The following is a 72089-nucleotide window of genomic DNA, read 5'->3' on the forward strand; positions in this document are numbered from 1 at the left end:
TCCGATATGACACTTGTCAGGTTTTGATTAAAAATATTCCCGCCACTTTTACTTTCCTTTTTTTAACAAATATTTATGAACATTATATTATAATATCCTGTAATATTTAACGTTCAATTTGACAACTATATATAAAGTATATTCTATATGCATTCAATGAAATTTTTTTTGACATATAATATTTTATAATAGGTATTTTATGGAAAAGAAAATCAAGTATTTGATTCAATTAAAAATATTGATTTTTATTTTTAATTAATTATTAATTTTTGTTAAATTAACATTATAATTTATAAATATGCTAAGTAAAAATCGTGCATTGCACGGGACTTAAACTAGTGAGTCAAATATAACCGCATAGGGTGACAAACCACACACAAATTTATTACTCATATCATTATTTTTTATTCATTTAAATTTGTGGAAGAGACTATTCAATGGCTACATAAAAAATGTAGCCATTGTAACTACTCTTAATCTCAACCGTTTAAATATTAATGATTAATCTTGTCCATTAATATATCTGACTTCTAAATTATAAATAATTTTAAATTTAATTTTTTTCTTTTAAAAAAAAAAAACTGAAAACATAACCGCTTGTCTCGCTGCCATTGATACAATTCCAAGCATTCAACCTTCTGCCTAAATCTCATTTAAATAGGTATATGAAGGAGCAATTATCATGAATTGGATTAGATTAAAGTATAACCAATTAAAATCAATGGAAAATTGGTAACTAACCTTGAAAAAAGGAATACAATTTTATAGATTGGATAGTTTTATACGAACTACATGGATATGTACAGTACATAATTATTTAATTACTCTTCCTTTCATCCTTGCACTAGTTAATTGATGGATTTCATGTTAATTAAGTGGATTGTTTTGTTATTCATACTTTGGAGAAAATCATCAATGGAGTAGTTTACTGTGTAGAGAATTAAGGAAAACAAAGAAATTTAATTTCTTAGGTATTTTTATAGTCAACTTAAATCAACAGTCCCAATTATGATAATCAAGGGTATAGATTTCATTTTTGTGGTGGCTACAATTTTATTGTAGCCATTGCAAAATTGTCCTTAAATTTGGAGCGATTTCCGTAAATAATGCTAAAATAAAAAATAATTCCGTATATATGTCAGTTTTAAAACTATTTACCGTGATACTGTACACGTAGGATTAGTGTAGGGTTGTAAAATCCGAGGCTATAAACCGCTAATAACAATAGCGGATTTTAAAAAAGAACCACTAATGTCATTAGCGGTTCATTTATTAAAACCGCTAATGTCATTAGCGGTTTATACTTAAAATACCCAGTAACTTATTAGGCTTAATGTTTAGGTTCTTCAAATAGACCCGCTAATGGTATTAGAGGTTCTTCAAATAGAACCGCTAATACCATTAGAGGTTCTATTTAAAGATCCTCTAACCATTACAGGTTCTTCAAATAGAATCGCTAATGGTATTAGAGGTTCTTCAAATAGAACCGCTAATAGCATTAGAGGTTCTATTTAAAGAACCTCTAAACATTACAGGTTCTTCAAATAGAACCGCTAATGGTATTAGAGGTTCTATTTGAAAAACCTCTAATACCATTAGCGGTTCTAATTTGTGTAGAACCGCAATCTTTATTAGCGGTTTATTAATAGCCAAAAAACGAACCAAAAATCCGAGCTTACGTGAACGGTATTGTGGGAAATATTTTTTAAAGCAACGTACACACGGATTATTTTTTATTTTAGCATTATTTACGGAAATCGCTCTTAAATTTGTAATTGTATGTTAAAAATAAAAAAAAATTAAATCACTTTCTAAATACGAGTTATACGACTACCAGCACAAATCCCAAAACACTTGAAAAAACCATCCGTCGAGGACGCAACCAACACTCGCCGGAAATCGCCGTCTCAACACTTCGAGCTTCGAACACGGCCTACCGATTCAATTAAACGACCACCGCACGGCCGTTAGAAGTGGCTCTCTTTTCATCTTTACTTTCTTCAATTTCTTCGTAACCACTGGTTAGTTCATCTTCCATTTTTATTTTATTCATTCATATAATTCATCGAATTCGAAACTTCATTATTTTTTTTTTGTTAAGGTACTCAAATTTCGAAGTATGCAAGGAGATAATGGCAATGATTTGGGTCGTCTTCAATCTATAATGCGTACAATTGAACTTGCTTGCAGTTCAATTCAGGTTCTTCTTCTATTGCTAATTTTGTCAATTTAGTTTAGTTTGAAATTAGGAGCTCTGTTTAATATGTAATATCGGGTTTCGATTAAATTTTGCCACACCCATTTTGTTTTTATAATGTATTTGGAGTAATAATTGTTATTGGGATTTGATCTGTAACATTGTTTTCGCCTGATTTTTGTTATCCCATTTTGTTTGTGTATTTGCTTGGAGTACCAATTGTTAGTGTAGTTCGCGATTCTGTTTTCGCCTAATATTTGTCACCCCCATTTTGTTTTTTATGCGTGAACATTGGAGTACCAATTGTTTCGGGTGCAATTACCCTCATTTTGTTTGTGTATAAGTTTCGTGTACTTACTGTACTAATTGTTATGGGTGTTGATGTAGCTGGAAGCTATGTGTAGTTTGTAAGAGCGTATTTTTTGGTCTTCCGACTATGCATTGAGTGCCCAAGCTTATGCCATTTTTGGTTAAATTAGAATCTGAAATTGTACATGTCCCCTTTTTGGTTTGATTCTCTAATGCACTGCTGTTTGATTGAACTGAAATGTACATGCCTCACATATTAAAAATTGTTTCTACTATCTCCTCTCGCTGTTTCATTCTATAGAACATGATCATAGTTGCCACTTTCCTCGCATCTCTTTCAGATGCATGTAAATCCTGCTGCTGCCGAGGCTACTATTTTGTCACTCAGTCAATCTCCTCAGCCATATCAAGCTTGCAAATTTATTCTTGGTGAGCATAAGTTTTGTTGATTAATTTATATTTGGGTTTTGGCCCCTGTCCAGTTTAGCTCTTTGGTAGAAAGAAATAATATTTAGTTCTTGATGGAGGAGCATGCTTGATGCTCGTTGGTGATGGAATTGAATGTCAGTGTCTTGACAATTGTATTGTATCTTATTGAAGTATCATATCCATCCATTTTGTTGACTGGGCAAGTTAATAGTTTCACAGGATATCAAAGAGGCTATTCATCAAAATGTGGGCTTCTAATTTGGATTGTTGGAGGAGGCTAGGTTGAGTAAGGTTTATGATTATGAGAGAGTGAATTTTTAAAGGATATTTTAAAGGTATGGATTAAGGAGGGTTTTTGGGATCTCGAGAATGAAGGGTCTAACTTTTGCGGGAGATTGCAGTGGTTGATCAATTATGTTTTGAGGAAGACAAGTTTAATACCATGTATCTTAATAATGAGGTGGAGGAGGTGGTTTTTTGCGGGAAAAGCATAGTAGAACTTTGAAGATGTGAAATGTTGAATGGTTGATGGGCAACACAGGGGTATACTTATTTGTAGTAAATGGGAGGAGAAGTAGGAACTGTGATTGTCCTTGGGTTGAAGAGTGTCCGCATGAGTTCTTAAGGAGTTTTTTTTTATATTTTTTTTAAGAGGTTATCACTGACTCACCTATTATGAAATAATGATGCCGTAGAAAATCTGGTCATTGTACAAGATTTTGATATTGGCCTAGATATGAAGATTTAATGGGAGGTTAGTTGGGATATCATTGGCCTAGGATGGTTGGGATGTGATGCTTTAGTGGCAATTTTAGTTGAGTTAGCTTAGATTATTGAAAATCATCACTACAATTTTATCACTCTTTTCTTGAAAAGGATTTGCTAAATAAGTTTAGGGGCCATTTTGCTCACCACAATTTATACCATGAAGGTGTCAAAGTGCTAAATAACCCGTTAGGAGATGTTCTTTTGAGATTTAACACCATTTTGCAATGCCAATGTGTTTTTGTGGCTCACGAGGCAAAATAAAGTATTAAAGAGAGTATTAAAGAGACGACTGATACATAGAAATATTAAAAAACCTTATAATAAGGTGACTTGGTTGTGATCGAGAGGTAAGGGCTTGTAGCCTTGTGGGTGATAGTGCTTGGATTCTTGCTAATATGTGGTGATGATGATTGATGTTTTTAGATGCATGAGTCCGTTGTCACATATTTTATTACCATTGTGGTTAGTATAGAACTAGCAAACAGGTTATTTGGGTCGGGTTAATTTCGGATTGGGTCAGGTCAGTTCGGGTTTCGGGTAACTTGGGTCGAGTATCGGGTTGAGTTCGGGTTCGGATTAGGTATGTTCGGGTCAGACCCTTTTCGGGTGGAGTATGTTCGGGTATGTTTAGGTTGTTTTATTTGTGGATCAAGCTCAAATCGATAGTTTTATGTTTTGTTTTTGCTATAATAAGAAATGTCAATTCGGTTTATGAGATTGGCTACGGTTGGAGACGAACAATTTGAGTCATTTTTGGCACTAGACATTTTTAGTTCATCTATAAGGTAATTTTAGTTTGAGACATTTCGGGTATCGGATTTGAACGGGTTAGGTCAATTTTAGGTCAGGTCATTTCGGGTATTGGGTCAACTTCGGGTCGGGTCAATATCATTTTCAGGGCGGGTACAAATCGAGGAGATTCGGGTTAAAATTGGGTCGATGTTTTTGGGTTAATTTTGGGTCACGAGTTGGCTCATTTGGGTCGGGTCTGGGTTAGAATTGCCAGGTCTAGGTTATTATGCTAGCTTGAGAGGATGCAAAAGAGTGACTTAGAGAGTACAATGGAGGGATTTAAAACTTTAGGGAGTAAGAGGAAACCTAATTGTTTTTCTGATGAATGTATATGATGATATTATTTGTTTTAGGATTAGAAGGTGTTCTTGAATTTGCGGAATTGAGTCGATTTCAAGATCAAACGTTGATATCTTATTTCTAGTTTTCAACTTGGAGAGTTTTTTTGTTAAAGTGGGATTTTAATATCCTTTCCCTTGATTACTTTGGCGTACCTTTTAGAGGAAATATAAACTGGGAGAATGTTTGAGAACTTGTGATTGTGAAAGTCTTGGGGAGTTGGGGGAAATTGTATGGATGGAAGAAGGCTGATTGGGTGGTTGGATTACCTGCACCTAGTATTAATTAATCAAACGTTTTCACTCTTTTTGTTTAGCTGGAGACACCTAGAAATTGCCGGCCAACTTTACTTATTCGATGTGTGTTTGAAACCAAAAACTAAATATATTTTATATCCTTGGATGGGCTTTGGCAATGGCTGTATTCTTGCCAAAGTTTTTCAGTTTTTCTTTTTATTTTTTTTATCTATTACTAAACTTCCCTTTTTTTTTACTTTGCTCCAGAGAATTCTCAAGTGGCAAATGCAAGGTTTCAGGCTGCTGCTGCAATCCGAGATGCAGCTCTTAGAGAATGGGGGATTCTCACACCTGTGGATAAAGGAAGCTTGATTAAGTGAGTTTATTTGTTGAATTAGAAATTTGATGACTTTTGATTGGGCTAGAGTTCGAAAACATTTTTCCAGTCGTGTTTTTGTGCTTTTTGTAAACATTTTGACATATGTTAGAAACTTTGAATTTTGGCTAAAGTACTTGTATTGTGACTCTCGGGGTTACTTGACACTTCAGTTTGGACCTGGAACATGCAAATTTTTTATAAATTGTCTGAGGTAGACACCAGCAAAGTGAGACAATATGCTACTATATAATCTTTCATCCACAATTTTTTCTCAGACCAAGGATGGTTTAATATGTTTTAAACCTCTAAAATTTGGACTATGCTACTTTGAACTTTCAGTTAGGGTGGGCAACTGGGCCCATGACAATCAACTTTTTTTATAAATACATAAGCATGAGACTTACAGAACATAAACAGCATCAGGTTCAGTTGTCTGAGTTTATGGGTTGAAGCTAACTTAGTTCATTTCTTGTACACATTGACATGTCACTACCAAGTACCAAGTCTGAACATTCTATCAAATTTGTTTATTATGTTAAGAATATGGCATTGCTTTTAATTTAATTTAGTTTAATTTAATTTTTATAATGAATTATTCAATCATTAAACAGCATTATTACGGGGAAACATCTTGATGTATCTTGTTCAGATGAACAATTTGGCCTTTGTTTTACTTACTTTTCTCTTCCTTCTTCCAGTTTCTGTTTGTGCTTTGTCATGCAGCATGCAAGCTCATCTGAAGGTTATGTTCAAACAAAGATTTCTTCTGTGGCTGCTCAGTTATTAAAAAGAGGCTGGTGAGTTTTAAGATCTATGATTTCTGATGGCGGGAAAATTGTTCTTGTTGTGCACATGCTGATAATATATGATATGATTTTCATATCATCCTAGTAGCATTAATGCATTAAGGGGTAAAATGAGATTGGTTGGATCATGAGGAAAGGGTCCTCCTGCTGTGTAACTCACTTAGCACTTCTGCAGTTATAAATTTACTATACTGGTTTTCCAAATTAATTTTTTGCTTTGAACTCCCTCTGTCCCAATTTAATAGTCTTCCAAGCTTTGCCCATTGTTTTATGCAATAAGTTCATGTTGGCTTGGCTATTATATAATAATAAATTGAAATGTAAATGCGATCGAACTATAAATTTTGTAATTGAATGAGAGATGGTGTGGGACACTAACTTTTGGTGGGAAGAGAAGTGATAATTTATTAGTGGGTATATTTCATAAAAGGACGACTAGCTTGATGTTTATATAGCAGTATCTATAACTCTTATAATCATATTGGGATGAACATAAATGGGAAGTGTGACGGTTAAATTAAGAACAAGGGAGTAATAAAGATTTCCACTTCAATGGCACCAAGGGAAGTGTCTCTCATACTAAGGAAGGAGTATTATATATCTATATATATATATATATATATATATATATAACTATGCACTCTAGTTAAGTAATCATCCAGGGTTTTGTTAATGAAGAGTGGTTTATTACATATAGGATTGTCTATATCATAGTTACCTAATTTTCTCCCTCCCTTGCTAATTTTACCTGCTTTTGCACTTGGATTGTGGTTTTTATCCATTCCAAACTATCATGGTGTGCTAGCTGGATCGTCCAGTTTTTCACACCAAAATTACTTAGTCACTTTCTGTCTTTATTTGAAAGGTTAATTGTAAGGTTGGGAACAATAATTCAAGAGCTACTAGATCTACTACTTAGCAAAACCTGTTATGAGGCAAATGTTTTGTTTAGTGGTTGTGCTTTTTATTGGGAGTGGGGGAGGTGCGGCGAATGGTGGGGTGGCTGGAAAGGGTGGGAAGTGAAGGAGATAGGATGTTGTGTGGTGGTAGTGGGACTGGTGGCTGGTTTCTCTTTGTTTTTTAAAACAAGCAACCTAGTAAATTTTAGGGATTTTCATTCCATTCTCTTTCTTTTCCTTTGTTCATTCCATTCCGTTTACTTTGTACAAACCCAATGGTCCCTTATACTATCCTTATTAGTTGTAATTTGAATTTGGGCAACTCTTGTCAACCCTAACTAGAACTTATTTTTCTTGAACTTATCTTATTTGCACTTATTTTTCTTGAGATAAGTAAAAATAAGGTGAATAGATCAGGCCCTACATTGCTGCAGTTGCGGTTGGAACCTTGATTTTTATTTATATTTTTTATCAAATTTTTTTAAAGGTTTTTAGGTCTGGATAAATCATCATAGGTGCCATGTTCAAAACAGAATTTTTTTTTTTTTTTTTTGTTTTTTTTTTTTTGTTTATAGTGTCTTAAAAAGTCTTATGACATGATATTGGTCTAAGATTTTTATTTCTTATGGTCTTTTAGGTCATGTTTGCCACTATTGATGCCATCTACATAACCTTGACCTTTTAATTCTAAACTAACCTTATTTGAGGACAGACCATGGGGAGTTTACTAGTCTTCAACCCTTAGTGTGGGTCTTGTCACATCACCAGATAGCAGATATTCTACTACCTTTTGTCTTTAATCTTATCTGAATACTATCCCAAGCTTACCCAGGCTTTAACACTTGCTTATAATTATATTTGTACATTTTGTAGATACCCTCAATTCTATTTTCTAAAAGATTATATAGAGAACCATTCCTGCTATCAAGATAGATGTTCTCGAATCTTGTTCCTATTCCATTGAGAATGCTGCATCAACCTTGAAAAGTATGTTGCTCTTCCTCTTACCAACAAACTTGCAGGGGTTACCAGGGATGCTGGCAGCAAGAATGTACTTAGTTTAGTGCCACTAGGCAAGGGACATATAGCGAAAACAGGGGAGAGCTCAGAATATTGTTATGGAAGCAGAGCATTTGATGGAACATACAGTTCTATTACCACACTGGGACAGATGGCCCCTTTGGCCCTTTATGCATTAAGCAACAGAAAGAATATCTCAAGTTTCCTGACATTAAAATTTTGCACAGCAGAAATTGGTAAAAAGGGTCGGCAATAGAAAATACCATGAATTTTGAATTTGCCAGCATAAGAAGATAAACTGGACCTTCAAAACATTCAAGCCTGAGGAAAAATGCAGGTTGTGCAAAAGGAATCTGGCGGACTGGCGGCATAAAATGGGGATGTGGACTGTTTAGTTTAAGAAACCTTTTGAGAGATGGAGAGAGCAGAGTGCATGCTATTAAGTTAAACAAAACTTTTGCTGAAGCTTATGCTTCCTTTTTTTTTTTGGCCTAAGTGAGATTTGAACTTTTTCCAAGGGACCAAATTGCTTAACTGAATTGATTTTGTGAGTTTGCTTAGTTGAATCATTATCCATTTGGATTAAACTCAAAGAAAAATGCTCTGTGTGCAGGTTAGAGTTTGTGGCTTCTGAGAAGGAGGCATTTCTATTTCAGGTACAGAAGAATGTTTCCACTGAACTTACACTTTTGTCTTGTACAGCTAAAAGCTTCTATATTTCTAAAATGGATCTGGATTTCTGTATCCTTTTCTTTTCTGCATACCGACTCCTCAATATTTAGCTTTGATTGAATGTTTACTTTATGAAATGTCCAAGCTTTTATCTGTTTTATCCCTGTGATCAGTACACATGTTTTACCTTTCTCTTTTTTGTCATATGCAGAAGATTTATAATGCCGATTAGTTCCTTTTTTTTTTTTTTTTTATTATTTTTTTTATTTTGAAGACTAGTGCCGATTAGTTTGATCACTGTAAATGCATTTTTATTTGGGTTACATGATTAATGGTTTTACTTGAGACTTGTATTATTCCAAACTTGTTTTCCTTGTGTTAAAGTTAGTATGATTCAAGGTATGCCTATCATTGAAGTGAGAGGGACAGAGGGGGTTCAAACATATCCTGTATACCATTATTGTTTGGTGTTCAGTGAAGCTGTTTCCACTTAGGGATTTATTTAAAACTTCTTTTTTAGTTGTTAGATGACATAGATCCCTTACCACATGTGTGAGCTGCTGACCAATGAATGCTCTCTATGAAGTCTCTTGGAAACATAGAAACATATGATAACTCTTAGATTGACATGTTGCTTCTTGAAGAACTATGGCAACGCTGTCTTCATTGTTTGAGTCATTGAGTGGTTTGCTTGTTAGTGATTTGTTTTATTTGCTCTCATTGAGCTCTTTTGAGATGTTGGAAGGTTTTTATTAGCGAATAATATTATGCTCACATGTTGCTCCTGCTTTTTTAGTACAATGTAATTTAAAAAAAAAAGAAAAAGATTGATACAAACTCCTTGTTTCATATCCTACTGATTTCATTGACTCTGAGATGGCAACTGATGCTAACATATGCTAGCTTTATTAAGTATGTTTTGATTTTTGTACTCATTTTTTGTCCCTTTTTATTTTCTTATAATTGTCATGTTATGAATCCGCTTGAGTTCTACTAACTCTGTTTCATAATGTTCTTAACATTTCCTGTTTGTACATATATATATAAAAAAAAAAAAAAAAAAGTAAAAGAGTCGGTAAAAATGTGGATGGTGTTAGAAATGGTGTATAAATTATAAAGTAAGAGAGGAAGTGTAAAATTGATGGTGGATGTAAGGAAAAAAAAAAAAAAGAGAATGTGGGTGGAAGTGTGTAAATAATGTGAGCTAAGGGATGGTAGTAAAAGGAGTTTGCCAAACATGGAATAAAGTGAAAGTGTTAAGAACTATTTGAAATGGACAATAAGGAATGTATTTAGAATATTATGAAACAGAGTTAGTATAATATATCTGTTTAAAGCTTTTGGCTAGCACTACTTGCAATTTTGCAGAGGAGTCCTATATTTATTTTTTAGCCCCTTCTTTGAATAGTCCATTTTTTTAGCTAGGAAAAAACCCAAGAATGGACAGTGTCTTCTCATGTTTGTCCTTATGACCTATAACTTGATATACGGGCAATGTTTTTTTGGGTTACTTATCACCCTCCCTTGCTACCACCAGTGTTTGAAAAAACGCGCCTAGGCGCTGAGGTGCAAGGCGATCAGGGTGAGCGCTTATTTTAGTCTGGGCGAGGCGTTTTGGGTTAGGCGCACAAAAAGCGCCTGAAGCGCATGAGGCGCACCTAAGGCGCACCCAAGGCGCACTTCAGCCAATGAGGCGCGCCTAGGCGCAGCAGAACCCCTATCGCTTTAGTGTGCCTTGAGCTTTTTTATACATTGGCTACCACTAGTGTCCATCCCCCCTTCCATTGTTCTCTATCCTATCCCCAATTGGCACCCTTTATATTAAGTTTTATGTCCTAGTCGATGGTCATAAACAAACTAATGTCACTTAACGTTGTTTTTGCAGATAAAGCAGGCAATTACTGGCTGTCATGGTGTGGATGTTCAATTCACTGGTATAAATTTCCTTGAATCTCTGGTAATTCTTGCTATTCTATCAATTATATTCTGACGCTTTTCTTAATTTCCCCTTGGCCTTCTTCTGAAGAAAGGAACTATTTATGAGCATATTATGAAATTACATTTTCTTTTCAGGTATCTGAATTTTCTCCTTCCACTTCAACTGCCATGGGCCTTCCTAGAGAGTTCCATGAGCAGTGCAGGATGTCACTGGAGCTGGACTACCTGAAGGTTATCATCTTATTATTTGAATATTCTTGTCTTTCCTTACATTATAGCGATTACACACAGATGTGCACTGTGCACACTCTACAAACATCTGCGCATGAGTATACAAACATATGCACACTAATATATGCATGTAAGATAAACTGAGAAGAGCCAATATGTTAATCTGATGGCTGAGATAAGAGTCTCACTCGTGGAATATTTTGTTAGCTGCACAATTTGTTTTATAAGAGGTATGAGTGCTTGTTTCCCCTCATTTGGGGACGGTAAGAGTGTGCAAAACCCTCTCTTCCACCTTTCACTTCTTCCAATGGGATATGGTTACCCTAAAGCTATTAAGTCTTCATCATCAGACTTGAGCAGTTGAGCCTTGGAGGCTGCTGAGCCTTGGGAGTTGAGCAAATTTTTTACCACCTGTCTGGTGTTAGTTTTTCCATAATTCTTCTATCTTTTCAGAATTTTCAACCTTTTTTGCATCAATTTCTCCTTTTTCATAGGAGTTTATTACCCACCAAATCTCCTCTAATTTTAAAGTCTCGCTATGGTCTTCTGTAAATTGACTTAATTCAGGTAGCAAAGGTGTTAGAAAGTTTTCATGAAAAGGATTTAGTCTACATTTACAAAAATGAAGAGCAGAGAGCCTAAGTTCTGATCCAATTGGGTACCATTTCATAAGATAGAGAAGCAGGCATAGGAGAAGCCCATAATTCAATATAGCATATCCTTAGTAACATTAAACTTGGCAATATCTTACAAACTCTGATTAAGTATGAAATCTACATTATAATTTCTGTTAATTACAGGATTTTCAATAAATAAAATTATATGAAAAAATTAGGAGTTTTATGAAGATAAGACACCAATAGAATATTATAATTGTAGTTGCTGCCCTATACTTGCCTCTGTCGTTTGGTAGAGTCACCATTGTTAATGGAGGGTATGGCTGGACAGGCGCTATGGATTATCTAGCTTAACTTTAGATTGATGGATTACTTGCCAACTAAAATAATGGAGAGGAAGGAGAGGAGAGATATAATAAAAAGAGGAAATGGGGCTTTTAGGGGTTTGAGTTGCGAAGGACATCAGGATGTGCAAATGTGAAGCAACTTAATTTGCTGGAAATTTGACAAGTAATCAATAGAAATCATTTACGCCCTCCTTTTCAATTAAATATTTATAGTTCACTTTCCACAAGAACCAAGAAAAAGATTGCCAAGTGAGAGAGAAGTGGGAAAAGTACAATGAAAATGTTGAGCGGTAGGGAAGTGGGATGAAATTAGAAACAAAATGAATATTATAATGTAGGCTATATATCTAAAAAAGGGTAAAATGTAAAGTGTAATTATTTTGAAATTATAACAGTTATTGTGAAATGGAAGGAGTGTGTCATATAGGAGGAAGATTGAATGTGTTGATGGTTTTAATTTTATTTGATAGGAGGAAGAAGTCTGAAATTGTAGACTTAAATTGAAGAAAATATGTGCATTTAAATTATTTGTGTGGAAATGCCAAGGACTGTACAAATACTTTGTATAATCCAAGCTACTGAATATTTCATATCTGATGGCTTGAGATCCTTATCAACTTAAATCCTTCACACATGTTGGGTCACCTATACACACATTCATACTTGCTGTAATATTACTTGATTCTACATTTCTTTTCAACTCCCAGAGTCTGATTTTCAGTATACCAACATGTTTGTGGACTCTTTCATCTTGGACCAAGAATATGCATTATATATAGAATTTTTAACTCATATGCCTTGATACATATATCTAACATATCAGCCAGTCTAAGCAACATATTGTACATATAAACAAAACACTTAAAAACGTATTATTTACGTATAGTATATGTTTTCTTTCTCACACATGCTTCTCTTTAGTGATTTAGCCATAGATGTAATTAATCAATATTTGGAAATCCCTTGCAGTCATCACTTTTAACGATACATCTAATTTGATCCCATGTGTGTGTATGTCTAAATTTGCACATTATTATTCTAGTCTGATCTTTTATTCTAATTTTTTTTTTTACACATAGATTTTCTATAGTTGGGCACAAGAAGCTGCTGCAAGTGTTACAAACAGAATAGTGGAATCTGATTCCGAGGTCCCTGAAGTTAAAGTTTGCACAGCTTCCATGCGTCTAATGCTTCAAATTTTGAATTGGGACTTCCGTTACAGCTCCGATGACAGTGCTAAAACGAATGTAGATGTCTTTTCTGTAAAAGCTAGAAATGATTCTGTCTTTTCTTGGCGGTCTGAATGTGTTATAGTGCAGGTAATGCTGTTTGTCCTCATAATTTTTATTTTTATATGACGGAGTTCATTTGTCACTTTTTTTTTTTTTTTAATTTTTTTTTTTTTTTTTAATTTGTTTAAATATTTTGTACGCAGTATTTCTTCTTCATAGTATTAACTGAACATCTCTTGACATACTCTTTTTCAGCACTGTTAAAAAGGAACTTGATTTTGTGCACTTCTATGCATTTTGTTTCTTGTTAGCACAGCATATTCCAAACAGCATATTAAAAAAAGGAACCCATAGTCTAAGATCATGTTTACTATGGTTGTGTATGTTTGATGTCCCTTATTTGTTTTGCATAAAAGGATAACTCTGCTGATATCTGTTGCTGGCTCTTGTATTGTAGTATGCTGATCCATTTCTTTGCTTTTATGGATACTACTTTCTCATCAACTTCTATCATAGTAAGATCTTAAATAGGGTTGTGTATGCTGCTGACTAGATTATAAATTGGTATTAAATGAGAAGAATTCCATAAGCTGATAACCATGGCTTGGCTATTGTCTCATATTGTTTACATTTATTCTTCCTGTAGCCTGGTCCTTCATGGCAGCAGATCTTGCTTTCAAGCGGGCATGTTAGCTGGGTGTTGAATCTCTATGGAGCTTTGAGGCATAAGTTTTCACTCAAAGGCTACTGGCTTGACTGTCCAATTGCAGTTTCTGCTCGGAAGCTTATTGTGCAACTTTGCTCTTTAACTGGAAATATATTTCCATCAGGTATGTTTTGAAGCTTTTAGGCTATAAATTTTTGTAGGCAGGAACAGAGCACATATATAATAGTTGTATCTGTTCTCTATCTTGTTGATTTGAGGATTGTGGTCAAAAATTGAAGGAGTAATTTTCTGCTATGGTGTATGAACTGGAAATTATATTTGTACACCTGCCATAAAAATTTGATCATTATAAGAATGGAGAGCCTTAATTTACCAGCTTTACCACTTTTCATATGGATGGCCAGATCAAAGTTGTGTTGTTCTCATGATGCAAAAATATGGCCACATGGTTTCGGCAGGGCCATATTGTAAAGGATTTTCAATTAACCAAACCGAAATCAATCACGGTGTTTTTCTAAAACCCAAGATCTTGTCTGTATCAAATGTTCCAACCCCAAATCACCCTTCATTGAACGTTATATCCCTTGTTTCACCAAAACGTTACGTGCTATTTGGAGATACAGTGAAAGATTCCTCATTTCTCCCCAAATTACATCGATCATAAAACCTTTGAATTCAAATTCGCATCGCCACAACCATGACATGATTTGTGATTAACATATCAAATTCGTTACCGGACAGCATGCTGTTCCCACAATTGTGACAAAAATCGTGTATTTTGAACTATGGCCTGTCCTAAATTAAAATTAAAATTAAAATTAAAATTAAATTGTATTACTGTATGAGGTGCAAGAAAAAAGGCAAGCACCTCTTGCATGGGGGTGCACCTTAATATTTTTGGCTATTATGGCATTAAATATCTGAAGAAGAGCCACCCAAATACAAACGTATAGCCATGATGAATTACTAATTGGAAAAATGAAAAAAAGAGAAAGGAGTTTTGTGACTGTTTCAATGACAAGGAGGGTGGGGAGCTGGGATCTTACCTACCTAGAACACAAGAAAAGAAAAAGGGAGGAAAAAGTAAGAAATAAATATAAAAATTGTTGCCTGGCATTTTCACATCACAAGCAAGGGGCTTTTGAGCTAATAGCTGATCAAAGAGGTTGAGAAAGGACGAAAAGGAAAAGTTGAAAATGATGATTGACACAGAAGAAACAGATTGAAAGAGTTAACAGAGAGTAACGGAGAATGTTAAAGACAGATAAATTCCAAGAGCTCTGCTGTCAGCCAATATTTATTCTTTCTAGTTAACTCACAAAGAAGAGTTTTTCAGTGATCAGTGCTTCTGATATTGGGTTCAAATTGAAGCAATTTCTTCACAATTAGCCCAGAGCTTTTGCTAGCTCACTCTTTCTCTCATGCGCACACGTGTCACCGGACAAATAGGACCCAAGGTGCTGCACCTGGTTGAAGGTGGCTGGAAGGGTGCACTTTTCCGTGCCTATTTAACTTCACCCGTAGCCCATAAGGTTTGTGTGCTTTGCCTCTTGCTTAGGTGCCTGTCTCAGGTGCACATTATAAACTGTGGTCTTGAAGCTCTTAAAAATTGCTGGCCAGAAGGAAAAAACCCAATAATAAATATGAAAATTAACCTTCACAGCCAAGCTTCTACTATGAATTCTGCCCTTCCTGTGTCATACTTTTGTCACTACTACTATTACTTCTACTAGTACTACTATCATTATTACAACTACAGATACCAGTTTTACTACTACTGTTATTGTTTATGTTTTTGTTTGTTATTGCTATTCTGTCAATCCTTTCATATGCTTCATATACTTTTTGCATCATTTGCATTACCAACTTCTCTATAGAAAAGTGCCTAAAACTGCCTATTTCTTGGGCTTCCCATATTTATTTAGAAGGCTCAATGAGGTAACAATAGGGATATACGTAGTATATACCCTTCCTTGAGGCTATTTTTGGTGCAATGTGATTAATTGTGTGAGTCACTTGTCATCTTCTTTGATTGGTGGGTGTTGGTATTTTGTTGTTTTATTAATCTGATGGTGGGAATGTTTTTCCTCCTAGCCGTTATTATATATGGACGGTACCTACCTCTATATTCTTTTTATATTCTATTTTATTCTGTAATTATATGGGAACCTTACTTTGCTGTCTTGATGATATTATTAGGGATTACCTTTTACCTGTAATTAACCTATATGTTTTCTTTAGTGGCAAATGCACCACGAATAAAAAAAGTATTATTGAGATAGATAATTCAGTTCACTGTACCTCCCCAAAGAAAGTTTATTTTGTTAGATAGTAACCAATATACTTAGAAGTAATATTATAATACTATTACCACTAGAGGACAAGGAAACCTCTAACAATTAAGAACAGAATTACTAAAAGCATGCCGGCCTGCTGGTCATGATATGGCAATTTGGCATAAGCAACCTCTGCTGTTCACTCCAATTTACCATTATGGTTTTGTTTAGTTATCTAAAGGGCTAATACTCTATACTCTCTGCATACTGTTAATTGACAAAGGCAATTTATACTGCAAAATGTGGCAATTTTTTAGCCCATTAGGGAATTGCATATTGTACGGAATCTATTATTTGTTTCACAAGCATCTATTCATGGCTTGCTGACTTGTCCTTTTCATCTACATTTTATGCTGCACAGATAATGTTCAAATGCGAGAACACCACCTAGTACAATTGCTATCTGGAATCATACAATGGATTCATCCCCCAGATGTTATATCAAGTGCAATTGAATCTGGGAAAAGTGAAAGGTCTAAAGGACATGCTTTTTAAACCCCTCCCTTGGTTATTTTTGTCCTGGACTCTTAGTATTTGTTGACCTGTAACAATTGTTTTTTGTACTATTGTTATCTTTGAAATTTGGTCGCAGGTAATCATATGATGCATGTAAATCTCAGATAGATTTTTCTTATTGTGTTGCTTGTTCAGTGAGTTTCTTGATGGATGCCGAGCATTATTGGCTGTAGCAACTGTTACATCCCCATTTATGTATGATCAACTCTTGAAATCCATATGGTTAGTTCCTGATCTTGACTGTGTTTTGTTTACTTTGCTAGGAAAGGGTTTGTCTTTACAGTTATTAATTTTATTCATAATATTTTTGCATTTTTGTTTTTTTGCAGCCCTTTTGGAACAATAAATCTGTTATCTGGCTTGATGAGTGAAGTTGTTAAAGTACTTATGGCGACTGGGACTGATGAGGAAACGTGGAGTTGGGTAGCACGTGATATCTTGTTAGATACTTGGACTGCAATTCTGACGGTATGAATCTGTATCTTTCTTTGTAATGTGGTTCCTCCCCTCTCGATTCGGTTGATCCGCTATTATATTAAGAGTAGAAAGGCTAGCAATAATGCTGTCAAATCAAACCTATTAATGGAGATAAACTTTGGCTCTTGCAATAGTATCTGAAAATCCAATTGATCTGATATTCAATAAAAAATAAGGTACTCGAACCATTATAAATATCATATCGGTACCCAATCCGAAAATTAAGCTGTCGGGTACGGTTATAGTTATCAATTTACAAGTTTTGGGTACCTGATAGCTTATCCAATAACTCTTTTAGGGGCTGTTTGGTTTATGAAACCTAGGTACGAGTTATGGGTTTAGAATGGTCTAAACACATACCATATGTTTGCTTGATGATTTAAAACTTTTAAACCCATACCTCAAATCCCCAACGTATGGAGTTTAGGAACCTTGGAGGGAGGTGGGTATGGCTCATACTGTCATACCAATGCTTTAGGTATTAAATAAAAGAAAAAAAAAGTCATTCAATGAACCAAACACATGGTATTAAGAATCAAATAAAAGGAGAAAAGGTCATTCTAGAGAAGAACCATTTCAACCAACACATGGTATCAAGAATTAAGTTCCAAACCCATGCATCATAGTTTCATTTATGATTTTAACTCCATACCACTATGTGAACCAAACGCCCCCTGATTCTTTTTTCCTACTTGATTGTTTAAGAGATTTCTAGGTGTTGTGTTGATATTGTTAATTCTTTTGTCAAGCTCAATTTTAGTTATAAAGTTAGAGACTTAACCTACCTCTCTTAAGCAAGGTACAATGATGTCTTGATAAAAAAAGATAAGCACCTTACAATCAAGTTCTTTATCATCTAGAGGTTCTTTTGTTCAGTAAAACATATAAACCACATTGGATATCTCAGTTTATAACTGGAATTTTCACTCCTAGTCTTCTTGGGCATTTGTAGTTCTGATGTCTTTCCATAAGGTTAGGGTTTTTCCCATCAGAATCAAATTTATACCATTGGTTCAAGGCTTTTGGCTTGTACTGTTCTGCTTTTCCTGAAAATATTGATTGCAAATTCAAACGAATCGCCTATCATTGTATTTAGATTTTAGACCTTTCAAAGTTCAGTTTGTTTATACTGCTTTGCGTTTGTGTGTAACTTCAGCATTTCTGCTGCACTTCTCAATTTCAAAGATTGTGTATGTATGATTTTATTGCATTATTCTTTTTTCTTGGTGACCACTACTTTCACTGTTGTTGTGCATTTTGTTACCCTTTTTTTTTTTTTTTTTTTTTTTTTTTTTTTTTTTTTTTTTGTGTTGCCTTTGCAGCCTTCTGGGAGTAGTAATGGGACTCCATCAATCCCATTAGAAGGAATTAGTGCGGCTGCCTCTCTGTTTGCATTGATTGTGGAGTCTGAATTGAAGAGTAAGTATGATGTCAAGCATATCATGTTTTGGTTTGTATCCCCTGTATATCTGTTGTCTGTAATGTTTTAATGTTTAATATCTGTTCTATATTTGATGTAGCTGCCTCTGCAACAGCATTCAATGACGATGATAGCAATGACTATCTGCAGGCTTCAATTTTTGGTACATATAATAGCTGTTAAATCTCCACATTGTTGCATTTGCCTTCCTCAGGTGTTTAATGTTGTCTTGTTGTCATCTTTTTTTCATTTCCAGCTTATTTCTGTCAATTTACTTCTTTTACAGGCATGGATGAAAGGTTGAATTCTTATGGTCTTATTGCAAGGGCATCAATTGAGTATTCAGTTCCTTTTCTTACAAAAGTCTTTTTGGAACGCCTTGCTCAACTTCAACAGGTAGTTGACTTACTTGGTTATAATGGACCTGAGGGGCTGATCTGTGTTCTGGACCCTTCTGGTCCATTGCTTATTCGTTTCATTATGCCTACATGTTCTTTGCTTAATTTGTCCACATTCATTTACCATACCTTCATAATATACGCTCATATCCTTTAAAGCATATATCCTTTAAAGCATATATCCTTTTTTTTATTTGTTATTTTGGTGCATATGATTTTAATTATCCCTGTGTGTTCTTTATATATTTTATATATGTTTATTTTTTAAATACTTTTATAAGGTACGTTCTTAATAGTTGAATTATATGATCTTATTTTATTATACCCTGGATTCGTAATAGTTGCTTGGCTTGTATTGCAATTTGTATTGTTGGTCAGTGTTGAAGTATCTTATTCCATTATTACCTTTGAACAGCTTAAACAACTCTTCTTTTTTATTTGTATTTTAATTTATTATCATTTTATTTGTTTTTTCCTGCATTCAATCACTGTGTGAAAGTTTTTGTGGGAAGCATCTACATAATTTTTCTTTTTATATACTTCTCCGCCATCTTGGTGGTTTGTTGCAATAAGTTGCAATTACATACCCTACCAATCCCTCTTTTTCCTATTTTAATGGACTTTGTCTAGTTTTTGATGTAACATTTATCTACAATAGTAGGGCAATAGAGTTAAGGTATATTTGTAGCCAGTGGGCTTAAGTAATATATAATCAGATTTATAGAAGCAACATAACTAATACATGGTCGTATAATCCAATCCTTATGTATCTGTTTTAAGAACAGGTTAAATTTAAAAAACAATCCTTCCAGATGAACAATTATGTAGTATGCACTTGGCCTGTATTGTCTTATTCTGGAAACAAGCTAAGTACTTTTATGAAATTAGCTCCACGGTGTATTTACTTATTGAACTTCCCATTCCTTTTACTTTAAACTTTATCCTTTTGTTTCAGGTCAGAGGCAGATCTGATCCAACTGCAATCTTGGAAGAAATTTACTCTCTTTTACTCATAACTGGACATGTTCTAGCCGATGAGGGAGAAGGAGAGTTACCTTTGGTAGTTTCCTGTTTTTCTTCTCTTGTTTTTATCTTGCTTTTGGAAAATTCTACATGGCGTCCTTGCGTTTTTTTTGACATTTTCATGGTAGACAATTTTAATCTATTTGTATGTCAATTAGTTACATGGTGATCTTCCCGTTCACGTTTTGCTAAAAATTGGCTTATATTTGTCAGTTATACTTATCCAATGCCTTTTTTCAATGACCATCGCAAGGGGATATAAAGTAGCTAATTGGTAAAAAAAAAAAAAAAAAAAAAATTATTTTATGTTCCACCAGTTGAAGAGTTGCCTTTATTTATTTATTTTTATTATTGATCTTCTGTTGCCTAATAAGATTTTGTGGCCGGTCAATGAGGGAGGAAGGATAGGTTAATCATGTTAATAAAGCCAATTTGAAATTTTGAACAACATTTCTTGAAACTATTTAATAGACGGTTGCCATATGGATGATATTCGACACGGCTCAACAGCTCATCCTAAACAAATAATTAGTCATAAGAGCTCAAGAGAAAGAACCCAAGGGCAGAAGAGTAAAATATGATTAACTAACTCAGTGAAAGAAGCCAAGGCAGTATAGTCTTTGTCCTGGTGGGATTAGATTTTTTTTTTTTTAATTTTTAATTTAATTTTTTTATTTTAATAATAATCTGGGTGCTGTTTAGTTTTGGGTAATTATTGCAGGAAAAGAGAAAGCATACCCCTTATTCCTTTAAATGCTCTTTGATTTGTAAATTCGTAAATCCTTTTACCCCCTTTTCGTTTTACTCCCCAAACCCTTCCAAGTTTTTTTTTTTTTTTTTTTTTTTTTTTTTTTTTTTTTGAGATTGTAGTGGTCAGGATGAGTATGAATTTTGAATGTGTCATTGAAATAGAGATAAGGGTCATCATTCTGTCAAGGCAAGCTGTTGCTTTTATTTTTAGACTTCCTTTGTTGAAATTGTTTCTCATTTTTCTTCATTCTTGAATCTCTCTTGTGAGAACTTTGTTTCATTAGTGAGGGATTGATGGATATCAGTCTGTGTAGATTCTTGGAAGCTTGATGCTAGTTAGGGATATAAGAGTGCAGAATGGAGGCAACGTTGATGTACTTTTACAGACTTTTGTCTAGTTTTAGGAAACTGGTTTGGTCTTCCAGAGAGGATTTAGTGTTTTGTGATGAGGGGACAATACAGAAAGTTTTTGACGCTCGCTCCTCGTTTGTTTTGGATTCTTATCTGAGTATGGAGCTACGGATCTTGTTAGTCAAGTCAATCTCTACTGCGGAATTCTCTACTAGTTTTAATGACATGTGTACAGGAAATAGAAATGGGAGTTCTGAGAATCTGAGGTAGTGGTTTATTGGTTGCCTTTTCATGCTCTGTTCCTTTTGTTAACTGATTATCAATGATAAGCTTAGGTGCTGGGTTATAGCTTCTAGTAATGTCCTGCTGAGCCATCCTTTTTCTACATACCTTGTTGTTCCTTAACGATGACTGGCGTTCTCTTTTTCACCATTGAATCTTGCTCTGTTTATCCGCTTCTCGTATTAAATAAGTTGCAGCTCTCTAATAAAGAGAAGGTATCACTAACAAGTGCATTTTAGACTGCTGTTGTGGATGAATATTGATAATATGATTTCGATGATAGTTTGCAAATGCTAATATCTGAAAGTCCTATTTGCTTGATTCAAAATTTTTTGTTAATGTGGAATAATTTATACCTCTCAGCTACATAACATTTGTGGGTTATTTTACATTTTGAGATCAAACTATGAGTTCTTGATGTATAATGGATAAAAAAAATGTTACCGCCACCTTTTGATACTGTTATATCATTAAATATTACTCCCTCTGTCCTTTTATTAGAGTCCCATTTCTAACATATATTACTCACATAATAAAGAGAAATGAGACTCTAATATAAGGACGGAGAGAGTATATTTTTACATGTTATGATTTTTATGTTATTCTTGTTAAAAATTGAAAGTTTCATATGTTCATTGTCAAATTTTGAGAATAGGATAAGAAATTTTTTTGATGGAACAAAAAAAAAAAAAAAAAAGAGAAAAAAATTTACAGTAAGCATTGGATTGTTGTATTTCAGCCTATAGTTGTATTTTCAATGGGATGAAATGGTTGCTTTTAGTTACCATATTGGATTGTTCCACTGAACTCACAGTGGCCACCTACCCTTCCCAAAATTTTAATGAAAAAGAGAGGCAGCTCTTAAGCATTGGATTGTTATACTGCCTGTAGGTATATTTTCAATGGGCTGAAATGGTTGCTTGTAATAACCATAATATACCATATTGGATTGTTCCACTGAATCAGAGTGGCCACCTTCTCTTCCCAAAATCTAAATGAAAACGAGAGGGCAGCTTTTAATCTGAGTTATATGTTGTACTTTGTTTAATAAATGCATCAAAAAAAATGCTGAGGTAATTTTGAGTAAAACAACAGTGCTTGAAGCTATTCTTTCAAAGTTATTAGCGTCTGTTATCTATTTTGTATTTGTTTCACATAATCTTTGTTGTGATTAGGTTCCAGAGGCCATACAAACACACTTTTTGGATAGCGTAGAAGGTGACAAGCATCCAGTAGTCATACTTTCCAGGTAAACGTGTAAATTCTTGCAGCTTTTTTGTGGTGCTTCCATCTTTTTACACATGATGGTTAAAATTCTGCTTGTCATTACAATTACTGAAATTAGCTGGTGGATTGGAAGATGGTTGTGATGATATTTTTACTAAAATAGGAATATAATGTACAATGTGATCATTCCTATAAAACCTATTATGACATAAAAGCTAGTGCATTCAAGTTTTATCCACCTCCTTTTGCATCTATGAGAATATGTGCAATGTAGTCATCCCTCTTATACACGAAAGTTTGCGTATAACTCAAGGTCTATCCACCTCCTCTTGCCTCTATCATGCATAAACTTCTGAAATATTTGGTGCTCAATTCCTCATACATGTAACAGAACCAAGCTTCAGCTCTGCCTTCCCTGTAGGTTATTTTTTCCAGCTGCTTGCTTTCCTCCATCCTGCTTCTGCAGTCTCCAGACAACATTGCAATTTTAACTTACCCTTCTTTTTGTCAAGCCATATAAATAGCCAGCCTCATCCATTACCTTTGTTTCTCTTCTGTTAATAGTTATCTTCTTGGCCAGGAAGTAGGAATAGTAAGTGTTAGGGAAGAACATCTATGTGAATATGTATCTTTTTCAACTTTTGACCTCTGAACATTGTGTTTGTTTTATCCAAACGGTGAGGGACTGGTAATGGCTATCTATGAAGTTGGTAGGTATTAGGTAGACAGTCTAGACACACAGGGTTTTGGGACAACATTAGTAGATGAAGATGTGTATATTGTTAATACGTAAGCAGCTGTTTAAATGGTGCTAGATTTTTTCATGCTGGATAACTGGTTTTGATCATATGATCATGAAAGGCATTTGAGGGAAGTCGTAATGATGGTTGTGGCTGAATCCAAAGTATATAATGAACTCATTAAAAAGAAAAGTAAAAAGGAAAAAAAAAAAAAAAAAAGAGCCAATCAGGGGCTGTGGAAAGAGAAACAGAGGATATAGAGGGAAAGAGATTGCTAGGGTAGTTTAGTTGGTGATTAACTATAGAAGTCCTTTGGAAATAATGCTATGGAACTTGTCAGTTTTTTATATTTTTAATATTGAGATATGCTATACTCATTCTTACTATCCTATTTTTGAAATTCGTTGGAGCTTGAATTGCTATGAATTATAATAAGAAATCATTAATTAGCCAATTCATAATATAACCTATACTACACATGAATTTGATTGATGGTGGCTGTCTCTTTAGTGACTTCTCATGTTAGACTTGGAAATTTGTGGCATTTGTTGCTGCCTTCATGTGAAAATGACAATTTTCTGCTAGAACATTTATTTGACGAGTTTTAATTGGTTGAACTAATTTGCATGCTGAATTTTTTATTGGGCATTAGTTCTTAAGCATCAAAATCCCATCCAACCTTTAAAGAGGCAGTATTAATTATAATTAAACACTACCCCTCGGCAACGTATCACTGGTGAGCACTGGGAAGATCAGTCCCCTGTGACATTAGATGCTTTAGAAAAGGACCACTTTAGTTCGAAAAGGCAACTCTTATTGACTTTTGCTGGATGCTGGATCTTGGATGGATGATATATTCTGTTCTTAGTCTCAATGTGGAAGGGTGTTACACCTAACAGCTACAACTGCCAAGAAACTGTTTTCCTTAAACCCTTAATTTGAAAGATGACAATAGTGTCTTTGATGGATTTCTTATTCTTGCTTTTTTTGGCTCCTTCCTCTTTTGTTATGCCAAGGCCAAAGCCTAAGGAGTTCATTTGTGCTTTCTTGCATTATTTTGGCCTTTTAGTGCCACATTCTTCAGACTAGAGACCATTCTAATTAATTTTATGTTTTGTGATAACTGATGAGTCACATGTGCTTGACATTGGTTTTAGTCTTTATTGGTGTATCATATATCCATGTTGGCTTTGTTGCTTGATGCAGTTCCATCTTACGTTTTGCTGAGCAGAGTATTGATCCAGAAATTAGAGCATCGGTTTTTAGCCCTCGTCTTATGGAGGTACAGCCGTGATGACAAAACTTTCTTATGCTAACAATTTATGTGCTGTGAGTTTTAAAAAATTTCCTTGTTTTCTTTCTTGTGGCCTATGGGATACAATTTTTCTGCAATGATTAGTGTTGAGACTTTGCTATTATAATCGGTCCTGTTTGCCTGTCTGTCTTCTAACACTAATGTGCAGTTGCTAAAAATGATGTCATGATATGCTATTTCCTTTTGTTCATCCTGCTACAATAGTATACTGATTATGTATTACGATGGTGAGCACCAAAGTGTATGTAGGTAGTCAGTTCAGTATTATGATGTCCTAAGCTCCTGACTTAACCCTAAAATACTAGCTTTTATGATTTTGTCTTCATTCGCATATTTCCCGTGTTCCCTGGCAAGAAAGCTTTAACTTTTATATTCTTCACCAACCTTTCAAACCTTTTAGATAGGACCGGGATACAGGACAAAACCACCTGGCTAAAAAGCCTGTACAAACTATTTACAATACATAATGCAAATTAAGCTTCACTAGGATTGATTTTCTTATTAATAATAATGTGTACCACTGTACCCTATTTTAATTATCATGTATCTTGTGCTTTACTAGTATATCCTCTATGAATTTTGGGGTTCCAGAATCCCACAAAAAAATAATCAATGGCTAGCATTCCAGTGAGAATCACCCCTTTTTAAGATTATTTTATTCCCTTACTGCTTCCTTCTGATCCATCTGACCAGGCCAGTTAAGTTCTTTAAATTGTTGTCTAACATTCAGCCATACCAGGGTAATACTTAATGAAGCAATTCTTGCTGCACTGACAATCAAAAAGCATGTGACTCTGAGTTTCAGTTGCATTCCCACAAATGAGGCAAATATCATCTGGATAACCCTAATTTTATATAACCTCTCCTTAGTATTAGCCTATGTTGATTGGTTATTTATGCTGTAAATCTATGCTTAGGAACAGCTAATCTCTGCCGTATCAAAATAACCCAGCTTGTATCTTATGTTGTTTGAATGTTGCCTGATGATTTATCTTGAAAATACTAATCTCTAAATCACTACAAATATAGATTTATACATACATAATTGCTTTTATATGTATTTGTTCTATTTAAACTGTGCATACCTTTGTCCTACACGGGAATTTTGCTTAGTGTCGAATCCAGCAATTATATGATAAGTATCCATGTTTTTTTGGTCCAAAATAATAAATATGACTCGTGTACAGGTCACACTCCAATATAATAGTATTTGTTCACACACGTCCAGGTGCATTTACGCATTAAATGATGCACACACATACATGTTCCTTTTTTATTCAGTTTTAGCTATTGATGATCAATGATTGGTCTGGAATTGATGATAAATTCAAGAGAAATAAGAGGGAGAGTGGCAACTTCATTACTGGAAATTTCATTTATAATTTGAGTGTGATGGCATGTATGTCCTTGATGTATGGAAATTATCCATGTGGTTGTCAACTTCTCATGGATATGCTTAGTAGACAAGGTCCTCTCTTGCTGTATACGTGTTAAGTCTTTCAGTGTTTATTTGAGCAGTAACAGACGGTATTTTCAGGCAGTAATATGGTTTCTTGCCCGATGGTCTCGTACGTATCTGATGTCACCTGAAGGTTGTGGGAATAATGCTAATTGTCATGTTCCGGAGCAGCTTCAGCATTCTAAAAAAGTGTTGATGGACTTTTTTGGAGAACTTAATCAAGGAAAACTTGTCCTTGATCTTGTTGTTCGAATATCCATGACAACATTGATTTCTTATCCAGGGGAGAAGGATTTGCAGGTATTGAGGGAGCTGCAGAGCTGCTAATTGCCTTACAATTGTTTTAACTGTGGTCTTTTCAATTTAATGAATAATATCCTCTGTACAGTGTACACTAGTTATATCTAATTGCATTTCTAGGCGTCCTCAAGTATTGCATCTGGATTCCTCTCTGGATTTCATTTATCATAGCCCTGGAAAAATACTGCCTGATTGTATTTCAGTGCATTTTTGTAACAAAAACCATCAATTCAGTTGTTCACCCTTCTTGAGTTGTAGTTGTTTGGATTAATTATTTTTTATTTTATTTGTATTAACATTGGAAATCCTCAATGATGTATGAACTTATATTTAGGATAAATATTGACGAATGATTTGCTGCTGATTTATTAATAAATGTGGAAATTAGCTGTATGCAAGTTGTGAAGCCTTTTGCCTGGGAGTTAATGTTGACTCTTGATGCTTCTTGATCTGGCAATCATAACTGTTCTGGGATTTTTTTATTTTTTTTATTTTTATTTTTTTTTAGGTGGGGGTAGGGGGTGGGGGTGGTGATCCTTAGCTCTCCTTTTGTATGCGAGTGATACATACATATTTCTCTATGACTTTCAACGTCAAATTCTTTATATCCTTCTTTTGTTTGTAGTGGTGAGGAAGTTTGAATTTCCTTGCTAATAGATGATCTTGTTATCTGATTCACCTTCCTGGAATACTTAAGGGTTCACTATCGAATCATTGTGCATACAAATATTCAAAATATAATTTCTCCCTGCTATTATTCAACCATATCTTACATCTGATGTCGCATTGACTCTCAGGAGCTTACTTGTCGCCATCTACTCAATGGGCTAGTTGGATATCGGGATATTGGTGCCCACCTTGTTTATTTGGTAAGTAACATGCTGCACTTTACTCTATATTTACGTAACTCTTTTTTTTTTTTTTTTTTTTTTTTACTTTGCACCCCTTTGACATTTTTATTATGTTTGATGGTTTTATCATACTGGCATTGACAAAGATTTGAGTTTGCTGGGAATCAAGATATTCTGGTAGTTTCTAGTTCTAATTGTTGAGCTGTCTATTACTTTGCTGCTATGTTACAATTGACCACCGAAATTTAATTTTTTGTGATATCAAATTCACTTAGCGCCTTATTCATAGAGTTCGTGCATGTGTATTTGGTATTGCTAGCCCCCTCTATTTCTCAAGTAATAAGGGCAGAGTGAATTTTCTTCTCTTTTTATTAGAGGGGCATGGATGGGGTGGGGCAAGGAGGATAGATTCGTAGAAATGCACATAGTGGTTAGTATGGATAAAGATTTCTGCTGCAGGTGTTATGAGAATTTATTTTTGTCTGTTGTATGACTGCGTGTACTAGGGAATCTGAAAATTCTAACTATTAATATGATTTTGGTTCTCTTCTCTTTTTATCTTCTCATTTACTAAGGTATTTTTTAAAAAATTGCTCCAAGTGTCTTACTAGTGGAATAAGTGTATGTAAGTAAAAATATATGTAGCACAGTATATTTTCAGGATTGGATGAAGATTAATTTTAAACCCTGGAGGTTTCATTGGAAAGAGTGTTGTGGTGGCTTGGATACCATGATGCCATTTTCTGTTTTAATTTTCGGTGTCTGGTATAAAATTTTAATGCTCCAACCATAGTACTGTTGTGTTGAAATGAGATGGCAAAATTGAAATAATCTCACTTAGTAAAGGCTGCTTCAACTTGTGCAAGTTTATATCCAGTAGTTCCCTACATCTTTTACATTGAAGTTCTTGCTTGTTGGATTAACTTTTAAGCTCTTTGGGAAGCTGGCTGATTTAGTTCTAGGAAGATAGAGAATTACACACAAACTAAATTACCTTTGTTCTTCTCTGGAGGCAAAACACAGAACTGGAATTAAGTTGTAATTTTGTATGCTGTAGGATTCATGGCGTGAGTTGGCAAAATGTTTTGTCAATGAAAGAAATTTGTTCTCACTGAGTGCTCCTCACCAAGTAAGTTTCCAACTTATGGGCTTCTTATTATTTGAATGTCGAAGAATAATGACTTATTGTAATAACCACATTATCTATGCAGCGATCCCTTGCACGAACTCTTGTTCTTTCGGCTTCTGCACTGAGAGACCTTGAGACATCAAATCAGTAAGACTCCTTTTCTTTGAAGCAGTGAATATATTTATTTAGAAAGACACACATGGGATGTCTGTATCCAAAGGAGAGCTTGGGTCACAAGAACTAAAAATTCAGGCCCTTGGTTCAAAAGACAGCTTTTACTCTAAATTCTGATGGATGATTAATTGGACATATAGTGATAACATGGTATGGTATATTAAAGGTTTGTTCGAGATCTCATGAATCATATGACGGCTTATCTTCTGGATTTGTCGGGAAAACATGATATCAAGAATGTCTCTCAGCAACCAGAGACTATCATGGTGGTAAGTGACCACCTATGAGAAAGAGAACTCTCCTGATTTGTAAATATTTTAATGTTGTTTTTGGATTCACAGGTGTGTTGCTTACTGGAGCGGCTGCGTGGATCTGCTGGTGCCTCAGAACCTCGGACACAAAGGGCAATTTATGAGATGGGAGTTTCTGTAATGGATTCTATTATGAAACTTCTTGAAGTTTACAAGAATGAGGTAATGCTCATATTCATCTAGTAATAATTTGGTAAGCTTTTTATCTAAATTACGGGTGAAAGAATAGTATTACTTTCTTCACTTTCTTTTTCAAGGTTGGTAAAGTTATGTTTTCTCAACTATGCCCCTCCAATTTTAAAAGGTTTGGATTAATGTAAGTGAAGGGAAAGAGTTCTATTCACATGAGCACTCTTAATACCCATGCCAATAGTAAATTTTTTCTTTATTTAGGGATGGAATTGCTTGGCGGGCCAATGAATCAAAGATATAGATTGGTAGTGATCTGTGATCGTTTAATACGAATCAGATTGGAATATAGAAATATGGAGATGGATAATAGTGTATAACAGAGGCAATGTTAATAAAAAGTTCTGTGGTAACCTTACAATCATTTCCCCTCAATCTTATTCTTTGTGATGATTGGACCTTCTATTTTTATTACAATTGCTTACTATAACCTAGGATTTATCTTAATTGGACCTTGATTGATTTGTGATCTTTATGATCCGGTTTGATAGCCAGCCTCCTTCTGCACTGCTTATTCCCTGTTACAGTTTTGGTATTGATCTCTCGTTATATCACATTACTTTATAAACTGCCATCTAAACTCTCAGTCAAAATCATAATGTAAAAATTTTGAGCATTAAATTACAAAGGCTCTTAAATTTCTTTTTCTTTGATAGTACTTGGCCGAGCTTTGACAAAATAGAAAGCTTGAGGTGGTAATTATATTTAGCTGATGGAACTTGCTGTTTGTAATAATAATGATGCTAATGGAATATATGATGCATGAATAAGGAGGAACTGTGAAAGGATTTGGTGAATATTTGTTTGGAGACATTAGTATTTGTGTTGGTTGCATCATTTGAAGGAGACTCTTTCTACTGGTTTTAGACTAATCACTTATTAAGATTTCAATTTTTTGTATAAAAGTATTTTACATGCTTTATTATCAGAGCTAATGTTAATATATTCTTTAGCCTGCAGTTGTCTATTTGCTGCTCAAATTTGTTGTCCAGTGGGTAAGTGGCCAAATTAGTTACCTGGAGGCTCAAGAAACTGCTACTCTCATCAACTTCTGTATGCGTTTGCTTCAGATATACTCCTCCCACAACATTGGCAAGGTAAATTTCTAAAGCTTGTGCTTATCTTTGGCTTTATGAATGCATTAACCTGGTTTTAGGAATGATGAACAAGATTTTTGTGGGTAATTAAAGATTTAAAACTCTTCTTTATTTGCATGGGGGGCACTGCTCTGAAGAGTAGAAGAAATTATTGGTAATAGGGAAATTATAATGAAAACGGGATGACACTTAATATTATCTTTCTGTAATCTAATCTAATTTAGCAATGATCCATCCTAAATTGTTTTGTTAGATGTTGGAGAATGCAATAGAAATTTATTCATTACAAATAGTTTATATCACTGTAAGTATTGTTCATGTCCTACTATATGATTTTTTATTTTGACATTGCCAAATTAAAATTGAGGAAGACATTTGGCAAAGATAGATGCAACTATTTATGATCCCCTTTATGATATTTTTTGTGCTTGTGCTACCCTTTGAACTTTTTTTTTTTTGGGTATGTACAGTGTTTTAACTCTTAGAATCTAATTATAGATTATCCAAGTTTTTTTCCTAAACATATATCTGTGATTAAACTATTGTGAATTATAAACACTTTATCCGTCACTCTTCCTTTTTTATATTCATTATATTTTATTATTATCTTTACAAATGTATATTTGAAAAGAGACATTGAACTCATATTGCTTATTGGTGTAGCTGGATCATTAAATTGATCCTCTTTTCTTGGAAAACTCACAATTTTGTGACGCAGCCGCAAATACCAAAGACCTACAACCAGGGTTCTAAATCCACGAGCATAAAATACCCCTGATGTACTAACACCCTTTTATTTAATGTTGGTGAACTACTCATGTGTCAGTTGCATTGCCTCCAGTACAAACCAAAGTTGTTTAATCATAGGAGAGATGAGAATATGAACTAGAAGCTTTGGCGACATTGGTGCCTAGTAATGAGAGATTTATGGAAATCGGTGTATTTGTAAAGCCTGCAAAGTGGAGTGATTCATTTTGCAATCGACTTACTACGTAGACAATTAATTTTGGGTGAAAGGGTGAGGCCATGAGGTAAAGGTGAGAATGTGAGTCTGAAATGGTGCAAGGAAGTAATACTCTTGGATCCTTAAGGATGCCCAAGGTATGAATAGTTAAATCAAGGGGTTGAAAACCTGATTCTTGGAATCTGCTGTTATACCACAATCACAATGACCTGCGATGATCTGGATATGGACATGGGAGCAGCCAGGGTAAGATTAGACTAAGATGCCTGACAGGATAAATCTTATTTACCTACTCTGTTCACAAACCTTAACCAACCTTGTTGTCCATGCTCTGTGTTCCTGCTAAAAGAGTCTGCCTGTCTCAGTTCAAGGATTTACATAAAAAGTTCCTTTGAATTACTTTTTAAGCCTTCAATTGATGAGATGTTATAATGAGATTCTATGGCTTTTGATTGTGAAAGAGAGATGATGGCAAGTCATGTCATGGTCAACAATGACAATTATGGACAGTGGAGGGAGAGACAAAGAGGTGAACACAATATAGGAAAGGTTTTATCTTGGAAAATGTAACTACCTTTTTTCTTGTTCGACATACTATTACTCTTTATAATTTAACTTTTATAAATTTAAGATTAGTGTCATAGTAGATTGTGATTGAATCTTTATTGTCCAACTGTCGTTGAATTTTAAAATCATCTTACTAGTTTATAATGAATGTATTGAAGAAGTGGAGGATTGAAGGGTTGTGTTCTTTTATGACTTGTTGGATTTGGCATAAGCTTTTTTCACGAGTGTTAGGATGGATGTTGTCAAGGCCTCAAGGTAGTCTTCTGGGATTTTTTTTTTTTTTGGCTGGGTGGGGTGGGGTGAGGGTGATTGTAAATCAAAGGTTATAAATTTGAGTTTGAGCTGAAGGCTTGTTGTATGGGCAATGCCTTTGGGTAGAAATATTATAAATATTTGTTAAAACCACAAGTGAGTGGCTGTTGGAACCAATCATTTTATTAAGGGCTTAGTATATTTTAAAGGAAAATGATAAACATAGCCCTTAGGGCTATGTATAAGAAGCTTAAAGAGGAAATATTGAGGATAAATTAACATTAATTACACCGATTTGCGCGTGATTTTGTCATGAATTCCCAACTTATTTCCATTTTAGGTAGTATATTTAATGCTTATTTATAGCCCTAAGGGCTACATATATCATTACTCTATTTTAAAAGGGGCTGGACCAAATTATTTAGGAGAGTGTTTATGTATATTCTAGTACATCAAATTACAAAGATATTAACTGTAGTCTCTTATCATTGTATTGAGTCCTGAGATTTATAGCTCAGTAGTTGCTGAAGTCATGCCAAAGTTATCCATATTCATGGATGCACGTCCTATTACACAGAGCCTGTCTGAATTGTTATCATGTGTTTTTTTAATACAGATGAAACTAGTCAGAAAGGCCAAAAATTGAGTCCTTCCTCCTCTTTAGTCATTTCCCATCCAAAAGTGTTTTCGTTGGTATGCTTCCTGTTTGATCATAATGTTGATTTGTAACTTAGAAAGAAATCGAAACCTACTGGCTTTCCTGTTGCTTATGTTTTTGATAAGCTAACAATTTATTATGCTCACTAGGATCAAATTTATTATGCTCACTAGGATCCTATATTGACGGTCTCCCAATGTATATTTAATAATTATGCATTTTTGTTGTCTTGGTATTAAAACGCAAAATACTTTTCCTCCTGTTGATTTAGATTTCCATTAGTCATTCAAAGACCTTAGCCAGTGAAGCAAGTACTGAGAAATATAAGGATCTGCGTGCTTTAATTCAGCTACTTGCAAGCCTCTGCACAAAAGATCTGGTATGATTGCTTCTGTACGTCAGAATTAATTTAATTACATACCCATTCTACCCAAGTCGTGACTGAGTATTTATAATTTACAGATTGACTTCTCAACCGACTCTGTCCAGTCAGAGGCTATAAGCATTGCTCAGGTTTATTTTCACCTCCAGTTAACTTCATCTATTTTTACTCCTTACTGGCTGTGGCAAGTGTCAATTAATTAAAAATAGAACTGGACACTTCATAAAGTGGATGAGCATTCTGACAATTGTAATGGTACTAACGACTTTCGTGTCTAATTTGATGCAGGTTGTATTTGTAGGTCTCCACATAATCACTCCTTTGATTTCTATTGACCTTTTGAAGTACCCTAAATTATGTCATGATGTAAGTTTGTTTACTCTGCATGTGTACATTGCAAGCTTTAGAATTTACTTATGGAATTTGATATATCAGTGATCACTTGTGCAGTACTTCTCATTGATGTCACACATGTTGGAGGTTTATCCAGAAATGGTTGGTCAACTTAATGCAGAAGCTTTGGCACATATAATTGGAACCTTGGACTTTGGCATTCGCCATCAGGTAATGGTTTTTATTTTCTTGGAAGTTATTACCAATCACACAAGTCAGGGAAATGCATATTATTTATCTCAGGGTTGAATAATACTCCCTCTGTTTCATATTGTTCTTCCTACTTTGACCAAATTCGTCTCACAAAAGATTCTAAGTGAGAAGAACAATGTGAAACATATGGAGTAAGAAAGAAAAATATAAAGATGATATTGATCCTAGCCTTCTACTTGTATTTTAAATTCAAATGCACCATAAGTATCTTTAATTTATAATCAAGTTACAATTTACAACACATGACTGCAGAACAAAAAAGAAATTCAACATTGAATGAATGAATGAATGAATGAAGGAGCTTCATTCATGTTCTAAATATACATCTGTTTTCAACCCAGTCTTCAAAAGAAAAAACAAAAGATTTATACAATAAAAATTATATATAAAGAAAACCATCAAGGATCATTCACTTCCAGTCCAATTAGTTTTGGGTGAATCAGATATCCACTGGACTTAACTTTGTTAGCGGGGCTGCCCCTTTTAGCTTCAGTATAGTTGGAGAACCACCGATAAAGTTCTGTTTTCTTATTAATATACCAGGCATTGATGCATCTGTTCCTCTACCTTGTGGTGCAGGATTCTGAAATTTTTTACAAGTGCCTGAGAGCTTTGAAAGCCCTTGCTTCATTTCATTATAAAGAAACTATTGCTGGAAACGTGGGTCTAGGCTCACATGCTGCTAGTGGTGTCAAGGGTAAGGGGGAGAATATTCAGGAAGGAATTTTGAGTCGCTTCCTCCCTTCCCTGCTGCAGTTACTTCTGTTTGAGGATTACAGGTACAAGTTTGTTGGTAATTTTAACTATTTTTTTTTTCCTTTTGGGCATCAGGCTCCATTGACTTTCTAACTTCACCTATTTTTTTCCCCCTTTTTTGGGTACTTCAGCACTGACTTGGTGAGTGCAGCGGCAGATGCTCTCTTTCCTTTAATTCTTTGTGAGCCAAGTCTATATCAGGTAATCATCTCATCTTATAGCACATTGAAGTCTGTGCCGGCATGTCTGCAGATTTTGTGGTTGTCATAAATCACTCAAAGTTGAGGCCAAGTTTGAAATATAAATTAGACTTTAAAATTACTGTTGAAGGATTTGGAACCTCTTTTGAGATTGAATTTGGCATCAATTCATTTAATCCATTTAAGGTATTTAAATATTGGGTGCCTGTTTGCTGTGGCTGTGTACTAAAGAAGTTTATATATTCTATGTCTGGGTCTCATGGCATAAGGGTATACAGAGCTCTTGCCTTGCTTCAAGCATAATTCCAGTTGCTGGCTGGGCTTTATCTTCGATTTCTATTGATATATTGAACAATCAGAAAAATTTTGCATTCTCAAAAACCAAATGATGACCCGTTTTAATGGCTAATGATAAGTGATGGCTAATGATAAGTGAAGACAAATATTAAAAAATGCCGATGATGCTAATTACTAGTTACTTTTGACACAAATCTACTACATTATTTTGATACTCCATCCATTCTACTAACACACAATCTATATAATATCTATCCACTCTTCCTAGGTTTGTACCCATATTCCAAATGGAAACAACAAATAGGAGTATAGATTATGATTAATTAGTGGTTTGTGTGGTAAATTTGACTCCATAAAGAAAATTAGGTGAGGATAAAATGAGCAAGGACAATGAAAATTGTGTTAAATCAGCTTGGACTAGATTTTGCATGATGGGAACATGGTTTTTCTACCCCCATCACTTGTTGAATCTCTCAGTTTCGGTGCTCAAAAACTTGTGCTATTAGAGCAACTCCAATGGTTGAAAAAAGGGACTAGCTTGCAAATATTAAAACTCTTAAACTAATAGCTATACCATTGTTGCACATCTTGCTAATTAGCTTTGGCAAGCAAATTAGCTTTGTAGAGCTAATTAGCTTGGTAGATATTTATTAGATAAAAAATATTTTAAATTTAAAAATAAATTAATTTATAACTAGCTTAACCATTGGAGCAACAAATAGCTAGAATTGTTGTAGCTTAAAAAGATGATTTGGCATAACAAGCTATTATATGAATTAGCCAACCATTGTAGTTGCTCTTATGCTACCTGCTTTGATTTGAGGCAAAGCTACACTTCTAAATCCTTTTTGACCTACTTTGCTGTTACTGATCTTCAAAACTTTATGCTATTTCAGCGGCTATGCAGTGAGCTGATAGAGAAACAAACGAATCCAGCATTCCAGACCAGACTAGCAACTGCATTGCATGCTCTTACAAGCTCTAACCAGCTTTCTTCAACACTGGATCGTATTAATCACCAAAGGTTCAGAAAAAATCTTCTTGAATTCTTGGTTGAAGTCCGTGGCTTTCTGCGAATGGTATGACATAAATTTTCAAGGTAGCACAATCTTTTTGATTTTTCGAGAGGGGGATAGTTGAGAAGCATCCATAAGGTGGAAGACTACATTTTTTTGGTCCCTTTAATAGCTGTTGTATAAATGCCTATCATCTTCACACAGGTTGGTTAAATATTACAAGTAGTTTTAAATATAGTGATTAGGAAATTTGTTTAGAAAATTATATTAAATATTGTCCATTCTATATAGATGAAGGCCCTTTGTTTTCTTTTTCTTTCATTGAGGCCGCCTTGAGGGTATTGTAAACAGTTTTCAAGTCGCTTAATAACTGTTTGTTTGGCTGATTAATTTACCCGGTAAGTAGTAGACCACAAAATGGTTTTACAGTTAATTTTCTGTTATAAGAATTATTTAAAAGTCTTTACGTTGGATTGTTTTGAAATAAAGAGAGTAGCTGTGGAGGAGATAGGGATGAGGGTTGGAAACCATCAAATTGTACATGCAATAATAACATTCTTATTCTAGAGCAAAGTTGAGTTCTCCCTCTAAAAAAAAGAAAATATGAAATTAAAGTAGATTAAAATTAAAAATGAATCTTACTGTCAAAATTGGAATCAACCCTTCCAAATTTTGTTCAACTTTCAGTAGAGCTTCTTGTTAATGTTTACATGGGTTCTTTCAAACTATTTTGATTATCAATCTTTTGTAGCTGTTTAATAATGTAGGAAAAACTAACCAAATTTACATTGTGTTTAAAGTATATATATACTTTGTATATTTTTCCTTAAAATAATACTCCCTCTGTTTTTAAATACTCTCTCCGTTTCAATTTGTTAGTCCCATATACTATTTTTGGACGTTTTAAAAAGATTCTACCCAAATTGAATGTATTCTACTTTAACTTAGTTTTTATTTCCTATTTTATACATAATAAATTCTAATTGCTTAGATTAATTGATTGTGAATTGATGAAATGACTCTAAGTAAAGAAATTACTCCCATGATTTATGCAATTATGGCTAATGCTTTCCTAAAAAAAAAATAAAAAAAAAAAAAAAAAAATTAAATAAGACAAAACTATTTGTGAATTGTTTTTTACTTAATTCTAGATTCCAAATATTCCCCTTTTTTTATTTTATGTGATTGATTTCATATGGGACTATCATATTGAAACGGAGGGATGCTTCATTTCTCCATGCGCGGAGTTTTAGGAGAAATTAGAGAAAGTAATAAAATATGGAGATAGTGGGGTAAGAGAGAATAAAAAATTATAAAAAGCAAAAGTAGTTAAGAGAATTGAAGGCGGGAGAATATAAAATTAATAAAATATAATTTATGTTGGATCCGCTAGGTGAAAGATATGAATGAAATATTATAAAAGTTTTCCAAATAAAAAAAATGGAACAAATATTTAAAAACGACCGTAAATGAAAAGTGGAGCAAGTATTTAAAAACAGAGGGAGCATTTCCTTTGTTTTCCAAGTATTACATGTGAATCGGATATAAATTTTAAAAAGAGGAGAGAGATGGAGAGGAATAAAAATAGAGATGCACATGATAAAAAGAGAGAAAAGAAGAAAACATGTACAAATAAGGAAATGTTGTAATATTTGTGAAACCTTCTAATGGTAAATATTGCAATATTTGGAGTGAGTCTGGGCGCATAGCACCTATGGGCTAGTTATGTAAATAGGAAGTAATTTCCGCTAATTAACTTTTGCTTCTAAAAAAGTTGACTCTCTAATGGTACATTATAATGTACCATTATGCATGTATAATGTACCATTAAAGTATAATTTGTCTAAATAGTACGTTTTGTGGACTATTACGAGTGTAGTGGTACTTTTTACCATTCTATAAGTTTCAACTTCTGAAAATAATTGACTCTCTAATGGTATGTTATAATGTACCATTATGCATGTATAATGTACCACTAAAGTATAAGTTATCTAAACAGTACTTTTTAGTTGTAAAATTGACATCCTATATGCGCTAAAATCAATAGGCACTATGCGCCAAGACTTGACCCAATATTTGTGGAACAGAGAAAGAAAATTCCATTTGCAATATTATCGACTATGAATCAACGAAAAATCTTGGTCAAATTTTGAAAACTCGACTTAAAAAATAGCTATAGGGCTTTCTACAAGGGATGAAACTATGAAAGGGATATATTCAAACTAATCACATTGTCAACTACTCTTAAGAACGGCCTTCATAGATGTATAATTTTTCCTCAAATTGTTAAGTGGACTTGACAATTCACGATAGAATCACTGTCACTGACCAAAAAAATTACTAAGTACAACAGTAGATGATGATTTGCCTTGTCATGAGACAGTGACCAGTTTTCTTTTTTTAACATTTCAAAATTGAACCAGCAATTATTTGATGCTTCCTAATATACTTCCTTTGCTTCTTTTAAAAAGCAAGCAATAATCCTTGCACACACAAGCAAACACGTTCACACGCACACAACAGCAACAACAAATCCCTTTTCCAACACTAGTAGTAGTAGATAAACAAATCTATTAAAATTGTCTTTCAATATTGTAAATGTAGATACTATTAAATGGCAAACAAGAAAATAATATTCTACAATATTCAAGCATAGTATTAGCATTGAAAATTAGAGCTTTAAAGTTTAGATATGAATTGTAGGAGTCAATCAGACAATTTCTATATCATTTCAAATCAGACAATCATACATAAAATACAGGACTCTTGCTCTTCTTTTGGTATCCATAGACCAGTTGTTATTATCATACCCAACCAATCATAGGAACATCAGGGTTCCTCAAATTTCAATCGACTCCAGTTGTCTGCAAAGCAAGAAAGAATGCACATTAGCATGCAAGCAAAGTCGTATTCAAACATAACTACATATCAGACTTAATTGGTACTTTATTATACCTCATGAAGAAACTGATTGGAACTTATTTGAACTTATTGGGCATAAAACTTGTATTATTAAAGTGAAAAGAACACACCCTAAGTCATGAAATTGTTATAGCAAGTTGGCTTAGTATTTATTGATCATAATTGGTCATACTCTCTCCATCCCCAAATTAAAGTCTTGTTTGTCTTTGGCACATGTTGAAGATAAATATATATTCTAGGTAGTGGAAGAAGAGAGAGAGATGGAAAAAATACAAACTTGCCCATTTGATTGCAATCATAAACTAAAGCAACAAGTATTACTCTGAAGTAAAGGTAAATTGGGTACCTTATTTTTCTAAAATGAGCAAGATGCAATATTTGTGAAACTTCCTTAAGAGTTGAAAATAGTGCAATGTTTAAGGAGCGAAAAAATATAGGATAATTGAGTAATAATAAAAATTAGATGACAAAACAAAACTTCAATTGAAGGACAAGTTTTTTGGGTAAATTGAGACTTCTATTTAAATACGAAAGTACTATTTTCTTCAATGGATGTTAGAATCTGAAATTGACAAGATGGCATTCAATTTAAATTGATTATAAACAAGACAAGATCTGGTATAGAAGCAAAGTTATTGTACATGAAGTAGACTACAGAACATGGAGAGACCAAAGAACTTTGAACTTACAAAATACTTCATATTATAATAAAATAAGCAATATTCAATATTTATTTTGATCAAATACTAGTTACTTGGTAAGATATCCCAAAGCAACAGTAAAAAGAAGCAACTTACTACATCAAAATACTGCTTGTAGTCACTTGTGCAATACACTCTTCTTAGCCAGCTTAGGCTTCTTGTAGGATTGGTGCTGCAACATAAATTATAGTTAAAGTTAGTAATAGTAAATAATGGCAAATGCAGAATGCTTAACATTTAGGTATTAAACACTACCTTTTGCCTTTCCAAAGCCTCCTGATCTATTCTTTCCTTCCAGTTGCTTTTGCGTAGTTTAATTGGCCGATTTCCAACATATTTACCTGCCAAACATGGATTTTATAAAAAAAAAATATAAATGTGTGGCAAAGATTCTATAAACAATGTACAAACTGGCAAGGGAGAGCTAAGAATTTGCCAATCAATTAATTAAAGTTCCAAACTACTTCCAACTAATACAATTCTATTATTGGCAAGAAACAGAGTGCATCACTCTGTATAGACAATATGTTACTACCTGACCAAACCCACAGCATATCTGGGAATCGAATGCAATTATCACACAATTATGCAATTTGGCCAAACAAAACAAGTACTGGTTTCAAATAAACCCCTGTAAGTTGGCAGCAAGGCCATAACTTCTAGCAACAGGCACGGAGGGTGGCAAAGAACGGGAAGTAATGAGAAAATTATTTGACAAACTAATTGCATGTAACTGATAAAAAACTTAAAACATGCAATCACGCAACTGACTAGGTGTTCTATAAATAGGTTAAGATATATACAGAGTGAAAGACAGTCAACACCACATCATCATTTTAGATATAGATATACATACCATTCATTTCTTTTAGAGCGGCGGCAAGATCCGTAGGGTTGGCAAAGCTCACAAATCCATAACCCTTAGTCTTACCAGTCCGTTTATCTCTAACCACCTATAAAAAAAATATATATTAAAAAGATAATAATAATAATAATAACCCAGTTAAATAACCACAAAGAAGGGAATGGGAAAAATCAGACAGTCCACAAAACACAATAACTTACTTTGGCCATGTTAAAGGAAGGAAAGCGTGAAAATGCTTTCGATAAGACGTCATCATTCACCTCATTTCCAAGGTCACCACAAAATAGGCGATAGTCATCTGAAAAATACAAATCAGTCAGCGCCAAAACTCAAATACAGCAGCATGAGGAACATAAATGCATACATGAGACACAAAGACAAATTAGCAATACAAGAACTCAAAATTCTGGATTTCTTGGAATACACAGACCTTGCACGATTACTCTATTACCAAAGAAGTCTGAAATATCACATTTACCCAATCAAGCAAAACTGCAAAAGATAGTCTTGTGACAGCAATGAATGAACCTAAATTTCCTGTGGAAGAAGAAATAAAAAGAACCAATTTTTTGGACATCAATCGAACTGGCTACATCAAGAACTCTGTAGCATTTACAGGAATTTACTCACCATCACTCAGCTTCAGCCTACCATGTTTAATTCCCAGCTGTTGCCTGGTTAACACACCAATATACAGCTCTTAAATGATTCTAATAGATGATAATCCAAGCAAGAAAAGGTACTAAAGTGAATGAATCCTCACCGTTAAGGATACAGAAAAACATCAAAAGAAAGAGTGTAGGCGAGTTGGTGAAAACAATGTGAGAGATAATTACATACTAGCTACATGCAAATACAATTGTGACAACAAATCAGCTTACAAGATGGTCTGAACATTTATTCAATAGATTTGGCTGTTCCCCAGCTGACAGTACTCTTTTCTTGTAATATTTTGTGGACAACACATCCAAATATGCACAAGTCAGAAACCAGATAAGCATAAGATTCATTAGTGTACAGATCCAGATCAGAATGCAAGGGCTGCCAAATTTCAGAGGGTTAATAGTCTGAGGGTGAGGCACTGATGCAAAGTTGGAGAAAATACTTCTTTATGACATAGCTACAATAATTCTATGTTATTATAATCAAAAGAGATTAAAGTATTCACAGGTTGGTAGCGCCAAAACAAGATTCCAAGAAACATACAACTATACCAATACAGGGTATATATCAGAAAAGGAAAAGAATAAACATACTTTCTGGCCACTCGGCAAGTGTTGGATCCTCCCATGCCTGACCAGCAGCTCTACGAGGTACTGCTTTCTTCTTTGTTTCCGCTTTATGTTCAATGTCACTGCTTGCAAGAGCTGCTTTGACACTCTCTAGAGCTTCAGGAGTGATAGTTTGTGCATCCTTTTGAAATAATTGTTGTGCCTGTAATAGAAAACAATAACATTATCAATAAAATACAGTGAAAAAAGTAATGATACTATAAACATAATATCCCAATCCACCAGTGCAGCAAAAGACAACCATGGTTTGTTTGCTATAAGTTTAAAATAATAAAACCAGAATGAGGTTTTGATCCCCTTTCACATCGCTCCACAAAAATAATGTACCAGGCAGAAATAATCGTAACACATGGCTAACAAAGTCGCCAAATGGAGTGATTGAACCACCCAAACATACAAAACTTTTCAATCTATCTTATCTTACCGTTAAAAAAGGAAAGGTTGGCTTTCCAATCCCATTCAAAGCACATAAATAACATATACCTATCCATGGTCAACTAAAAAGTCTTAAGAAAAGCTCTTAAAACTACTTTTTTTTTTTGTTAAAGACTTGATATCCAAACATAAAGACTTGTCAATATGCTACTGCAGCTCTTAAAACTACTTTAGTATAGCCTTTTTAAGAGCTCAATCAGTCAGAAGGCAACTCCAAATTCTCACCACAAAGACAAAAAAAGTCATTTAGTAACACAAGTGGTATGCATTTGGAATTAGGAATAAGAACAAAATAGTATTCTTTAAGAACTTGGTTTTAGACACCAGGTGTTTGTTGGACATGTTTTACTTACTCTAGAATCAAGCATCAAATCTCTCTCTCTCTCTCTCTCTCTCTCTCACTAAAAAGGTAATTCGTTTCCAATAAGGTTCAGCTCTTCTTTTCAACATAGTTATTATTTTTAAAAAAAAAAATTCATAATCCCTACATTTCTTTAGTACTACCTAACCCAAATTTATGAGTTCATATAACAGCCAAACAACTCTATTGTGACCAGACTGATTATAACCTCAAAATAAGATGTTAGCTTGCATCCATTGTTAAAGCTATTGCTAGGATACCCATATTCTTGTATTTTTGTCCATTTCAACTTCTACTTAATGCATAACAATTAACAACACATATCTTTCCAACCATGCAAATATTCAAAGCATACAAAACTCCTATATTGAACTTTAGGATGGCACAGTTAACAGCTGAGAAGATTGGCTAGGTGAAATTAAAGGTAGCAGTGGGAAGACAGCAGCAAGGCAGAGTTTACCATAATGATGGTAAACAATGCAGCAATCCACCCCCTCGGCCCCTCTCTGCCCCTAAAACCTCTCTATCTTTGTTGTGCCAGTGGGAAGGTTGGATAATTTGGATGCAGCAAAGCTGCCTAACCCAAGGAGTGTAAACTAAATTACTCAATAACTTGGTTTCAGTAATGGTTTGACAACCACATATTACACAATGGATTAGGAAATAATTGTTTCGGCATTTTGTTAAAAAAGCAAGAATCGGATATAGCCTAATATATTTGGAATCGATAAAACTCAGGTGCATTGACCAGAGACAAACGTAACCTGATAACAACAAAGGACTTTCATGTTTAACACAAAGCACTTCAAGCAAGCCGTCATAGTTAATTACAGCAAATCCATACAGGATCACTCCCTATGTTAATGTTTTTGTTTGAAAAAGATGGTGTGACCGAACTCTAACTCCTTTGCTTTCCTCAAATATTCAATGTTTTCTAACATCTATTCTTTCTTACATCCGCCTCAACCAAGAAATCAACCATTACTCGAAAAAAACTTAGTAACCCCCAATTACGCAGTTCACAATAAAAATACCCACCACCCGAAACAACCTAACATTGAATCCTAACCCTAATCAATTCCAGTTCCATAAAATATCAACTACCCACAACATTCAATACCGAACAATTCATCAAATTTCAATTTTTAAACAGCAATAGAGCTTTAAAACCTATCAAATTAGCATAATATCTAAAAACTAACAACAAAATCATCAAAAATCATCAAAAATTCACAAGAAAAAAAGATTGAAATCAAAATCTTTAACAACCTGCTGAAATTGGGGGAGCGTGTAAACCCCTGGTGCAGCAGGATACACTGAAGGGGCGATGGGAGCAGCGGTAGGAATGACGGGGACGGCGGCAGGAAGCGGCGGTTGCGGCGGCGCAGCGTATTGAGTTTGTTGGAGATGAAACGGCGTCGGAAAATACGATCCATTTGAATATGTAAACTGCGAAGAAATTGACGCAGATGACGATGAAGGTACCGTCGACATCGCCTGAATTTGAATTGCAGGGACTATTGAATGTGAATTAAGAATAGTGTGGGATTGATTTAGGGTTTGGGAAATTAGGGCTTGGGAAATTGGGGATAATTTGAAGGGGGAGAGAATTAATGGTAGTGTAAGGAGGAAGAAGTAAAAGAATAGGGCGTATTATTCTACAGTAGATCTTTCTTTCTCCGGGAAAAGTTAACCAAATACTTCAAGAAGTTGTTGGAAAACGTTTTGACTTCGACTCTTCTAGTAAGCGAACTCTGAATACGAATACGAATACGAATACGAATACGAATACGAATTGTAACCGGTCTAAATAGACTTGGTTTTTCTAATAGGGCACACATTAAGAAAACATATTCATTATACGAAATAATTATTTAATGATGACGAATATCTATATGGTAGGTTAAAAAAATAAAAATTAAAAAAAAAAAAAAAAAGGAAAAATTAGAAATAATAATCCCAACTTTCATCAATTTTGGTAGAATAATCCCAACTTTGGATTATACTGAAATAATCCGAACTTTAGGGGGGTGTTCTTTTTCTTCAATTCCAAATGTCGGTTACTAGTTTAATGGGTTAATTTTTATTTATTTTTGGTTAAAGTGACATGTGTCATAAATTAATTGGTTAAAAAAATTTAATAAAAAAACAAAAAAAAATAGAAAACCCTTAAATCCGACCACCAACCATGGACGCCAACCACCAGCCATGAAATTCGGCCAGCCAAGAAACCCAACCACCATCCACGAAATCCGGCCACCACTCACGAAATCCGGCCAAACATTAACCCTTTTTCATTTTCTCTCTCCTCTCAATTCCCCAACCACGAATGCCGGGATGTGACTGAGGTGCAAAGCTCAGGTTTCCATTTTTCCTGAAGTAATAAAGGTCATGGGAGAAGGGAGAGTGAAAAGCATAATTGATAGATGCTTGTTCTACCAGCAAAAGGAAAAGAAACGAGAGACAAGAAAACATCTTTGATTAAGAAGTTTCCTGATTACGATCACCTTAGGGTGGTGGGATGCCGTGAAGATTGAGCTATCAAAAGGGATTATCCTGGAGCTAGGCTAAAACTCGTCCACATCTCCTGGAATGCATGCTACGAAAGATAGGGTCGAGTGGACGGCAGCCAGAAGGACAGACCTTTGACTTTCTTACTTCGGATACCGGCGACCTGGTCGAATTTGGAGAAGCTGAAACCAAAAAGGTCCGCTCTCGGCCATTCCACACGCTGCCTAGCAGAGGCGTGGTTATCTGAAGTGGGTCGGCATACCTGTCACGAAACTTATTTAAAACCACTCCCTTAATCCCGAAATCACCTAAAAATCACCCCTGAATTTTCGAAACAGCCTTAAATTTGCGATTTTGGGTATCGGTGGCTGCGATATAGGGATTTCGGTGGCTGCGTTTTGGGGTTTCGGTGGCTGCAAACTTGGGATATCGGTGGTTGCCTGGGGGAATGGGAAGGAGTTTTGAGAAGGGGGGAAACAACGACGTAAGGGGTGGAGGATAGGCGGCGGTCTGGAGAGGGGAGAGGTGGCGGTCTGGCTATGTAACACCCCCGATTTACTAATTAATAATAAACAAGAACTAAAGGAAAATAAACGACCATTAAATAAAATTTGCGGAAGCATACACCTAAATCGGAGGTATTACCGCCACACTCAACAACCTGTCGAGCGTTAAGGCTTACAAAAATCCCAATAATTATAACCCAAAAAACTAAGTGAGCTATTTATACAACTTTATAAACTCGTTATAACAAACTGATCGAAACACTTGAGCTCATTTAGCTACAACCACTTGATCAACCTGTTTAGACAAACTTGACTGCTCACCATTAAGGACAAATTCCAAAATAGATCGTCGCAGTGCCACCATAAGAAAAAGACATGGCCACAAACACAAATAGCACAACAAAGTAACATACACGTCAGCAAAAAGCTGAGTAATCATCACATATCAGAGTATATAGAGTATAATTGAATAATTGACACTACTAACTCAATTAAACAATGTAGTTTAAAACTACATTACACATTGTATTCTGAAAATAACCTTTATCAACTCAACCTCGAATAATAATACGAACCTTTATTCAATCGACCCATATAACACATAGGTGTGCCATGCTCGTTGTTCTATACCTAGCCTTGGACATGGGTAATTCAAATAACAAACCAACAAGTAAAAAAACTTGAATACTCCCAATAACCAGAAATTGAACCAGACCACATACGGGTCAATTCCCACTGTAGGGGACCATTGAAAAATAAATAATAAAGATTGTACCTCATTCTTAACTCATGATTATCATTCGCTTACCAACATGCCAAGGACTAAGGTATATAATGCCGAGCCTCAAACCAAGAACAAAACAATAATTCTCAACCTTTTGATCTCACACATCGATCAAATAACCATTCACAAATTTATAATATAATAACTCCACAATGGCACAAGTTCCCAAATAATATAACAATTCAATTCGAAAACATCTCAACTCTTAGGAAAATAAAACTAGTACCCAAAAATAATTAACTCACAACACAAAAATAATACTCCCGCATTAACAACCCTAAAACCTCGATAAAACAATACTCCCTATAACAACAACATTAAAACCCTAGAAATAATTGTACAATCAATATATACAACAAAAATAATATGATATTCAAATCAAATCAAACATAATAATAATACGAAATATAATACAAACATCTCTAAAATTTAGTGTGATTACATATAATAAATAATAATTAAATATGAAGTTTGTGTGATTACACATAATAAATAATACAATCAAATTAATCAAACATCTCCAAATTGATATCGTGTGATTACCTTTCGGAAATAAATAGATGTAATAGAAGGGGGAAATGCTGCAATTACACATGAGCTCCAAACTTGCTACTATTGATCAAAACTATTTGCATGACTCAAAGCTTTGGAATAAAAAGTGGTTTGACTAATATATGATCATGAAGATATATACTTAGGGTGTGTTTATTGGGAGTCTTGTGGAGAGTCTTCAGTGGAGTCTTGAGTAAGTCTTACCAATAATCTTGCATGAAATTTGGAGGAGTCTTGAAGTGAGTCTTTAAAAACCAAACTCTACTCAAGACTCACTTGGCATATATTTGTTGACCAACAAAATTATAGAGTACTTTATTTTTCATCCTTCTTAAATTTTTTAAGTGAGTTTGAGGTAGAGTCTTGGAATAAAGTAAAAAAAATATAGAGAGTCTGAGGTGAGTCTGATTTAGTGGAAAGCTGATGTGACAGAGTCTAAAGGGGAGTCTTGAGCCTTAGGGATAAACTTACCCTTATTCTAAAGCTAAGATTAATAGCATACTATAAACCTACGAACAGAGTGGAGTGGAGTGGAGTAAAGAGAAAGAAGAAAAAGCTAGGAATAAAATTAAAACGGCTACAGAATATTTTTGCATCAAAAATTTAATAGGGTTATAATAGGTTATATACCCTTAAAAATATAGAATCCTATTTCAATTAAAATAGGGTTTTAAACCTCTATCAAATAATAGGATATAAAATAAAAGATATGAAATAATATATGATTTTTATACTTTATAAGATACAAAATTCACGGGTATTACAGGCTATGGTGGTGGGGGAAGGGGAAGGGGACGGTGGGGGAGGGGGTTGGCTGGGCATTCTGATTTTTTGGTTTTTTTTTTTTTTTTATTATTATTATTATTATTATTTAAAATTTTTGGACCAATTAGAGCTTGCCAAGTGTCAAGTGACCTGATATAGTAGGTCATTGACTTTTGTTGACCGATTTGGGATTGAAGAAAAAGAACACTTCCTAAAGTTTAGATTATTCAAGTATAATTCAAAGTTGGGATTATTCTACCAAAATTGATTAAATTTGGGATTATTATTTTTAATTTTTCCAAAAAAAAAAAAAAAACCATATATATGTGGAAATAATAAAATCTTCATTATTTCCTATATTATAAGGTTGACCATTTTTTTCCAAATATTTTATTCTATATTTTTAGTCAATTTTCTAATACAATTAATTATACAAATAAAAATAATTGCAAGTCTCATATATGTACACTGCTACTCGATACAATATTTGGCCTTATTCTTTTTTTTTTTTTTTTTAGGAATTTTTCCTTATTCATTGAATGCAAGAAGAAAGGATAAAATAGAATCTATTAACTATTACTAAAACAAAAGATGCCAACTTCTTATGAAAAATTTTCCCGCCAAAATTATTTTTGACATCATAATATTTTTTTTTTCTCTATTTTTTTCCTCCTAAGTTCTAAAACTAAACAAACACAATATTTCTTTCAAAATTAATTAATGAGATTATTATCAAGCCTTTTTCAAATACAGAACATTGACAACTATTTAAAACAAGGAAAAATTGAAAAGAATAATCCCACCTTTCGCCCATCTGCTCAAAATAATCCCACCTTTTCGAATTCCAGAAATAATCCCACCTTAACACCCCATCTTCCCAAAATGAACCTTTTATCGGATTATGAAATTAGTAACCTGTTTTAGAAGGTGACTTGACACTTTTCACCTTTTAATTGGTCGTCCTAATTTTAAATAATTAAAAAAAAAAACAAAACAATTATAAATAAAAAAAATTCTCCCAACCCCACGACCACCCCATCATCACCACCATCACAACCCCTGCCGCCACCCCTTTATCACCACCATCACCTCCATCACAACCCCTGCTGCCGTCCCTTACCACCATCACAACCCGAAACCCCGACCCGAAATCCCCACTTGAACTGGAAGAAATAGAAGTCGGTCGGCGTGTGGATCTACAGCAAAACAACCTCCTCCCCACCCAACCCACGAAAACCACCTCCACCCCCGATTTAGGCAGCAAATTCCGGCGCTAATTTTTTTCAAATTGGAGGCGTTGATTTGTGGGATTATTTCGTAATTGTTGGCGTCGAACTCGAATCAGAGTTTCTGGGCCCGACGACGAATTACTTCACACACCAAGAGGAGGGAATCGGGGAAGGGGAAGTGGAAGGGGAAGGAATCGGGGAAGTGGAAGTGGAAGTGGAAGGGAGAAGGGGAGGGAATCGGAGAAGGGGAAGTGGAAGGGGAACGGAGAAGGGGAGGGAATCGGAGAAGGGGGGCTGGTCCGGCTGTTCTACCGGCTGGGGGTTGTGATGGTGGTGATGGTGGCGATGAAGGGGGTGGTCATGGGGGCGGTGCCAATGGTGGGGTGGGCTGGGTTAGGGTGTTTGGGATTTTTTCTTTTTCCTTTGTTTAATTTATTAAAAAAAACAAAAACAAAAAATTTACCTGTTTAAACGGTTGTAAGTAAAAAGGTTCATTTTGAGCAGATGGGGTGTTAAGGTGGGATTATTTCTGGAATTCGAAAAGGTGGGATTATTTTGAGCAGATTGGCGAAAGGTGGGATTATTCTTTTCAATTTTTCCTTAAAACAAATAATATCTATTAAGTCATGCAACGAACGGGATTAAACTAGTGATTCAATATATTATAGGAGAGAAGTTGAAAAAGCAAACTACTGAGTAAAACAAAAAATGTAGGCAAATAATTCGGCGTGATATAAAAAATTTGCGGTTTTGTAAAATAATAAAAATAAAATTAAAATAATAAATAATAATAAAAAAAGATAATATATTGTATGGAGTAGTAGTGTAAGTATATGATATTGCCTAATACACAAACTTTTAACAAAAAATCGGGTGTACAATAAATATTGTACATCTATTATATAAAGATATTCTAAAATGATCAAAAGTTAAATGAATAAAAGTTACCCCAATATGCATAAAAGTAATCCCAATACAAATAAAAATTATCTACGCTTTATAGTAATAAAAATCACATTTTGAATGACTAAAATTCAATTATTAGTGATTGAATGTAATTAAATTACCTTTATAAAACTTTTCTTGTTGTCTATTTATATAAAAATTGTATTATATTTAAAGTTACCAAAAAAAGGCAAAAAGTTACTCTAAATTAGCTAAAAGTTACCTTTACATTTCTCGATGTACACTTATATTAGTGTAATTCGGGTGTATACAAAAGTTTTTCTACCTAATATGAGGCTTGCAATTTTTTATTTTTAAATAGCTGTATTTGAAAATTAACTAAAATATATTGAAAAAATGTGGTAAATCTTGTAACATAGAAAATAATGAAGATTGTAATATTTTTCAGATGATTTTTTAAAACTACTGTTAGTTGAGACGATTAATACAAGAGGCCAAGGGGGTGAATTGTATTGAGTTCCTAATTACTACTTTTTGCGGAATAATAAACAATGCATATAGGAACTTGCTAGAACACACATATTTTACGAGAAAACCTTCCAGGGCCCAATTGGAAGTAAAACCTCGACCCTGCCTTAGGGATTTCAAACACACAAACTCCACTATAATAGGGCAAACACCAAGTTACAACCTATTAGACATGGACCTTTATTTTCACAAGATCCTCACTGGACTTGCTACTTGATAGTACCCTATCCTACCCAATCTAAGTACCACACTTAGATTCACTCGTACCACCAAAGTACTACACGTACTGCCAAAGTACAAACTACTTGCACCACCTACGTACAAAACTCTCAGCCTCACCTCGAAGCTTACAAAACTGTACGTAAAGCAAACAATAAACTCACCCAAATAACCCAACCCAATACAAGTGAACGACACCTAGTATGATAGGTAAGCAATGCACGAAATCCGAAACTAATATGACAAGTTAGAAGCTTGGTAAACTTACTCAATTATAGCATTGTGATTTCTCCATGCATAAACTCACAAAAACCTAAAACCATTTTGCTCTCTACTATTTATACAAGTATCACTCGTATAGAAAGTAGGTTTTCTAAAAGATAAATAAGTTAACTTAACTTATCTTTAAACACGGTTTTATGTAAATCAAGTGGAATAAAATCTTTTCCGGAAAATAAGATTAAAAAGATATTTGTTAAAAAGATTTATCTTTTTAACAAACTGATTTAAAGAAACGATCTTTTTAGAAAATCTTTTCCTAAAATCTATCTTTTATAATTTTCCATATTATTTTATTTACCAAGCCAACTTGTCACGCTTCTAATAAATTTCGCGCAATAACCTACTTATCATATTAACAATAATCTAGAAGATAAAATCCTTAACTAAATATAATTGTTGCGCCGCGCTTTTAATCAGGTAGATTACTTGGGCTCCAAGCTTATTAAGTTCCACCAAAGAACTTAAGCTTGTTGTCTTCAAGTTCCTGTTAGGGAACTCAGTTCTTGTTAGAGAACTAGTTCTTGTTAGAGAACTCTTCTTCTGATTTGTTTAACTCCTTCAATAAAGATATTTTCATGTCTTCTTAGTTCCAGCTACTTCTTCCATCACGACGATCAACTTCACCTAAACTAATCAAACACTTGAAAACCTTTATTAGTTGAGTTTGCTTTAGTTTAAGTTCCTCATCATCAAAACCTTTATGCTTCAACAATTTCCCCCTTTTTGATGATGATTAACTTAAGCAAACTCTAGAAACAAGTTAAACAAAATAGAAGGTCGTATTTTTGTGTTTTTGGTTTATTGACAGAAAGTAAACACACACAGAAATAAAAACAGAAACTAAAAGAACAAAATAAAAACAAAAATAAACAAAGCAAACAAAACAGAAATAAACTAAACTACTATAGCATCATATCAGAGAAATTTCTGATACTTTCTCAACTGGAACCCAGAACAACTTTAGCCTCCAAGTTTACTTCTTCTTTTCCCCCTTTTGGCATTATCAAAAATCCTGTTTTTCAAGTTGTTGAGCATCTAGCCACATCCCCACAAGCAATTCATCGAGTGTGGGAAACTGAAGGCAGGCTGCTAAGTTACCTTAAGCAAGTTCAACTTTCCTGCATAAGTGTTCATTACATACATATACACACAAGTATAAGCAAAGTTCCAACTATTCATTAAAACCAAAAGATTTATCATCCTGTTGAACAATTTTAGAAAATTTACAACCAAAATCAATTGTTCAAACACTAAAACAGAAATTAAAATTGTTCATGACTGAAATAGAGAAGCAGAAAATAGGGTAGGCTTGGATATAGGCTGAAAAGGGTATGAAAAGCTAGGTTTCAAGGAACTCCAGAATTTTCTTGTAGTCCTCCTTTGTTTGTTGTGAAGAAGCTGCCAGATTATCTTCAAGACTCTTGAGTTTCAGAAGAAACTCCTCCTTTTGTTCCTGTAGAGCCTTGTCCTGTTCTTGCTGAAACTTCTTTTGCTCTTGAAGTTCTTTGTCCTGTTTCAGCACCAGCTTCTTGAGCTCTTTTAATTCCTTTCCCTGCTCCTGCACTAGCTTTTCCAGAGTTAACAACTGAAGTTTTCCAGCAGAATCCTTCATTTGCTTTTCAACCATTTCCATCTTGTCCACCAATTCTACAACTTGCCCATCGAGGATACCCTCCTCAACATCCAACTCTAGAGGTTGTTCCATGCTTGTCTGAGGAACAAAACTGGCAGATATCCTCCTACTCTTCCTTACAGGCTGCTCAAACACCTCTTTCTCTTTTCTCTTCCCTTTCACCTTTTCTTTCTTTTTCTCTCCCTTCTCTATTCTTTTAAATTTTCCTTTTACTACCTCTAAACTCAGTCCAGCTAGTGTTTCCTCATTTAGCACATTATCTGGCTTCTCATCTAGAGCACCATATCTACCCTTCAGAACCACTCTAGCATTTTCAAACACAGTTGACAAAATGGCTCCATAGCCCACTTTTGTCCCACTTGGAACACAATGTGCTAAGTGTTGATACATCAACGCAGGGAAATTAACTTTAATTTTCTTAGACAGACAGAAAATTACAGCCATATCCATCAAGCATGCCTCTCCCTTCTTTGCAGTTCTTGGCAAGATGGTTTTCTTAACTAAGTTGAACAACAACTTGTTTAACAGGTTCAAATCATTGTGACTCATGATCTTCTTCCCCCTTTGACCACCTAGGGCTTCAACAATGTCACCAGTCAAGTAATTTCCTACTTTGACACTAGCTTTTCCCTTAATGTATGTTTCATACCCCTCAGTCGGAGTTTTCAGAATTTTACCTAGGGTTTCAACATTTAATTCAATTTTTACACCATCAACTACACTAGAAATTACCCCCAATTTTTCTTGAAAATTTTGACAGAACTCGGTCACATCAATTGGATACAAATAGTTTGCTAAAACTTTTGACAACAAGTATTCCCAGCCTTGAAACTTAATCAAATCAAGAAACTCTAGGAATCTAGCTTTCCTACACCAATCTAGATCAATACAATGTCCTACAACATACCTCCCTGCCTGTGACTCAAGTTCGGCCTGATCAGTTACCTCCTCTTCTTCATCTTCCTTTTCTGATTCTTCCTTTTCTGAAATGTTAGGATCTTCTTTGTCTTCCTCTCCCTCATTCATCTCTCCTCCTTCTTCGTCATTTTCTTTGGTCTCTTCTGAATGTTTTTCTTGAGCAAACTCGTCAACTTCTTCAATTTTCTCCTCAAGAGACTTCTCTCTTTGTTTCTTTTCTTTCCACTCTTTTAGCCTTTGAAGGCCACTTGAAACAGATGACTCTTCTTGATCATTCTTACTTTCCACTTCTTTAGGTTTTGGAGATGAGGTTTTAGGATTCTCAGGGGTTTTGGTTGAAGTTGAAGAAGGTTTGTAGTTCACCATGGCTAAAGGCGATGTTTCCTCTTGAATGGTGTTTTCGAAGCTTTGAGAGTTTTCTGATGAGATGATTTCAGCAATGATGACCATTGTTATTCTAGAGATGGTTTTTAAAATTCAAGAGGATTTTTACTGGAAAGAGGTTAATTGATTTGACAGTGGGGTGAAAGAGGTAGGTGAAATCAGCTTTTATAATTAATGAAGCGGTGTGAGGGATTTTAAAAGATTTCACTATTCAGTCATTAATTGAACAAATTCAATTAATTTTTCCAATTTTAAATTCATTGGATGGATTTGCCAAAATACTTTTCTTTCCAAATTCATTTAATTTAAAAGAAACTTTCTATAAATACACAATTGGAACACGCTTTTTACACATGTGCAATGTACATATTTAATAACTTACACAGTTAAGCAATTTAATGAACTTACCTTTAGTAATTAACAACGGTGACACTTCAGCTATGTTTAGCACACCATAATTGTGCTAAATGCTCTTTTTGCTCTATTTCCAATATTTTCGACTTTGCCATATCTTGGAACTTCAGAAGCAATCAATTCAGCTTGATCATCCCAAGTTCCAGTCTCAATTTATCAAATCTTTCTCTGTTCAAGGGTTTGGTCAAAATATCTGCGAGTTGATATTCTGTATTACAAAATTCCAATTTAATATTCCCTTGTTCCACATTATCTTTTAGAAAGTGATGCCTAATGTGGATGTGTTTTACCTTAGAGTGCTGAACTGGATCTTTAGAAATTATAGCACTTGTGTTATCACGGTAAATAGGCACACATTCAAAAATAAGACCAAAATCTCTAACATGTTGCTTTATCTAGAGTACCTGTGAACAACATGTTGCGGCTGCCACGTACTCAGCTTCAGCTGTAGATAATGCAACTGTGTTTTGCTTCTTGAAACCCCAAGAAACTAAACAAGGTCCTAAAAACTGTACCATACCTGAAGTGCTTTTTCTATTAACCAAATCACCTGCATAGTCAGCATCAGTAAAGCCATTTAAATCAAATGAGTCACTTCTAGGATAGAAGAGACACAAGTCATCAGTTCCTTTCAAGTATCTAAGGATTCTCTTTACTGCTTTTAGGTGAGACTCCTTTGGGTTTGCTTGGAACCTGGCACACAAACCTACACTGAAAGATATTTCAGGTCTACTAGTTGTTAGGTAAAGTAGAGATTCTATCATACCTCGATACATAGATTGATCAATACAAGTTCTAGTTGGATCTTCATCCAATCTAGTTGCTAAACCCATTGGAGTATCATTGGTCTTAGCATTTTCAAGCTTGTATTTCTTGATCAGTTCCTTGATATACTTTTGTTGATGGATCATGATTCCTTCTTCAGTTTTCTTGATTTGCAATCCGAGGAAGAAATTTAATTCTCCCGTCATACTCATTTCAAACTCTCCACTCATAAGGTCAGCAAAATACTTGCACAAAGATTCGTTAGTTGCACCAAATAAAATATCATCTACATAAATTTGTACAACTAGGATATCAGTTCCATTTTATTTCAAAAACAAAGTTTTATCAATTTTGCCTCGTTTAAAATCATTTTTCAAAAGGAACTTTGATAACCTTTCATACCATGCTCTAGGAGCTTGCTTCAACCCATAAAGAGCTTTGTCAAGCTTATAGACATGGTTTGGAAACTCCTGACTTTCAAATCTAGGAGGTTGTTCCACATAGACCTCTTCATATAAAAATCCATTTAAAAATGCACATTTAACATCCATCTGAAACAACGTGAATCCCATATAAGCAGCAAAAGCAATAAGTAAATGAATAGCCTCTAACTTGGCTACTGGAGCAAATGTTTCTTCATAGTCTATTCCTTCTTGTTGATTGAAACCTTGTACAACAAGTCTTGCTTTGTTTCTGACAATAATCCCATGCTCATCTAGCTTATTTCTAAACACCCACTTTAAACCTATAGTCTTCTTATTCTTGGGTCTAGGTTCCAGATGCCAGACTTTATTTCTTTCAAACTCATTTAGTTCAGCTTGCATAACATTAATCCAGTCTGCGTCAGTTAAAGCTTCAACATAGTTCTTAGGTTCCATAGAAGAGAGGAATGCATAGAATGCACAGAAGTTTCTAAGCTGAGATCTGGTCTGAGTTCCTTTTGTAATATCACTCATGATTGCATCTACAGGATGTGACTTCTGATATTTCCATTGCTTAGGTGTAAAGTCCTTTACTGGATACAATCTTTCCTGATAATTGTTGACTGGTTCTTATGTAGGAACTCGTTCTCGAGCCTTAGTTGGAACTTCAACAGGATCTTCCTCATTCTGATTTTGATTCTGTTCTTGAGGAGGAGTTCCTGGTGCATTCTCCATTTCTTGATCTTCATTTTCTTCAGGATTCGTTTGCTCAGCAATTTTAACTTGCTGCTTCTGCAATGATGTTGATTCTTCTTCTGGATCTGTCTTGCGTACCAGTCCAATTTCAAAATCATCATCACAATCCTGTATATCATTCAATTGTTCAGTTTCATCAAATAAGATATGTACAGATTCCTCAACACACATTGTCCTTTTATTATAAACTCTATATGCTTTACTATTAGAGGCATATCCTAAGAATACTGCCTCATCACTACGTTCATCAAACTTTCCTAAGTTTCTTTTACCATTATTATGAACAAAGCATTTACAACCAAAAGATCTAAAGTAAGAAATATTAGGCTTTCTCCCTTTGATTAGCTCATAAGGAGTTTTTTTGGTGATGGCTCTAACTGATACTCTATTAAGAATATAGCATGTTGTATTCACTACTTCTACCCAGAAGTTCCTAGGCAAACCACTTGAGATCAACATTGTTCTAGCCATGTCTTCAAGGCTTCTATTCTTGCGTTCCACCACTCCATTTTGTTGTGGGGTCCTTGGGACAGAGAAGTTGTGATCCATTCCATGCTCAGTGCAAAATTCATCAAATTTTGAATTTTCAAATTCAGTTCCATGATCTAATCTGAGGTGAATCAGTGGATTACCTGTTCTTCTCTGTTCTTTCTTTACAAAAGCTACAAATTCATCAAACGTTTCATCTTTACTAACAAGAAAGAAAACCCAAGTAAACCTTGAAAAGTCATCAACAATAACCATAACATATCTCTTACCACTTCTGCTTTGGATTCTCATAGGACCACATAGATCCTTATGAACAAGTTCCAAAGGTCTTTTAGTGCTTACCATTTTCTTAGACTTAAAATAAATTCGAGTCTGTTTTCCTCTAACACAAGCATCACACACTTTGTCATACAGGAACTTAATACAAGGAAGTCCTTCCACTAGTTCCTTAGATTTCAATTTATCAAGTAAAGTAAAGCTTGCATGGCCAAATCTCTTGTGCCATATGTAGACACCCATTTGTGTCTCCCCAAAACCAAACCCGGTGATGAGTACCTTTCACGTCGAATCATAATCGAATGAAGTGAAAGTGTGGAAAATCTAGTGTTGCGGATAGTTTTTATTTCTTTTCTCTTCTCTCTGTTTTTGAAAACTTATTTTAAGAAAACAGCCAATCCAGTTTGGTTGGTCCATGATATGGGACCAATAATTGTGTAGTTGGATGGGGTTTGAAAAGACCTTTCCAACGATATATTATAAGCCCAATTCCGATGAATATCGAGGAAGTTATGGCCAAAATACTAAACTGGACCCGATTTGGTTTTTATATGCGGCTCAATGATCTAGAGGAGGGCCTATTATTAATTATCATTCTGTAGGGAATATTTTCAAGCTTTTAAAATCCCACTAGCTTGAACCCCACTGTGATCATACACTAAAGTACGGTGGCGTCCAAAAGGGAAGAAGATAGAGCAAAAGAGTCGCCAACAAGTTTTTTAGGAACTTGTAAACCGTTCATAGGATGAAGGTTACACCCCTTAACGATCCAAGAGATCGTCAACTCCATAAGGTCTAGAACCAAATAAGGGTTCGGGGATGAAGGTACAAATCCAACCTAAAAGAGATTGAACCTGCCCTAATAATAGGCCTCTACTTTATTCTGATCGTATTCATGTGCGCTTTTCAATTAACATGCAATCAATAGGATTAACCCTAAACTTGTTTATCTATGTTGGTTTAATTTTAATGCACAAATAAATCTATTATTGGCGATCACTTGAAATTATAATCAAATTAAACCTAAACAAGATTATTAATATCTTATTAAGCGTGATTACAAGTACCAATTCCCTTTAAACATGCATAAAAGGTGTGATCAAGCAATAAAAATAAATAAGCATCAAGCAACATAATAATAATCAATCATTATAATAATCATAATAATATCAATAATAATTATAATCATGACAATAATAATCATAAATAAAATAATCATCATCAAAATAATAATAATAATAATATTCATAATCATCATAAATTATAACAATTATAATCATAATCATGTTAATGTTAATATTAAAGCATAATAAAAATAGCAAGATCCTAGGCATGATACTAACAAGATTAATAACAAACCCTAGCATGTCACTAAGCAATAAAAATCAAATCTTTAACCCTAACATGATACTAACAATCATAAATATTAAGAAGAACATAAAAGGCATCGCAGGAATCATATTTAATATTAAAATTACCCTAGACATGACACTAGGAATATCATAATAACAATATAAACATGATTTCTACATCATTAATTCAATAAAATCATTAAAGCACTTACTTTGATGCCTCGTACCTCTTTCTAATAACAAAATACACAGGTTAGTAACTTCAAGGAAAATAATAATCAATCAATTAAATTAAATAATTGAAATAGAGATTTGGGACCAAACCCTCAGAAATTAAAACCTTTCACGTCTAGGGCGAAGGCAACTTCGAATATGGCTAGGTGTTTCTAGATCTTGTGAATGCGGAATTTTGTATGAAAAGCAAAGTAAGAAGAACGAATTGAAGAATGCTAATTAAAACTAATTGTAGAACTTGTGAATGATGAGAATTGGTGAATGATTAGAGAGAATAGTTGATCAATGAATCTATAAAACGGAGTTTTTAATACGATATTTATAAAGAAAATCAGCCAAAAAGATAAATTAAACAAAACAGAGTCTGACGCTCAGAAAACAGAGCTGGCGCCAACCCTGGCTAGCTAGCGCCAGGCACCAACACTAGCGCCAGGCGCCAGGCCTGGGTCCAGGCGCCAAGGCCTGGGGTTAGGCGCCAAGATTAAATTTAACGCGTTTTCGAAAATCCGATAAGTTTACCGTACTGGAGGATAAAATCATATAATTTCCTCAAAAATGCTATTTGATTTTGATTAAAACTCTGAAAAGTCAACAAAAGTCAATTTATCAATGCTAATTGAATTAGGAATGAAAAGAACCTTCTAGAAGACTAAAACCATTCCTAATTGCATTAGGAATGATAAATCTTATTAGGCCCTCCCCTAGATCATTGGGCCGTACATAAAGCTCAAACCGGGCCCATTTTGGTAAATTGGCCATAACTTCCTCAATATTCATCGGAATTGGGCTTATAATATATCGTTGGAAAGGTTTTTCCAAGCCCCATCCAACTACACTACTATTGTACCCATATCATGGACCAACCAAACTGGATTGGATGTTTTCTTAAAATAAGTTTTCAAAAACAGAAAGAAGAGAAAAGAAATTAAAACTTTTCGCAACACTAGACTTTCCACACTTTCGCTTCATTTGATTATGATTCGACGTGAAAGGTACTCATCACTAGGCTTGGTTTTGGGGAGACACAAATGGGTGTCTACACATTCCTAAAGCTATTAGGATTGATTATAGTCTTTTAGAATACTCTAGAAGGTTCTTTTAAATCCTAATGGAGTAAGGATTGATAATTATGTTTTAAAGAGTTTGAAATTGAATAAAACTACTCATTTTAAGAATCCTTGTTTTGTACGAAGTGGAATATATTCAGATTTTATTTTCGTGCCTCATAATATTTATCCAAATTTTATATGGTTGAATAGATCTTGAAATTATCTTTCCAATGATATATTATAATATTAAATCCGAATTATAATGAAAAAGATATGAATGAGACATGAAACTTTATCCAAAACTGACACCCTTCCACTATTTTGGCCATATCTTTTTATCTACAAAATATTTTAATCTGATTCTAATTGGGTTGGAAAGTAGACTTTAATATCTTTCCAACGACATATTATATGCCTTATTTGGACTTCCGGATCAAAAGATATGATAAAAACATAAACGCGTGAATTTCTGAAATCAGCGCCTGGCGCCAGCCATTGGCGCTTGGTGCTAGCCATTGGCGCCTGGCGCCAATAAGCTGGTGTTGGCGCCAACTCTGTTTTAGGTGCGCCAATCTCGTTTTACGTGCGCCAAGTGGTCTGTTTTGATATTTTATCTTTTTGGCCGATTTTCTCTATAAATAACGTATTAAAAACTCCGTTTTCATTATTCACCAATTCTCACGAATATTCATCAACAATCAGTTTTCATTCGTAATCATTAATTCTCTAATTCTCTCTTAATCATCCACCAACTCTCATAAAGATTTTCTTGATTATTCTCTCTCTCTCTTTTTCTAAAATAGCCTTTTCTCAAATACAAAATTCCGCATTCGCAAGACTTAGATACACCTAGCCATATTCAAAGTTGCCTTCGCCCTAGACGTGAAAGGTTTAATTTATGAGGGTTTGGTCCCAAATCTCTCTTTCAATTATTTAATTTAATTGTTTGTTTATTATTTTCCTTGAAGTTACTAACGTGTGTATTTTGTTATTAGAAAGAGGTACGAGGCATCAAAGTAAGTACTTTAATTGATCTATTGATGTTATGATGTAGAAATCATGTTTAGATTGTTATTATGATATTCCTAGTATCATGTTAGGATGTTTTCCTTAATTTAATGTTTAGGGTGACAACAATAAATTCCTAGTATCATGTCTAGGGTAACTTTAATATTAAATATGATTGTTACGATGCTTCCTATGTTCTTCCTAATATTTATGATTGTTAGTATCATGTTAGGGTTAAAGATTTGATTTTTATTGCTTAGTGACATGCTAGGGTTTGTTATTAATCTTGTTAGTATCATGCCTAGGATCTTGCTATTATTATGCTTTAATATTAACATGAACATGACTATGATTATAATTGTTATAATTTATGATGATTATGAATATTATTATTATTTCGATGATGATTATTTTATTATGATTACAATTTTATGATTATGATTATTATTATGTTGCTTTATGCTTATTTATTGTTATTGCTTGATCACACCTTTGATGCATGTGAAAGGGAATTTGGTACTTGTAATCAGGCTTAATAAGATAGTTAATAATCTTATTTAGGGTTAATTCGATTATAATTCAAGTGATCGCCAATAATAGATTTATTTGTGCATTAAATTCAACCAACATAGATAAACAGGTTTAGGGTTAATCCTATTGATTGCATATTAGTCATGAAGCGCACATGAATACGATCAGAATAAAGTAGAGGCCTATTATTAGGGCAGGTTCAATCTCTTTTAGGTTGGATTTGTACCTTCATCCCCGAACCCTTATTTGGTTCTAGACCTTATGGAGTTGACGATCTCTTGAATCGTTAAGGGGTGTAACCTTCATCCTATGAACGGTTTACAAGTTCCTAAAACTTGTTGGCGACTCTTTTGCTCTATCTTCTTCCCTTTTGGACGCCACCGTACTTTAGTGTATGATCACAGTGGGGTTCAAGCTAGGGGTTTAATGCTTGAAATCCATTCCCTACACCATAATAGAGGATCATTCTCAATGACACTAAGACAAGTTAAACTGCTATTAGGAACCTCGTTAAGATCCACAACATATGTGTTCCCTTTACGAGTTCCTTCTAAAATAATGTTCCCAGTGTCATTGTGAATGATTCTGCACTTATTATAAGTAAAGCTTACAGAGTTACCTTTGTCACAAAATTGTGAAATACTTAACAAGTTGTGCTTGAGGCCCTCGACCAAAAATACATTATCAATTGCATGGGAACTTGACCTTCCTACTTTTCCAATAGCAACTATATCTCCTGTCATGTTATCATCAAAGGTCACAGTTCCCCCATAGTAGGCATCCAGTGAGAGAAATCTAGATTTGTCTCCAGTCGTGTGCTTAAAACAACCACTGTTGAGGTACCAAGTGTTGTTCCCCCTCACTGGAACCTGCATGAGAAATCAAATGTTAGTTTCAGGAACCCAGGTTTCCTTGGGTTCCTGTGTAACAACAGCAGGTTCTTCATTCTTCTTGATCCAAATATGTTCTACATGTTTTTCATTTTTCTGTGTACTCTTTTCTTTCTTAGGACACTTAACCTGTTTGTGTCCAGTATTGCCACAGAAATAACAAACAATACTCCTAGGTAGGTCAACATACTTCTTTTCCTTTTGGAACTTCTTTTTGAAACCCAAACTTATGTTCTTTTAGTTTGAGCTTTGGTGATCCAATCTGGAACTCTGTATCCTACAGGTTGTTTACCTTTCTTGGCTTTCTCAAGTTCCTCCTCAAGTCTTGCCTTATCCACTTTTATATCTTCCAAATCAGATTTTAGTTTTTCAAAATTCGGATATTGAGCAAGTGGAGGAACTTCAGAATCAGGAGTATCAAGACAGAGTTTCATCAAGGATAGTTCCACATTTAACATTATGTTATCATGTTTCAACATGTCTATAGTTTCTTTCAAATAATTATTATCATCAAACAGACTAAAGAATCTATATTGAATATTAAATTTCATATTATCAGCCCACTCACTGTTTTCTTTAAAAGTTACCAAAGCTTCATCACTTTGCTGTTTAGCTCTATGCAATTCTTTCAATTCTTCTTGAATTTCTAAAACAGCAAATATTAAGTTTTCTTTAGAGAAATGTCTAAGTTCTTTTTGAGAAAACCATACCTCAGATTCTAGTTCCTTCAGTTTTGCTTTTTCATCAGTTTTTGCCATCAAGCATAGATGCGCAGTTTCCTCTGACGGTTGATCTTCCTCTTCTTCTGAATCCGAATCTCCCCAAGCAGCCAGCATGGCTTTCTTCACATTGTCCTTGGTGAAGTAAGGCTTATAGACTCTTGATTCTTTGGATTGCTCCTTGCCCTTTGTCTTTCCTTTCTCACCATCTGGTAGTGGACAATCTTTGATGAAGTGATCTTTAGACCCACATTTGAAACAAGTTGTGTTTCTGGAACTTGCATACTTCTTGTTCCTATCAAACTTCTTGTAGTTCATCATCCTTTTGAACTTTCTAACTAGAATTGCTATTTCTTCCTCATCAGCTTCCGATTCCTCTGAGTCTTGAGCCTTAAGACCAAGACTCCCGTTCTTGGAACTTTCAGTATTGGAACTCAGGTGAAGTTCATGAGTCATCAATGATCCATCTAGTTGTTCCATGTTAAACTTCGTGAAGTCCTTGGCTTCTTGCATGGCAGTAACCTTGGATCTCCATCGCTCATCTTGTGATAGGCTCCTTAAGATCTTTCTTGCCTGTTCATCAATAGGAATGTGTCTGCCAAGGGAATTCAATTCATTAATAATATCATTGAACCTAGTAAACATTTCCTTTATAGATTCCTTTGATTGCATTTCAAACCTTTCATATCTAGACATTAATAAATCAATCTTAGAACGTTTTACCTCATTAGTACCTTCATGAGTTACCTCTAGTAGATCCCAAATCTGTTTAGCAGACTTGCATCCCATGATACGATTATGTTCATGAGGTCCAAGTCCACAGTGCAAATACTTTATAGCTAAAGCATTCAATTCAAGTTTGTGATAATCTTCCTTATCATAATCAGAAATAAGTTTAGGAACTACCTCGTTCTTATCATTGGTTGCAGTTATTTCAAAATCACCAGTTTCAATAACACGCCAAACCTGGTAATTTTCAGCCTTGATAAAGATCTCCATCATGTTCTTCCAGTAGGTGTAAAACTTACCATTGAACATGGGTGGACGTTGGGTGGAATACCCTTCTTCAAGTTTCTCCTTGTAATTCATCTCTCCAGGAACTTACTCAGCAAAGTTATCTGCTTACACGTGAGAACCTTGCTCTGATACCAATTGTTAGTTGAGACGATTAGTACAAGGGGGGTGAATTGTATTGAGTTCCTAATGACTACTTTTTGCGGAATAATAAACAATGCATATAGGAACTTGCTAGAACACACAGATTTTACGAGGAAACCTTCCAGGGCCCAACTGGAAGTAAAACCTCGACCCTGCCTTAGGGATTTCAAACACACAAACTCCACTATAATAGGGCAAACACCAAGTTACAACCTATTAGACACGGACCTTTATTTTCACAAGATCCTCACTGGACTTGCTACTTGATAGGACCCTATCCTACCCAATCTAAGTACCACACTTAGATTCACTCGTACCACCCACTACCATTTATTAATTAACCTGCCTATTGAAACTAAGCCTAAACATCAATTCTCATCTCTCGAATCATATTGCTTAACTCATACAATTAAACCAGGCCTAATATAATTACATAGCATTAAAACAATCAATAGGAAATTAATCAAGCATTAACAATCAACAATAATAAATTACCCGTTCATATTATTTATGGATCTCCACAAACCCTGGAAAGAAAACTACTCACACATAAATCTAAACTAATCAAAGCCATTAAACAAGACATGATGAATTAAAGAATTTAAATTACTGAAATAATAGAGAATAAATTGTTACCAAAGTTGACGGAAATAATGGACTGAATTAAATCAAGAGTTGTAGAGAGAGAGAAACAAGAGAGAAGTTTTTAAGCACGAAAACGAAGTAGAGAGATAAATAACTAAGAGAAGAGATAAATTGTATCAAACACTAAAAACGTATTTATACAAAGCTCCTAAAAATCCAAATTAGAAACTAAGTAAATCGCCTAAAATCTTCCTCCAAGACACACACCCGATCGGGCGAGACACCGCCCGGCTGGGCCCGCTTTTCAATATTAGTTCATCTCTCACGCCCGGTCGGGCGCGAGACAGGGCGAGAAGCACTTTCTTCCTTCTTCAACCCCGCCCGGTTCGACGCGCCTCAGAGCGAGGTGCCTGACCCGGGCGAGGCCACTTGGGCAACTTGGACTCCTTGTTTGGGCTTTATCTTCAGCCCAAACTAAATTTCCTCCTTGGGGCTTTAATCACTCGGTCCTATGCCTCGGTATTTTCAAGGTCGAGCCTTTAATAAACGGTTTGATGACTCCAACCGGTCTTGGGCTACAAAAGATGGTTGTTCTCTTCCAATGTACGTATGTAGTTGCTCCAAATAATCACGGGAAAATGCTCCAAGTGTGCAATTTCCTACAAAACTCAACCAAAACTACAAAAACACTAGAAAACACAAATTAGTAATAAAAGTGGCTCTAAAGAGCCAAGAACACTACTAATTATGACCAAGGGACGAGGGTAAATCACTATATAAAATAGACATATAAGCTTATATGTTTCATTTTGTTGGCTGATGTGTTCATTTTGTTGGCTTATCTGTTGCTTTAGTTTGCTGATTTCATCATTTTGTTTGTTGATATGATTCCTTTGTTAGCTGATATGTTCCTTCTGTTGGCTAAAAAGTTCCTCTTGTTGGCTGACATATTCGTCTTATTGGCTGATATATTCATTTTGTTGGCTGATACGTTTTTATTAATGTCTGATATGTCCCTAATTTTGACTGATATCAGACATCAATTGGCTGATATGCTCATTTTAATGGTTGATATACGTCATTTGTTGGCTAATATAATTAAAATATAAAATATAATTAAAATCATGGGCAAAATCATATCAACCAAGATTGTAAATATATTAGCCAAATACTACTCCGCATCACAAAATTGAAAAATCATGAAAATTGCAAAATTGCAAAATCATATCAACCAAGATTTTTAAGATATTAGCCAACTACTACTCCGCATTACAAAATGGCAAAATCATATCAGCCAAAAATATTAAAGATTTTCCTCTTGCTTCTCATTCATCATTCTCCTCATTTTCCTCTATTTCTCTCTCCTCCAAGCCTTCCTGCTTCCTGTAAAGGTGTCTCCTTGTCCAATGCAAATTCCCCTGCCATCTCTTTCTCATCTCCCCCCTCACCACCGAACCCACTCACCCATCAACAAACCCCCTTACTACCAAACCCACCCACTCACCATGCACCTAAAACCGCCTAAATTACCACCTTAAAATTCGCCGAAAACATGCAAATCCACCGACTGAAAAAGACCCCAGAAAATTCACTGGTAAGGTCGCCTGCAACCTCCACCTAATCGCACCTTCAAATCAAATCTAGGGTTTAAATCATCATCGCCGTCATCGTCATCCACCATTTCCATCATCGTGATCGTCGTCTTCATCGTCATAGTCGTCTTCGAAGATCGGACGCACAAACACTTGGGTACATGTGCCCGCACCCAATAGTTTGCGTATAAGTAATTTATTAAGCTCGATTCTCTGTTTTTTTCACAATATTATCTCCCTAATTCTAATTACTAAAAAATATTAGTGGGTAATATAAGTGGGTTTAAAAATTGTTGATAAAATATAATTAAAAAAAATATTGATGATGTCATGTAGGCTAAATAATAAATTTGACTTCCCTAAAAAAAAAATTTTAAATGGAAATATGGCAGTTTTTTTATAAAAAAAAACCGAGACAGTAGTTGTCACTTCTTCTCTAAATAATCCCACCTTTGTCACTCCTGCTCAAAATAATCCCACCTTTGAATAATCTAGAATTAATCCCACTTTTGCCCCCCATCTGCTCAAAACAATCCCGTTTGCCTACAACTTGTTTATCAGGTAATTGTTTTTTTTCCTTCCATCTGCCCATCTTTCTCCTCCCACCTCCCCACCTTATTAGCTTATTCCATGGCAGCCTACCATGACCACCACCTCTCTATATTCACCATTAAACCATTACCACCACCTCATCACAACCACCACACCACCACCTGACCCCACTCTACCCGAACCGACAGACTTCCCTCCCCACTCAATCCCAGGCCCGAAACCCCTTTACTCACGCACCAATACAACAGCAGCATCACTCACTACACCTCCCCTTGCGGCCTTGCCACCAATCAACCTCTCCACAGCTGCCCACCACCCTTATCACCGCCCCACTACAACAACAACAACAACAACAACAACAACAACAACAACAACAACATCAAATCATTATCCAAACCCCGAAAATTCTCCCTATAACACCTCACAGGCATATTGCAACAATCATATGGATAAATGATGGGTATGAAGGAATTGTGTCTTCGATAAGTGCAATTACTAGATATATCAAGGATCACTATTATGGAGATAATAAGTTCGTTCTTTTGGGTCGTCATTGTTTGTTGCTAGATATGACAAATGATCTTTGGGCTAGTTAAATAGTCCAAAGCCCAATAGAATGGATCCTATGAGGTCACACAACAAGGGTATTGGGTTAAACAAGTAAGAGGCCCATTAATGGGCCTCATGAGATTATGACATACCATGTAGAGTGTTGGGCTAGAGTAGTGTAGTGTTTAGGATAAGGTGTTTGGGCTTGACATGGACTCTTATTTAGAAATGTGATCTATAAATAAGATCCATGCCTAGGGTTGAAGATAACAATCAACATTCAGTGAATTGTGAAACAAGCAACCAAGTCCCAAAACCTTAAACACTTTCCTCACCTCACGGCCCTCCCCTCTCCCTTCACGTCCGTGCGTCCGGCGCCCCCTCGTGGTGGCTCGTGGTGCACTTCGTGGTGGTTCGTGGTTAGCTCGTGTCTCTCTTCTCCGTTGAAGGTTGATTGAAGCGTTCAATCACGACTAACTAGCATTAGTGGAGGTTTAACTTGTGCCTGTGGACCAAGTAGAGGAATCACGCTTGGGGTTCTTTATCTCCCATTGTCCTTGCTCGATCGCACGTGGAATCACGCTTGAGGTTCTTTATCTCCCATTGTTCTTGCTCGATCGCATGTGGAATCACGCTTCAAAGGTACAATTATATGTTCTTTATGTGTTATGTAATGATCCTTGGTTTAGGTGCTTTATGAATATGATTCATGTTTATTCCGCAATTAGTACCTATAATCTCCTATAGTGGTATCAGTTAGCCTATTGCATTTACGCATATTGACAATAATTCTTTGATAATCCACAATTTTAATTCAATTAGGAGGGAGAATAATTTAATTATGGGTCAATTATTATATTAAATGTGATTCAACTCTTGGAATTGATTTAATGTGATTTAATTCGCTCAAAATAGCCATAAAGAGGATCGAATTTTGCCCTATTGAATTCGAATTTTTTCGAACCCTAACCCTAATTTTTCGAAAATTTCAAACCTTTAATAAGCCCTAAAATCTGATTTTTGTGTTTTTGTTCGAGTTCGTTTTAAATATGATTCATGATTTTAATACCATTGATTTCATGTATAAATTATGAATTTTTCATGATCAAATTATTTAATTTAAGAGTTAAATTAAATTGGGGATTAATTTCATGAATAACCCTAATTTCAAGATTGAATATGATTTAATTTTGAAATTATTGGACCACATTAAAATTAATTTATTTTTAACAAAATATGTTTTGTTTTTATTTAAATTAATATAAAAAAAATAAAGGTTTTAGTAACGGCAACCGCGGCTGGGTGGCGCAGCCACGGCGACTGCCACTGTAGGTGGTCCAGATGGAGGGCTGGGGAAGCAGGAGGATCAGAAAGGTGCTGCAACAGCAGCACCGTGCAACAGTTGCGAGGCACTGCTACTGCTGTGCGTCACTGCCTATTGCAGCATACACCTCATGGCGTACGATCACCGTGGCTAGCTTCGGTTGGCCACACCACGGTGGCTGGCGCATATTTTCAAAAAAAAAAAATCTGTTTTTTGAAAATATTTGAAGATAATAACAAAATTATTTTGGGATAAAATCAGTTTTATTTTGGATAAATATTGTTTATTATGGGATAAAATCAAATCTTTCAAAAGTTGTTAAGTTTGATATTATCCATATTTAAAGTTGTTATTTTGATAATTATCCATAATTAAAGTGGTTAATTTTGGATAAGATTTTTTAGGATATTCTGAGCATATTCCAAAAGGATAATAATTGATTTAAATAATGTGATTATCCCATAATTATTTTAGGAAGTAATTGATTTAAAATTTCGTGATTGGCTAGTAATTAGGATAGAATTTCCTAACTTTGTTAGGATAATCTTTGAGGATAAATATGATTTATCTTTTAAGATTAAAATAAGATTTGATTCTATCTAATGACTAATTTAAAATATATGATATTTTATTGATGGTCATGAATAATATATTATATTATCTAATTGCATTAATTAAAATATGAGATATTTAGATTCCATGTTTCCTTAATTCTGAACATTCGATGATGTAGTTTAGGAAAGCATGATGAGTGATTTATTATGTGGCAATTTTATAATATATGATGTTGTTTATTGCTATATAATGACTAGTATGTCCCAGTAGATTGCTAAATACCATCTGCGCATCATGATGTATTTTTGTAATCTAAGTACGGTCTACATACCGATAAAGTATTTTTGTAATTTTATTTCATTTTATTTAAGTAGTAGATAGAATAGAGTAAAGTTACAGGTTGTAGTCAATCCAAGAAGCCCATGAAGTGAAGGCCCAAAGGAGCAATATGGATGAGATCCATGAAGATTCAAGTGGGAGCCATTTACTCTATTAGTTTCCTTAGGATTAGGGGTCGTGCTATGTCTTGTTTTCGCATTCAGTTTATTATGCATGTTAGATTTTATTGATGTTTTGTGATGATGCGCTAGAGTTCACTATTTAATCATAACATAATGAATCTAGGTCCCGGTAATATTGAGATTGCTTTTCCAATTAAAAACCCAATGAAACCTTCGATATTTATGATGGGTTATGCCAAAGCTGGGTGTCATGCATATTATATCTTGGGGAAGTTGGGGTAAATCAAATTTTACAATTTTAATTGGTTATACTCAACAAGGTTACCTAAAGAGTTTAGAACCTTGAAGCAAAGGGTAATAATTAAGCATGTAATGATTAATTATTCAACCAAGAGTTACAAGAGTTATAATCAGTAAAGAGTTTACTCACCTTGAAAATGTAATGGTTGATGGTAGGGCCAAACTCCGGCCAATTATTGCACAAATAAAGGGTCTTGGAATCACTTAATTCAAGTTTGGATCACTTAAATTGAATAGAGTGTTTTAAAGTTGCCAATTTATTTCTCTTATGGCACTTTAAATTTAATTAAACATAATTGAATTTTGCGTTTACTTATAAGTAACATGTCGTTCTAATTTTATTATTATATATAATCTCCTCGATTGAAAATAAAGTTGAGAAACGTTCTCAAAAGGTTAAAAGATAATCCAGAAACCTATATTCCAATTTTGCTAAGATCGCTTTAAAAGACAAGTTTTAGAAACCCATGTCACATGTCTAAGGTTGGTTTTATTTAAAATGTTTGAATAAAATGTCAACACATCTTCATTTTGAAAAGTATTTCAAGGGATATAATGAGATGAGAGGTACAAATCCTCCAAAAGACACGTATAGAAGTCCAATTTAATCTCTTATCTTCAATATGATTGAATATAAGAAAGTGATTGGAAATATCTATTATCAAAAGTTGATCAAATGACGTTATTCTTCATCCATTTTATATAAGAGTTAAATAGTTGATTAAACTCTAATATGAATGATGATTGAATAGACTTAGCAAAATAATGAAAAGTGCTTAAAGCAGTTAAGAAAAGCATCATTTTGAACCTAAGAAAAATGTTCTAAATGACTCAAATGGGAAAGGTTTAGGAATATATGAGGATTGCATTAAGAAGTTATAGGCCAAGAAATGCAAATAAGTTGCTACTTCTCAAACCTAGAACTACTTACATGCTAAAAGTTGTTATGAACAACAAATGTTTCAAATTAAATGGAGCAATTCCAATTGATTAGAAACTACCTCATATATATAGTTGGAAGGTAAAAGAATGGAAATGTTCCAATTTAAGAAGTATATTATAGAAATTGATTTAGCACATTGCTACTTCTTGGACATATGATGTCTTGTTTAGTTCTCTCTCATTGACAATGAGGTTGAACTAAATGAAAAAGTATGGCTAAAGGATAAATAAATCTACAAGTTTAAAAGCAAATGTTGCTACTTCACAAGTAGAATCTACGAGTCTGGAAGCAAAACTTGCAACTTTACAAGTAGAACCTATATTTCACCTTACCTTGTTATTGGCTAGAATTAAATAAATGTTATTCATTCTCGCCATTATCAAAACACCATTCAATGTTAGTAATGACTAAGCATCGAAGATTCAAAAACGTGGAATAAATGTTATTCTATGCTTCATTGAGTCATAATGTGTTTTGAATTGCTAAAAGGTTCAAAGTTCTATATGATAGAAATAATTAAACCATTTCTATATATAAATTGTCTCTAAAATGTCAAATAATTCGAACAAAAATGAACATTGCATGCGAAAGATCCAAAGGGATGGACTTTCAATATCATTAGATTGTGAATCTATTGATATATGTAATTATCATTCTAATTTAAAAGTATTGACAAAGTCATCATTTAGAGTAATGATGATGCAAACTCGAGGTCGAATACATATCGATGTAAGAAAACCAAAGGTTCATAGGCTAGAGACGAACAATGAAACTTCATTTGTGATACGATCACTACTTGTGCTTAGTTGAAGCATAAGAGTGAAAGTTTTGAAAAGTTCAAAGCGTCTAGTATGAAGTTCATAATCAACTTGACAAGATAATAAATACTCTACAATATGATTGTAATGATGAAAGTTTGATTCAAGACATTTACTTGGAAACACATTCAAAATATTGCAATATAATCGTAATAATGAGAATTAAGCCAAGACCTTGATGAACATCCAAGTGTTGTGAAATCGTTTTATGACAAACTCCGAAAGAAAACCTTGTGAAGTTTTTATGAAGGGAGCTATCAATCTATATGAGATATATTTTGATAATGGATGAAAATTACCTATCATCCAACCATTGTTCAAGGGATACACTTTTAAGATAAGCTACAAAACTAAACAAACTATATATGTCGAATCAAATGTAGCAAAGACTCCATATATGATATGGATAAGAAGAGTTCTTATAAAGTCTTTCTACAAAGCAAGGAATAAAAGTTGTATTAAATCGTTTAATGCACGGTCAATTCCTATATAGAGCACGGGGTACTACTACACAAATCATACTTAGCATAAAGTGTTTGTTGCTCAAGCAGGTGCCCTTATGGAATTTGTTCCAAAAGGTCAAGTGGGATTAATATAAATCTCAAAAGAGTTCAAGAAAAGCAACAAATAAAC

The 72089-nt window shown here is 34.5% G+C and overlaps 2 protein-coding genes across 4 annotated transcripts; one reads left to right on the forward strand and one right to left on the reverse strand.

Annotated features, from left to right (window-relative positions):
* Positions 1-1629: 1629 nt before the first annotated feature.
* On the forward strand, positions 1630-36269 carry LOC145628953 (uncharacterized). Of its 3 annotated transcripts, XM_081681397.1 has the most exons (33): positions 1630-2021; positions 2102-2200; positions 2848-2935; positions 5338-5446; positions 6148-6246; positions 8788-8830; positions 10732-10803; positions 10920-11015; positions 13059-13298; positions 13858-14041; positions 16576-16687; positions 16866-16952; positions 17060-17198; positions 18530-18626; positions 18728-18790; positions 18914-19023; positions 19981-20085; positions 22607-22680; positions 24605-24680; positions 26251-26472; positions 27270-27341; positions 28381-28452; positions 28535-28599; positions 28793-28895; positions 28968-29099; positions 30080-30223; positions 32936-33043; positions 33127-33177; positions 33335-33412; positions 33497-33610; positions 34232-34431; positions 34540-34609; positions 35802-36269. In XM_081681397.1, exons 2-33 carry the CDS (start codon positions 2120-2122, stop codon positions 35988-35990), a joined length of 3495 nt encoding a protein of 1164 aa, XP_081537523.1. In that variant the 5' UTR covers positions 1630-2021; positions 2102-2119; the 3' UTR covers positions 35991-36269. The 3 variants fall into 3 exon arrangements, with proteins under 3 accessions (XP_081537523.1, XP_081537524.1, XP_081537525.1); XM_081681398.1 differs by lacking the exon at positions 2848-2935; XM_081681399.1 differs by lacking the exons at positions 1630-2021; positions 2102-2200; positions 2848-2935; positions 5338-5446 and having other exon boundaries at positions 6151-6246; positions 10732-10780.
* Positions 36270-38500: 2231 nt separating this feature from the next.
* On the reverse strand, positions 38501-44199 carry LOC145626742 (uncharacterized). The gene is made up of 7 exons (XM_081679214.1): positions 43767-44199; positions 41666-41843; positions 40610-40707; positions 40401-40497; positions 39800-39885; positions 39641-39716; positions 38501-38785 (listed from the first exon to the last, which is right to left on the reverse strand). Exons 1-6 carry the CDS (start codon positions 43989-43991, stop codon positions 39663-39665), a joined length of 738 nt encoding a protein of 245 aa, XP_081535340.1. The 5' UTR covers positions 43992-44199; the 3' UTR covers positions 38501-38785; positions 39641-39662.
* Between the last annotated feature and the right edge of the window lie 27890 nt (positions 44200-72089).

Source organism: Chenopodium album, chromosome 4 (genome assembly GCF_948465745.1).
Source record: "Chenopodium album chromosome 4, dcCheAlbu1.1, whole genome shotgun sequence".
Lineage (NCBI taxonomy): Eukaryota > Viridiplantae > Streptophyta > Magnoliopsida > Caryophyllales > Amaranthaceae > Chenopodium > Chenopodium album.

Coding starts and splice junctions, on each gene's coding strand:
- LOC145628953 (XM_081681397.1), top strand. CDS start 2,120: ATGCAAGGAGATAATGGCAATGATTTGGGTCGTCTTCAATCTATAATG. Junction 2,201..2,847: donor TTGCTTGCAGTTCAATTCAG/GTTCTTCTTCTA, acceptor CATCTCTTTCAG/ATGCATGTAAATCCTGCTGC. Junction 33,044..33,126: donor GCCTCTGCACAAAAGATCTG/GTATGATTGCTT, acceptor TATAATTTACAG/ATTGACTTCTCAACCGACTC.
- LOC145626742 (XM_081679214.1), bottom strand. CDS start 43,991: ATGTCGACGGTACCTTCATCGTCATCTGCGTCAATTTCTTCGCAGTTT. Junction 41,844..43,766: donor CGCTCCCCCAATTTCAGCAG/GTTGTTAAAGAT, acceptor TTTCTATTACAG/GCACAACAATTATTTCAAAA. Junction 39,717..39,799: donor AGGCTTTGGAAAGGCAAAAG/GTAGTGTTTAAT, acceptor TTTATGTTGCAG/CACCAATCCTACAAGAAGCC.